General features: G+C 38.3%; 2 protein-coding genes, 1 non-coding gene and 1 pseudogene across 3 annotated transcripts; all 4 read left to right on the forward strand.

The window, feature by feature from the left end:
- Window positions 1-24,147: 24,147 nt before the first annotated feature.
- On the forward strand, window positions 24,148-27,259 carry LOC122060064 (protein SULFUR DEFICIENCY-INDUCED 1-like). The gene is made up of 4 exons (XM_042623222.1): window positions 24,148-24,557; window positions 25,656-25,868; window positions 25,975-26,130; window positions 26,650-27,259. The coding sequence occupies exons 1-4, from the start codon at window positions 24,432-24,434 to the stop codon at window positions 27,055-27,057; spliced, it is 903 nt and encodes a 300-aa protein (XP_042479156.1). The 5' UTR covers window positions 24,148-24,431; the 3' UTR covers window positions 27,058-27,259.
- Window positions 27,260-38,138: 10,879 nt separating this feature from the next.
- LOC122058735 lies at window positions 38,139-40,671 on the forward strand. The gene is made up of 2 exons (XM_042621403.1): window positions 38,139-40,448; window positions 40,546-40,671. The coding sequence occupies exons 1-2, from the start codon at window positions 38,867-38,869 to the stop codon at window positions 40,551-40,553; spliced, it is 1,590 nt and encodes a 529-aa protein (XP_042477337.1). The 5' UTR covers window positions 38,139-38,866; the 3' UTR covers window positions 40,554-40,671.
- A 225-nt stretch (window positions 40,672-40,896) lies between these two features.
- Window positions 40,897-58,114, forward strand: LOC122058736 (annotated as a pseudogene).
- LOC122060348 lies at window positions 54,484-54,590 on the forward strand. The gene has a single exon (XR_006134367.1). It is a non-coding gene; the product is annotated as a small nucleolar RNA R71 (small nucleolar RNA).
- Window positions 58,115-71,720: the final 13,606 nt, after the last annotated feature.

Raw genomic sequence — 71,720 nt, forward strand, 5'->3', positions numbered from 1 at the left:
CACAATTTTGAAGTTAACCCCACAAAACCTTCAGGTTGATTTATCCCGTTCAGTCCAAATTTTGACACCTTTGTGCAGGAGCTACCTGACCATGCATCGATTTCTTACCCCCCCTTTTTTTTTTGTAGGCAGCGTTAATTTATTATGGCATAAAAAAAAAAAGAAAAGAAAAAAAGAAAAAAGAACCGAAGGCAATCTAACTAAGAGCCTGAAGAACAGGATTAAAAGAGCGCTTCAACAACTCTCTGTGATTGAGAGACCACTAAGCAAGAAAAACTCACACAACACCTAGAATAAAGAAACAAAATCTAGGTTTCCGATTATGTTGCTTCTTCCATGCATCTTAGATGTCAAAAGAACATCTTCATTGGTTCCTTAAAATTACACCATTACCATACTTGAAAATGAGCCTCAAATACAAGACTTGGAAATAGCGCAAACTTATAGAAGAGAAGGATTGAACTATCTTTTTTTCTCTGTCCCATTTATAAGAGAGGGTGCTATGTATCAAATAAATATGTTAGAGCCATCTAAAGTCTAACCACATAGCCAATTAAATGAGGGTCATGTCATCTTTGAATTTGGGTGATGATTAATTCTAAGCAAAATCATATTCATTGCTTCCTATAAATTTGAGTAGCTTGCTCGATCTTCTTTCCCATAAGTAACTTTGTTTTTCTACATTTTTTTTTTTCTTACTTATTTTCTTTTTATAACAAGTCTGAAGTCAAGCATTAAGGAACAAAGTTAGGGGAAATTTTCAGATTTATGAGATTAAAAAAAAAAAGAATTACGAAACATGTAAGTTTGACTTTGTTTTACGCCTACTTGTCTTATAAAACATAGCTATTTTTGTAATTAATTTTTTTTAATCACTTATATCAAAGAAATCGTCCCAATTAATTAACATATATTGTTACAAACATTGATGTTCAGTGGGTTCTTTCAGTCTCCAAATTTTGAGCTGATGAGGAGAATAGTAAGTTTATAACTTCATAAATAATGTATGGGCAGCCCCTACGTCATATATATGGGGGCAAGAACCATACTCTCGGTCAGAGTCCTTTTTCTAAATTTCATTTTAAATTTCATCAATCAACAACGTAACATTGAATTCATTATTCATGACAGTTGACAGCAAAATAAAATATAGAAAATGTATCTCTTTCAGTTCACCAAATAAAATAAAATCTATCTCCTGGCCTCCATCATTTTTAGAACAACTCCAAATGATAAATTTGTTGGCTTAGGTATATGCTCTCTTCCTCTTTCATCTAAATTTGTTAGATTAAACACCAAGAAAATATGAAAATAAACAGATGATAGATCCATATGACATAGAGATTTAACGAGGTTCACATACCAGTGTGGTGTGCTACGACCTTGGGCGAAGAAGAAGATGTTTCACTATGCAGGAGAGAGATTATACCCAAGCAGCGGTAAGAAAACTCGCCCTAAAACCCTAGCTCGATAAACCCCTAAAATACAATGACATTTCTCAACAAGACAACAATACATTATATACTCCAAGTCGCGGGTAGACCCATCGGGTCGTGACCGATCCGGGATTAGGCCTATCAGCCCAACCCCTCTACTTCCATCACAGATCTCAGAAAACTTCCCATTCTGGTCTCCACCAAAATATGTCGGAGTGGGTCAATCTTCAAAACAGGTCAAGAATTCGAGACAAACTTAAGAAAGTTAAACTAAAAGAAAAAAACTCCCAAACAAGCTAATGGAAACCTAAGCCGGCATCGACTTCGATTTTTCGTAGTTATTGACTTGATCGTTTGATTCTGGACAGCCAGTCGATCACATTATATCTATAGTCAATATTTGGAGTTTGAAATTCTATCTCTTTTTTATTTTTTATTTTTTTCTTTCTTGGGGGAGAAGGGAGAAGGGGGTCGGGGTGGGGGGAGAGGTTTAATATGGGAGATTAGATTTTGTCTAACATAGTAAGAATTCAAAGATGACATCAAGTGCCAGAAATGGTCAACACTAAAAAAGAGCAGCTTTCATCTTGAGAAGAACCTAATTATATTGTATTTTATCCTTTTATATTATTTTTAGAAGATAGACTACATCAGGAATGTAGAGCAGAGGCAATGTGTGTGTGTGTGAGAGAGAGATATCCCTCTATTGCTTTTTCTCTTTCTTAGAAATCCTAGTATTTTTTGGTTTTACTTCTAGGATTTGTAAAAGATTTGATCTTAGTATCTTGATTTATAGATGTACAGGATAACTATAAATACATATCTACAAAGGTTCATTAAAAACCGAAGCATTAATCTAGTCAAAGAGGAAAAAAGAATGGTTTACCATCCCTGCGAACCAGGTCAAACCAAACCCCTTTCCATAATAAATCCTCAATTTTAGAGATATTCTTGGCACATAATTAGATCCATTTTTTCTTAGTTATAGAAAAATGGAACTTAAGTACAAATATCGTCTTAGTCAGATATATATATATATATATATATATATATTAATATTCTTGTTGATTGTTTTTTATCACAATTTTATGGCAAACTATATTGATGCTTTGAGAGGCGTAGTTCCTAGGTTGGAAAATCCAATTATGATTTGGACAAGTCACCCATGTCAAGTAAAAAAAGGAAAACAGAAAAANAAAAAAAAAAAAATGAAACCAAATACGAACCCAAAGGCAATCTGACTAAGCCTCAAGGACAGGACTTAGAGGCACATAGAGGTCCCAAAATTCACTACAAGCTATAAGAGCACTTCAACAACTCTATGTGAATGAAAGACCTCTGTAATCTTTCTACTACGTGCACCACACGATCTAATGAATAAATTCATTTTTCAACCATATACATGTAGCGTGTCAGTCTTTTTGTGCTATAGGAAACAGAAATGATATAACACATTATAACTAAAAAATTTCAATGACATAATATGCATAATAAATTTTTGTTTTGGTATGATTTCAGTCTGCACTGAGAATACTTCTATGTAAATACCTTTAGATACATTTTTCTACCATTGTGTAATATCTTGACTAACTCTCAACTAATAGTTGTGTTCAGATTGAAAATGTTATATCTTGACAAACTCTCGGTCATTGTTGGAGTGGAAGTCTATGAAGCTCTCCTTGACAAACCAAAATGGACAAAGGATGCCATTTCAAGATTCCAAAACAAGAAACATGTTTCTATTTTAAATGTTTCATAAAGTGAACAGCCAGTTTGGCCGTTTGCATAAGTGGTAAAGAAAAGTCTCTCCCAACATCATCATGAAATACTAGTTTGTTTGGTGACCAATCTTCTTGACATACTTGAGTGAAATCTCTAATTGAAAAAAGAGGCAACCATAAAAAAATCAAGAGCCTTAGCTACAACAAGTTACAATTATCTTTTTCCCATTATTTTTGAGAAGTAAATTTGGTGGCTGATACCCTTTGTTTAGAGGGCAGCAAAATTTTCTAGAAGTGAAAATTGATATTGCGCCCTCTTATATTATCTCAGATCTGAATTGTGAGAGATTTCAAAGGCCTAGATGTAGGTTTTCCTAATTTTTTGGTGGTTGCTTCTTTCCTCTGCTGATAGCCATGCGGAAGAAAGAGGTATGAAGTAACTTTTGATTGTTTTGGTGCCATATGGAATGCCTGGATGTTAATTCTGTTTTCATTTTATTTTAGTATATATATATATATAGAAAGTAGAACCTCAAAGTCTAACTGGATATAGTTTCTGGAAAATAGGCTCGTTTTTCTTGTTTAATTCGTCAGCATATCTTAAGAAAGGTGACTATTAAGTAATAAATGATTTTATAGTACATTTTCAATTATACCATCTTAGGACTGCAATGAGACCTAAGTTCATATTTCATTGGCAACTAAGAAGAAATAGGCATCCCACTTTCAACTTTCATTACACATATCTTCCACGTCCCAACCAGCCTCAGTTGGTTTTCAATTTCCCAATTGTTGGACAAGTGCCTAGCTCCAATAATTGCCTCCCAGTTGCCGGCACTGGTGGATAAGAATCAAGCTGGCAATAGGTCTACCCATCTCCATTAAATCACACGGAGAGTCAAAGTATTGAATACTATTAATTCATTAATTATAAGTCTTTTCTCAGTTCCTCCATGGACCACACGGACTATATATATATATATATATATATATAGAGAGAGAGAGAGAGAGAGAGAGAGAGAGAGAGAGAGAGAGAGCATAAAGAAGTCACCCCATTGACGACTTGGAAACTCTCCTTAGCTTGAACCGACAGTCACCTAATAGTTACCCATCTCAATGATTCCTGAGCAAATAAAAAAAATCAAACTCAAACTCTCCTTTGAGATTGAGTTTGATCTAATGACATCCCCTTTCCTGTGTTATCTCCTTTCGTGTGTTTTGAATAATTACATCTGTCCTCTCTAATAGTTGATAATATTAGTGAGGTATTAGTTTGTAATAGAAAAAAATATTTTATCCTTTTTTTATAAGATGGTTTATTTTTATTTTTTTAACCTGAACATTATCTGGGGATCCGGGCATCCTTAAGATTTTATTAGAATAACTCAAAAAAGGAAGATATAAAAAGAGGGACCAAATGCAGATGTGACTACTGACGATTACTATTGGCTTCAACACTTAGCAGCTGTGACTACTGGCCCTTAGGTACCAAATGCAGTTGCCCATAGCTAATTTCTTCCACTAATGTGCACATTTAATTACGATTGGAACTCTTTTTTGTGATTGATTTTCTCAAACACAACCCAATTTGAGGAATTTCAAAAACCGTAACATATAGAGAAGCATATTTTTATACAACTAAGAATCGAAATTGATGACAAATAAGGAAGAGATTCATGGGGGAAAAGTTACCCTCATGTTGCAAAGATAGTAGATTGAAGATATTAGTCGTTGTAGTTCGATAGAAATGATAGTTTCTTGTATGTTGGTCACCGGAGAAGAAAGAAGAGATATGTAACAGTTAGTTTTGTAACTCACAAATTGCGGATTAGAGAGATTAGGGCAAAACCGTAGAGATGGGAGTTGATTTTGCAATTCTAATATTGCGGATTGGAGAGATAAGTTCAGCATAGTCTCGTGGTTTGCCTGAAATGAAGTAATCATGTATGCAATTTATTGGAAAAGAAAGAGAAGATATTGAATTAGTTAGAACGATGAAAATTGAGACATCTCTTGTTGTGTTGTATTGAAAAGATAAAGTCAAAATAGATTATTGAAGGGTAATATGACCATTAATGACAAATTTGTATAACTTAACCGTTTTAACCTAAAACTTCAATCACTAACACCGCCAGCCTTTAAGGGGGTAGGTGTAATATCAAAACACAGGAGAGAGAGTTGTAATTAGACCAAAGTCCAAAGGAGGGAGGACCATGTAAATTTCTCAAACATATCTATATTTACATTTTTTGGTAGATATTTTGTACAATTAATAAAGCCAACTTTTAATCAATTTGTTAAAAACAAGGGGAGTTTCTCTTACATCTATAAGTCTAATGATATTTTACATTCAAACACTCTCCAACTTATAAACTAATCAATCTTGGGTAGTGGCCAGACCATTCACATGGTAAAATGAACTAAATTATTTAATTAAAATTAATTTATTTGCACAATTGGCTGCAGGACAAAAAACAAATTACGAGCTTGTATTTAAAATTAAATGCATGGTGATATGTAACAGCACGTTGTTTAACGAAACCTGGGTCAAGCACATGAGCCTCAAAATTTTATTATTTTTTGATAAAAGATCATTTGTATTAAAAAGAAAAACAATTACAAGATACAAAATTAGAAAGCATCCTCCACTTATGATGAAAGTCATAATCAAGCTCATAAGGTATAAATGACGGAAAAGAGTTTCGAATCATTGAAGTTCGAGTAGTAACAATATGCTTAGCTAGTTTGTCCACTATAGTTTTTATTTCTCGGTAACAATGAGTTATTGATCACGTTATGTTGTCTAAGTAACATTCGTAGAACCACCATTTTTGCAAGAAACACCATGGAATATTCTAATTTTTAATGCTGTTTACACAGCTTGGGAATCACATTCTATCCGCAAATTCCTGAATTCCTTCAAGGTTGCTGTGTGTAATCCATGGAAGAAAACTATAAATTCTGCCATGAAATCAGACCGAATTCCTTCATAAATCACAAAACATCCCATCTGAGTAGATGCACTACGAAGAATACCTCCAGCACCTGATGAACAGCCCGGATCCCTTATAGAGCATCATCTATATTCAGCTTACAGAATCCTCTTCGAGGCACCGCCCAAGTTAATTCCAAAATTTGATTTGTTGTTGGACTAGTAGCATTTTGAATATTTAGCTTCTTTGAAATAAGGGGATCTGCCATTGACTTAATAAGAATAGGAACAAGAATGGAGAAACCCTTAATATCTTTCATAATATAATGCGCACCACATAGTTTATCGGCAAACAACAATATCAAACTGTCTTCTGTTTCTCTCAGGGCAAATATGGAAGGGGAAAATAGTAACAAGAGACATCCAAACCTTACCACAATTGTGATTTTTGGGTTCATAATCAGGCCAATTTCTCTTTCAACCTGATTTGGACTCGGTTTAACATGCATATTTATACAAAATTATGAAAAATCTGAATTTTAATAAGTATTGGGCTGTTTTTGGTTTCAAACTGACGTATATCAGTTTTTCTTGGTTTCATTTTAGGTTTTTAGTTAGTTTTAGGTTCAGTATAGGGTTATATCAATTTCTAGTGCATTGTGGTTTGGTTTGGGATCATAATACTGCAGTTTGAAGTTAACCCCACAAAAACTTCAGGTCGATTTATCCCGTTCAGTCCAAATTTTGACACCTTTGTGCAGGAGCTACCTGACCATGCATCGATTTCTTACCTTTTTTATTTTTGGTAGGCAGCGTTAATTTATTGCAAAAAAAGAAGAAAGAACCCGAAGGCAATCTAACTAAGAGCCTGAAGAACAGGATTAAAAGAGTGCTTCAACAACTCTCAGTGATTGAGAGACCACTAAGCAAGAAAAACTCACACAACACCTAGAATAAAGAAACAAAATCTAGGTTTCCAATTATGTTGCTTCTTCCATGCATCTTAGATGTCAAAAGAACATCTTCATTGGTTCCTTAAAATTACATCTTTACCAGACTTGAAAATGAGCCTCAAATACAAGACTTGGAAATAACGCAAACTTATAGAAGAGAAGGATAGTACTGTTGCTGCCGAAAATCCGTATGAGCTGATCCTGCACAAATACAGAAGGCAGAGGCCCGGATGTTTATCCGGGGTTAGTCCTCCGACGCCCAAGTTAGAGATTGGCCACACAGCTTTTCACAAGGGTAATGGTGAGGGTTTTTCTGCATACCTTTCTTCCTCTGCCCGGGCCCTCTCTTATAGTCCTTAGGGTTTAGGGTTTCTCTTTTCCTTAGAGGAGTCCTCCTCGGATCCGCCTCCTTTCCTCTTCGAGTCCTACTCGGATACATCTTATCCCCTTCGTGGGGAATATTCTCTCCACGTCGTGGACGCGGTCAGACTCCTTGCAGACTCTAACGGGTGAGCGACACGTGTGTCCTCTCCTTAGATACCACGTGTTCTTACCCTACTGGGCAATCAATTTGGCCATATCAGTAGCCCCCTTACTCTCACCAGGAGGCTCTTCCTGTGGGAGTAACCAAGTTTTTCATCTTTTCTTTTTCGTTCATGCGTCCCTTTGGCCTTATTCCTTCGGCTTCGACCTTAGTTTTTCTTGAGACCGAGACCATCGGTCAGGTCAGGTCAGCCTGAGCTCCCAACCAAGGTAGGGACCTTCGGTCAGGTCCGCTCGGCCTTGGCCTGAGCTCCCAACCGAGGTAGGGACCTTCGATCAGGTCAGCTCGGTCTCGGTCTGAGCTCCCAACCGAGGTTAAGACCTTCGGTCAGGTCAACTCGGCCTTGGCCTGAGCTCCCAACCGAGGTTGTGACCTTCGGTTAGGTCCGTTCGGCCTTGGCCTGAGCTCCCAACCGAGGTTGTGACCTTCGGTCAGGTCCGCTCGGCTTTGGCCTGAGCTCCCAACCGAGGTTAAGACCTTCGGTCAGGATAGCTCGGCCTTGGCCTGAGCTCCCAACAGAGGTTGTGACCTTCGGTCAGGTCCACTCGGCTTTGGCCTGAGCCCCCAACCGAGGTGAGGACCTTCGGTCAGGTTCGCTCGGCCTTGGCCTGAGCTCCCAACCGAGGTTGTGACCTTCGGTCAGGTTCGCTCGGCCTTGGCCTGAGCTCCCAACCGAGGTTGTGACCTTCGATCAGGTCCGCTCGGCTTTGGCCTGAGCCCCCAACCGAGGTGAGGACCTTCGGTCAGGTCCTCTCAGCCTTGGCCAGAGCTCCCAACCGAGGTTGTGACCTTCGGTCAAGTCTGTTCGGATTTGTCCTGAGCCCCCAACCGAGGTGAGGACCTTCGATCAGGTCTGCTCGACCTTGGCCTAAGCTTCCAACTGAGATTGTGACCTTCGGTCAGGTCCGCTCGGCTTTGGCCTAAGCCCCCAACCAAGATGAGGACCTTCGGTCAGGTCCGCTCGTCCTTGACCTGAGCTCCCAACCGAGGTGAGGACCTTCGGTCAGGTCCACTCGGCTTTGGCCTGAGCCCCCAACCGAGGTGAGGACCTTTGGTCAGGTCTGCTCGGCCTTGGCCTGAGCTCCCAATCGAGGTAGGGACCTTCGATCAGGTCCACTCAGCTTTGGCCTGAGCCCCCAACTGAGGTAGGGACCTTCAATCAGGTCCGCTCGGCTTTGGCCTGAGCCCCCAACTGAGGTAGGGACCTTCTGTCAGGTTTGCTTGGCTTTAGTCTGAGCCCCCAACCGAGGTGAGAACCTTCAATCAGGTCTGCTCGGCTTTGGCCTGAGCCCCCAACCGAGGTAGGGACCTTCGGTCAGGTCCGCTCGGCATTGGCCTGAGCTCCCAACCGAGGTGAGGACCTTCGGTCAGGTCCGCTCGGCTTTGGCCTGAGCCCCCAACCGAGGTGAGGACCTTCGGTCAGGTCTGCACAGCCTTGGCCTGAGCTCCCAACTGAGATTGTGACCTTCGGTCAGGTCCGCTCGGCTTTGGCCTAAGCCCCCAACCAAGGTGAGGACCTTCGGTCAGGTCCGCTCGTCCTTGGCCTGAGCTCCCAACCGAGGTAGGGACCTTCAGCCAAGTCCGCTCAGCTTTGGCCTGAGCTCCCAACCGAGGTGAGGTCCTTCGGTCAGGTCCACTCGGCTTTGGCCTGAGCTCCCAACCTAGGTAGGGACCTGCGGTCAGGTCTGCTCGGCCTTGGCCTGAGCTCCCAACTGAGGTTGTGACTTTCAGTCAAGTTTGCCTGGCTTTGGCCTGAGCCTCCAACCGAGGTGAGGACCTTCGGCTGTATCCCTTCGTCAAGCTCCCTTCGGCTCTGCCTTGATCAACAACCGTGGTGATGACGGAGGTAAGGACCTTCGGCAAAGCTAAAGCCATCAAATAGGAGAATTCCTAGCAATTGCCGTAAACCAGCTTACATATTTTTCATAAGTAAAATCATCCGGAGAGCTTAGGATGAGGAGTTACAACTAGAAAGTGCTTAGGAGCAAAAAATTACAAAATGTGATTGCTCGCTACTTCTACTGGTAGAATTTTCTCAAGTTCTTCTAGTTCCACGATCGGGATATCCTCTCTCCCCCCATAGTCTCCAGGTTATAGGAACCTGGTCGTATTACCCTTGAGACTTTGTAAGGACCTTCCCAATTCGGAGCTAGCTTTCTTTGATGCCTCGGGTCTAATATTTCTACCCTTCTGAGGACGAGGTCACCCATTCTGTACTCGTTCTTTCGGACTTTGGAGTTATAGTGCCTTGCAACCCTTTGCTGGTAGGCAGCGATTCTTTCTTGTGAGGTGTCCTTGACTTCGCTTAAGAGGTCTAAATTCGCCCGAAGTCCTTTATCATTTTTTTCTTTATTGTAGTATTGAATCCGATGGGTTACAACCCCTACCTCCATCGGAAGTACAGCTTCGGTGCCGTAAGTAAAAAAGAAGGGTGTTTCTCCGGTGGCCGATCTCTCAGTTATGCGGTAAGCCCAAAGGATATTGTATAACTCATCTGCCCATAACCCTTTGGCATCATCCAGTCTCTTCTTTATTCCTTGAAGCAGGGTATGGTTGATTATACGGTTGATTATCTCTGTCAGCCCGTTGGTCAGTGGATAACCGACAGATGTTTTCCTATGGTCAATGCCGAGGGCATCACAAAATGAGCCGAAAGTCGGGTTGGCTAACTGAGTTCCATTGTCCGTTACCACTACCCGAGAGATTCCAAATCGATAGACTACCGCTCTCTGGAAGAAGTTCTTTACATTCTTTTCGGATATCATTGCCAGCGCTTCGGCCTCTGCCCATTTTGTGAAGTAGTCTACCGCCGCCACTACAAACTTCCTTTGTCTCGTGGCCAGGGGGAATGGGCCCAGGATGTCCATTCCCCACATGGCAAATGGTATCGGATTTATAGGGACAAGAGCTCGATAGAGTGCTGCCTAGGGACGGGGGCGAACATCTGGCACTTTATGCACTTCCTGACTAATGATTTCGCGTCCTTCCTCATTGTCGGCCAGAACAGGCCCTGCCTCAGCACTTTATGTGCCAAGGCCTGGGCTCCCAGGTGCTGGCCACATATCCCTTCATGCACTTCTCGGAGTGCATACTCGCCATCGGCGGGGTTCAGGCACTTGAGGTATGGCACGGTGAACCCTATTTTGTACAGCGTCTCGTCCTTCAGAAGGGAGCGTGCTGACCTCATCCATACTTTCCTTGCCTCGTCCCTATTCTCTGGGAGCTTTCCTTCCTTGAGGTATTCGGTTATGGCATCCATCCAGCTATGGCCATGTTCGCCTACAGGTAATACCTCTTGGGGTCTTTCGGTACTCGACTGTGGTAGCACTTCAAAATACACCGATCATTCAAGGTCTGTGAAGTCGGAGGTGGCCAACTGCAACAGTGCATCTACACTAGCATTCTCTTCTCATGGCACCTGCCTTACCTCAAATTCCTTGAAGGCTGTTATTCTTTCTCGCACTGTCTTCAAGTACTCAGCCATCCTTTGTTCTTTGGCTTCGTAGTCTCCATTCACCTGTCATACCACGAGCTATGAATCACTATGCACCACCAGCTCCTGTACCATCAAAGCCCATGCCAAATTAATTCTGGCTATTAATGCTTCGTACTCTGCTTCATTGTTGGAGGCATCGAAGTCGAACCGTAGGGCGTACTCGATCTTGAAACCTCTGGGGCTAACCAATATGATCTTTGTGCTGTTGGAAGCACCATCCACGTATAATTCCCAAGCCTTTTCTTCTCGGTCCTCGGAAGATTCCTAGGGATCATCAGGGAGCGTTGTCTCGACTATGAAGTCTGCGAGGGCCTGTGCTTTTATTACGGTTCTCGGTTTGTACTGGATGTCGAATTCTCCCAACTCTATGACCCAGTTTACCAAGCGACCGGACATATCTGGCCGTTGCAGTATCTTCTTCAGGGGCTAGTCTGTGAGCATGCATATCATATGTGATTGAAAATAGGGCCTCAGCTTTCTTGCCGCTATTACCAGGGCGTATGCCACTTTCTCCGTCTTTCTATATCTTGTTTCGACATCTAGCAGGGTTCGGCTGACGTAGTATATCGGCCGTTGTTGCCTTCCTTCTTCCTTTGTCAGTACTGCACTTACAGCTACTGCTGATACAGCAAAGTACAATTGTAAGGTATCCCCGACGTTTGGCTTTGTCAGTAGCGGGGGTGTGGCCAAGTACTCCTTTAGTTGTTCAAAGGACTTTTCGCATTCCTCTGTCCACTCGAACTTCTTGGATCCCTTCAAGGCTCTGAAGAAGGGGAGGCATCTGTCAGCCGACCGATATAGGAATCGCCCTAGGGCAGCAACTCTGCCTATTAGCTCCTGGACTTGCTTCATATTCTAGGGTGACCTCATATCTCGAATGGCTTGTATTTTCACCAGGTTGGCTTCAATTCCCCTCTCCGAGACAATAAAGCCGAGGAACTTTCCCGAGGCTACTCCGAATGCACACTTTGTCGGGTTTAGCTTCATGCCATATTGCCTCAGCACCTGGAATGCCTTTTCAAGTCTTGAATGTGTTATTCTGCCTTTAGGCTTTTTACAAGCATATCGTCCACGTATACCTCCATGGTTTTGCCGATCATCCCCTTGAAGATTTTATTCACCAACCTTTGATAGGTGGCCCCTGCGTTTTTTAGCCCGAAGGGCATGACTTTATAGCAGTACAGTCCTCCCTCGGTCACGAAGGATGTCTTCGGGACATCAACCTCTAACATCTTGATTTGATTGTACCCCGAGTACGCATCCATGAAGCTCAGCGCCTCGTATCCTGCCATGGCATCAATGAGGAGGTCTATTTTTGACAGGGGGTATCTGTCCTTCGGGCAGGACTTGTTCAGATCAGTGAAATCGATGCAGATCCTCCACTTTTCATTTTCCTTCAGGACCATCACCATATTGGATATCCACTCCGGGTATTGGATCTCGTGGATGAACTGGGCCTTCAGCAACTTCTCTACTTCTTCATCTATTTTCTGCTACCTTTCGGGGGCGAAAGTCCTCTTCTTCTGTTGCACCAGCTTCTTTGTCGGGTTAACATTCAAATGATGCTCTATTACCTCTCGATCTATTCCAGGCATGTCTGAAGCTGACCAGGCGACGACGACAGAGTTGTTTCAGAGGAATGAGACAAGTTTTTTTGTTGTTGTCTTGGCATTGTAGCCCCGATCTGGAATTGCCAAGTGTTATCCCCCTCTTCGACATCAACTTGTACCAGATCCTTAGTCGGTTCCCCCCATTGATAACTGGCGTCATCACGTAGATCTTCTATTGGGAGTGCCTCGCCCGCCTTTTCTCTTCTCCACAAGGTAGTGGTGTAGCACCTCCGGGATGCCTCTTGATCGCCTCAACATTCCCCGACACCGTTCTTGGTTGAGAATTTCATCTTGAGATGGGGTGTGGAGATGACAACCTTTAGTAGGTTCAAACCAACCCTCCCTAGTATGGCGTTGTATGCCGAGGTAATGCCTACTACCAGGAAGTTGATCATGACTGTTACTTGGCGATCTCCGGTGCTGGATCTTACTAGCAACTCAATCGATCCCTCCACTTTTACGGGGACGTCGGAGAATCCCTATGATGGGTGTTCGACTTTCTTCAACTTTCCCTCATCCAGGCCCATCTTCTGGAAAGCCTCAAGGAACAGGATATCAGTTGAACTGCCGTTATCCACTAAGATCCTCTTCACTCTGCAATCTACTATGGTCATGGTGACTACCAGGGCATTGTCGTGCGGAGTGTGCACCCCTTCTAGATCGTCGTCTGAGAAGGAAATAACCATCCCTGTCCTCTCCTTCTTGTTCGACCATTTAGCCACATGTACGCTTCTCGCATAGGCTTTTGCTTTCCTGGCCGAGACTGAACTTTCTCCAATGGTTAGGCCTCCACAGATTGTCGCTATAACCTTAGTTGGGCTCTTATTCTCATCCCGGAGGTGATGGTCAGCTTCCTCGGTTGTTCGGTCCCTTTACCGTTCCTGATTGCCTCTGCAGGTTGGCCCCCTTCTTCCATAGCGGCCTCTGCCATCTCTCTGACGGTTGTCCCTACGGTCATTACCATCATGGGCATCCTCCTTTTCACGGTCCACAAATCAGCCTAGATATCCTCTTCGGATCATTCCTTCTATTTTTCCCTTGAGGTGCCAACAATCTTCGATGTCGTGGCCGTGGTCTCTGTGGAAGTGGCAATATCTATCCATATTGCGTCTCTCGGGGTGCTGTCCCATCTTCCCTGGCCACTTCATGGCTCTGGCATCCGGGGAGTCCTTTATCTGCATCAGTACATCCGTTCGTCTTCGGTTCAGGGGCGCGTATTTCTCAAACTTCCTTGGTGGACTGGGTGCCCGACCGCGCTCAAACTTTCGTCTTTTGCCTTCTTTGGAGGGTTTGTCGTCGCCCCTTGAGATCCTTTTCCTTCCTGTCTTCCTTTCAGCTTCTTCATCTGCTTGAAGGGTTTCTTCCATCTGGATGTACTTATCGCACCGAGCTCTCAACTTGGCCAGGTTCCTCGGCGTATGCTTCGCCAAAGACCTTTTCAGCTCCTTATCCTTGACGCCTCCTAGTAGGGCTGTGAACTCTTCTTTCGGGTCCAGACCTCTGATCATGATCTTCTGTTATTGGAAGCGCTTCATGTAGTTCCGTAGTGACTATCCTTCATGTTGCTTGACGTTGGTCAAGTTCAACGTAGTCTTCTGAAGGGGTTGGCTACTGGAGAATTCCTTCACGAAGAAGTAACTTAGATCGCTGAAGCTGTGGGTCGACTTTGTCGGTAGACGGTTATACCATAGCCTTGCTGCTCCTCTGAACGTCAATGGCAGGGCGTCACACATGATGTTTTCCAAGACTCGATGGAACTGCATAGCGACCTTGAAGCCTTCCAGATGATCGACGGGGTCCCCAGACCCGTCGTAGGTGTCATACTTTGGCAGGCGAAAGCCGATCGGGAGCGGGTCCCTCATGACCTCATCAGCTAGAGCCGTGTCATTAGTGAGGTCTGGCTTGCGAGCTCCCGTCTGATTTTCTGCCACCTTCTTGATCTCATCTTTTAGGTCCAGGATCATCTGCTTTAACCCGAGTCCTCGTGTCTCTGTTCATCTCTTTGGCGTGGTTCCCCATGTCGATCTCCGACGGCACGCTCCATCCTTCCCCTGGGTGTGGGACTTTTCCTCATTGCTTGGTTTCAAAAATTATGACCGAACCTTATCGATCTTGTATTGCTCCGGTCCTCGTCTCGAGCTCTCTCGTGCTGGATATGGGGGCCTCGCGGTGCTTCGTCGGTCTTCTAAAAAACAGCTTTGGAGACCTCCTTCATTGTCTCTGCCATTCGGTCATATTTCTCCTAGAGGGCTTCAAACTGCTCCCTTGTCACATATTCCTGCGCTCCAGGAGGGGGCGGAGGATTACAATCTCTGCGCATCGAATATCCGACTGAACGATAGTACCTCGCGGAACCTTCCCGATCATTGTTTCTCCTTTCTCGTCCAATTTTCGTCGAGGGAGGGAGCCCTCCTAAAGGTTCCTCCTCCCCCATGTTCATGTTCGATGCTGCTCTCGTCTTTTTACGATTGTAGGTTCTCCCAACCATTACTGTCGATTCCCACGGACGGCGCCAATTTGTTGCTACCAAAAATCTGTATGAGCTGATCCTACAAAAATACAGAAGGTAGAGGCCCGGATGTTTATCCAGGGTTAGTCCTCCGACGCCCAAGTTAGAGATCGACCGCACAACTTTTCACAAGGGTAATGGTGAGGGTTTTTCTGCATACCTTTCTTCCTCTGCCCGGGCCCTCTCTTATAGTCCTTAGGGTTTAGGGTTTCTCTTTTCCTTAGAGGAGTCATCCTCGGGTCCGCCTCCTTTCCTCTTCGAGTCCTACTCGGATACGTCTTATCTCCTTCATGGAGAATATTCTCTCCACGTGGTTGACGCGGTCAGACTCCTTGCAGACTCTAACGGGTGAGCGACACGTGTCATCTCCTTAGATACCACGTGTTCTTACCCTACTGGACAATCAATTTGGCCGTATCAAGTACTATCTTTTTTTCTCTTTCTCATTTATAAGAGAGGCCGCTATGTATCAAATAAATATGTTAGAGCCATCTAAAGTCTAACCACATAGCCAATTAAATGAGGGTCATGTCATCTTTGAATTTGGGTGATGATTAATTCTAAACAAAATCATATTCATTGCTTTCTATAAATTTGAGTAGCTTGCTCGATCTTCTTCCCCATAAGTTACTTCGTTTTTTTACATTTTTTTTTTCTTACTTATTTTCTTTTTATAACAAGTCTGACGTCAAGCATTAAGAAACAAAGTAAAGGAAAATTTTCAGATTTAAGAGATAAAAAAAAAAATGAATTACGAAACATGTAAGTTTGACTTTCTTTTACGCCTACTTGTCTTATAAAACCTAGCTATTTTTGTAATTAATTTTTTTTTAATCACTTATGTCGAAGAAATTGTCCCAATTAATTAACATATATTGTTACAAACATTGATGTTCAGGTGGGTTCTTTCAGTCTCCAAATTGTGAGCTGATGAGGAGAATAGTAAGTTTATAACTTCATAAATAATGTATGGGCAGCCCCTACGTCATATATATGGGGGCGAGAACCATACTCTCGGTCAGTCTTTTTTCTAAATTTCATTTTAAATTTCATCAATCAACAACGTAACATTGAATTCATTATTCATGACAGTTGACAGCAAAATAAAATATAGAAAATGTATCTCTTTCAGTTCGCCAAATAAAATAAAATCTATCTCTTGGCCTCTGTCATTGTTTAGAACAACTCCAAATGATAAATTTGTTGGCTTAGGTATTTGCTCTCTTCCTCTTCCATGTAAATTTGTTGGATTAAACACCAAGAAAATATAAAAATAAACAGATGATAGATCCACACGACACAGAGATTTAACAAGGTTCACACACTAGTGTGGTGTGTTACGACTTCGGACAAAGAAGAAGATGTTTCACTATGCATGAAAGAGATTACACCCAAACAACGATAAGAAAACTCACCCTGAAACCCTAGCTTGATAAACCCCCAAAATACAATGACCTTTCTCAATAAGACAATAATACATTATATACTCCAAATCGTGGATCGACCCATCGGGTCGCGATCGATCTAGGATTAGGCCTATCGGCCCAACCCCTCTACTTCCATCACAGATCTCAAAAAACTTTCTATTCGGGTCTCCACCAAAATATGTCGGAGCGGATCAATTTTCAAAACAGGTTAAGAATTCGAGACAAACTTAACAAAGTTAAACTAAAAGAAAAAAAACTCCCAAACAAGCTAATGGAAACCTAGGCCGGCATCGACTTAGATTTTTAGTAGTTATTGACTTGATCGTTTGATTCTGGACAGCCAGTCGATCACATTATATCTATACTCAATATTTGGAGTTTGAAATTCTCTCTCTTTTATTATTTTTTTTTTCTTTCTTGGGGGAGAAGGGAGAAGGGAGAAGGGAGAAGGGGGCCGGGGTGGGGGGTAGAGGTTTAATATGGGAGATTAGACTTTGTCTATCGTAGTAAGAATTCAAAGATGATATCAAGTGCCAGAAATGGTCAACACTAAAAAAGAGCAGCTTTCATCTTGAGAAGAACCTAATTATATTGTATTTTATCCTTTTATATTATTTTTAGAAGATAGACTACATCAGGAATGTAGAGCAGAGGCAATGTGTGTGTGAGAGAGAGAGAGAGAGAGAGATATCCCTCTATTGCTTTTTCTCTTTTTTAGAAATCCTAGTATTTTTTGGTTTTACTTCTAGGATTTGTAAAAGATTTGATCTTAGTATCTCGATTTATAGATGTACAGGATAACTATAAATATATATCTACAAAGGTTCATTAAAAACCGAAGCATTAATCTAGTCAAAGAGGAAAAAAGAATGGTTTACCATCCCTGCGAACTAGGTCAAACCAAACCCCTATCAATAATAAATCCTCAATTTTAGAGATATTCTTGGCACATAATTAGATCCATTTTTTCTTAGTTATAGAAAAATGGAACTTAAGTGCAAATATCGTCTTAATCAGATATATATATTAATATTCTTGGTGATTGTTTTTTATCACACTTTTATTGCAAACAATATTGATGCTTTGAGAAGCATAGTTCCTAGGTTGGAAAATCCGATTATGATTTGGACAAGTCACCCATGTCAAGTAAAAAAAGAAAAAAAACAAAAAATAAAAACAAAACCTAGCCATGAAGATTCACCTAGGTTTAACAGTTTAAAAATGACTAGACTAGCACTACAAGAAAACACATTTATGGCGACGGTAAAAAAATACTATTGTCGCCAAATATAATATATAGCGACCGTAAAATGGATAGTGTTGCCTAATACATTTATGGCGACTGTAAAATAATACTCGTCACCAAAGCAAAATTTCAGCGACGAAATTTTAAATACCGTAGCATCATCATTTTATAACGACAGGTTAAATTTAAATGTTACAAAAAATTATTTAAGGCGACGGAATTTTTTAATACCGTAGTGAAATAATATCTTAGACAACGGTACATTTTTTACCGTCGCCTCATATCCTATAATCAATCAACAATAATTTGATTTATAACGACGATAGAAATTATACTGTCACAAAATATAATCATTTATATTTGGCGACGGTTAAAACACTACTGTAGCCAGTCATTGATTTTAGGCAACTGCAATTTTATTCCCGTCGCCAATTAACACCAAAATTATTTAGGGATTTCAGACGCAGGAAAGGTTTCTTAATTTACTTATGCTTTTGGTTTTCCCGGTTTCCTTTTCCCGCACAAACATGTTTCTATAGTATTCTCTCTCTCTCAAAACCTCGTGAATCTAATTTTTTTTTTTATATTAATCCTATTTTAGTGAAATTCAAAGTCTCTCTTGAAAAAAAAAAAAAATAATAAAATAAAGTCTCTCCCTCTCACGTCTCTCCTCTACCTTTAGCCCTTCTCTCTCACGTCTCTCCTCTAACTAAAACCGCCCATCTCTCTCTCCTCTTCCGTATCATGGTCTCTCTCTCTCTCTCTCTCTCTTTTTCTTTCTCTTCACGGCTCAGTTCTGCTCTAACCTCTCAATCCCTCTCTCTCTGCTCTAACCTCTGCCAGCAGTGACATTACAGCGGCGGTGGGCGAGAAAGCAATCTAGCTAGGTATAGTTTCTATCTTACCTCTTGTTTTACACTTCGGTTTTGTTAATTTTGATTGCTCTATTTGCTGTTGTTGTGCTCCCTTTAAATGGCAATAGTCCAACTATGTAATAACTCAATAAGTTAATTATTCTATATTGCAGGATATTGTTAAATCTAATGGGGCAAGCTAGGCAAGGCTATGAAAGATGGTGAAACTATCATTTGGAGGAGTATGCAAGACAAACCCAATCGATGAAAAATGCAAAGTCTGAAGTTTGATGTATTGATTGTAGGAATTTTTTTGAAGTGGAACGAAAACAATGACTTCTTATTTATAATTATAAGACTTTTTGAAAAAGGAATGAAAACAATGAATTTTTAATTATGATTGTAAGACTTTTTGGAAGTTCAATGAAAGTAATGTATTATGATATGGATACCTAGGATGATCTCATTTTTTGAATTGGACAATGTATATTGATGTAATTACAGGAACAATTTACAGATAATATGCAAAATTTACTAATATTAAAATTTTATTTTATTTATTTTATATTTGGCGACGGGTTTTATTATACCGTTGCTATAAATAAATTATTATTAGGCTTAGGCGACGGATAATAACCATTGGCATATATATTTTTTGCGACGGATTTTTTTTATACTGTTGCTATAAATAAATTCCGTCTATTATCTATATAAATGCCGTCGCTAAAAATATATTTGGCGATGGAAAATATAATTCTGTCGCTAGTAATATTTTTCCCAACCACCCATCTTTTTCCGTCGCCTATTTTTAGCTGCGGCAGTATAGGCGACGGAATTGGCGACTGAAAATTAACCGTCGCTACTATTTTTAGCGACGGTTTTATATTTTTTGCGACACTTTTTTTCCGTCGCAAAAAATGTGTTTTCTTGTAGTGTAGTTTGAGTTTCTTTTAGACTCAGTGTTTTAACATGAGTCATATGAAACTCATCGACTTTGTTAATTTTTTTTACATATATATTATGCATAAACCATAAGTTTGACCTACAAATAAATAAAATCCCAGAATTTTTGTTGGTTGACTTTAGTATTAACCCATATTTTCTTCTTACCTGTGAAGCAACTAAATATAGCTTTGCATAAGGAAAAACCGTGATCAGATTGACTCACTAGGTTTTTAAAAGAGGAATCAAAAAAATAATAAAAAAGTAGATTTTCCAACTATGGCCCAAGTCCTTTTGTTTGACGAAGTTAGCCCATTTGTTTTAAGGCCATGAAGAAAACTTCTCTCCCTTTTTCGATGTAAAAAGGGTTGTTTGTATTTTGAGTTTCCAACAATAGAGATATAATCCAATACCCTGAAGAAATCTATTGTTCTTTTGTTAATTTACGAGGGAATATGGGAAAAAATAAAAATCAAGATAGGTCCAATTTTAGATTTCTATAAGGTCAATAATTATCTATGATTGATAATATATTTCTGTTGGTGTAGGTGGGGTTTGCTGATAGCCATGCTGAAGGTAGTGCTATTACCATATTTTTAGTTATAGGTCTCTCTAGTCCCTTGCTGATGGCCATGCTGAAGGTGGAGGGTTAAGGATTCGTTGTAATTTTCCTTTTGTTTGGAAATTCCTAGACTCTAATCTTGTACATCTCTATATTTTTATTAATGTGTACATATATTACTAAACTTATTTATTTATTTATTTTGTGTTAAAGAACAACAAAGTGTATATTAAAAAAAATGGAAAATATATATATATAAGATTAACATCTGGGAATGCCCAGACAACAAACAAAGATTTATATGTAATATTAAGAGCCCATTTGATAACATTTTTGCCGTTCCTGTTTCAAGAAAAGACAGAAGTATAAATTTCTGTTTCTAGAAGCATAAATTTCTATTTCTAGAAACAGAAACGGAATTGAAGGTGTTTGATAAGTCATGTCTGAAAGTCGATAGAAACCAATGAAAAAATGGTCACGGGTCGTTTTCAGAAACGGCGAAACAAGTTTTACTTGTTTTTCCTCAGTCGTTTCTTGAACCATAAATAGGTAGAAATTTCAATTTTTATTTCTGAAAACAAGTGAAACAAAACAATTTTATCAAATGTTTTTTATTCCGTTTTTACCTATTTTAGACACAGAAATGGCAGAAACGCGTTTCTTGAAACGTTATCAAACGGGCCCTAAGTTTCACATATGACATTACCATCCGCAAAATAACAGATTATCACATAATGATCTTAGGAGTCACCTTTGACCTTAGCATCAGCATATTTAACTGAATTTTTAACAAAAATAAATAAATAAATAAATAAACTCAAAGTATATTCAAACATTACACGAATAGAAGTTGCAAAACTTCAATTTTCTACAAAACGTGTCCTCATTATTCACAACTTGAAAGTCATATTAATCTTGGAAGGGCGTAGACGCAAAGGACGAGTCACAACTCCCTAGTCCACAAGTCAAGACCCAAAAAGGCCAAAACAAGCACCTTGTGTGGAATGGCAAATTAAATACTATAGGGACGTTTTCTTATTTTTCTCATACAAGAGATGTATGTTCACATTGTAATAATTTGCAAGTCCACTGTTCGACTTAGTTTCCAGAAGATGTGGTGAAGAAGCTCCCATGCGTTTGATAAAGTTGGCTTGTTCTCAATATCATTAAATACCAGTGTGCCTCATCTACTTTGTTTTGGTCATCTATGACTCTATGAGGCAAATCCAAAGGCAGCTTGACTAAGCCTCAAGTACAAGACCAAAACGCCAACCATACTGGGATCCCAAAACTCAATACAAATTAAATGGGCACTTCAACAACTCTATTGAATTGAAGTTCTGAGAAAAAAATAAAATAAACTAAAATTTCCGATCTTATATCAGTCATATTTATATAGAGTTGATTTCATAACGGTTATAAAAGCGATTTGATGTGAGTTGATATGATCTTGAGTTTCTTTACCTTGTAAATCAATTTATGGAGTTGAGTTCTTCCAAAGTTGATATCAGAGGATCAAAACTACCGATATTCGAAAATGAAGTCACTAGGAAAAGGCTATTCGCCAAATAGAGATTACGGAGCAAAGGGTAACCCCTAAGAAATGGTTACCGGATCTAGAGTGGGCTGTCGTATAGCTTGATTCGAAAACATAGTGGTATACTACAATCCTACATCAATCATATGGGGATTGATCCCAAAAAGAGATTTGATATAGGTTGATACGATCTTGAGTTTCCTCACCTTGTAAGATGATTTATGAGATTCGTATAATTAAACGGAGACACCTAGAATCAATTACCTTGTCACCCATATGGATGCGCCCTCCATCTCTTGACCAAGAAGAGATTCCTTAGAGATTTCATCACATTGAGAAAATCAATTCTACATCCATCCTCTACATTCACTTGGATATCATTAATAGTAGAAGGCAAAACAATCATCTTGAAACGAAATATTCTCTCTCTCTCTCTCTCTCTGCTTTGCTGCAAATTCACATATGGGTGTGTACTGTTTATTATTTACCCCTGCCTCAGTCAAAAAAAAAAAAAAATATATATATATATATATATTTTTTTTTTGAAAAGGTGTTCAGATAGAATTATTCTCATTCATAAATGTATGGTACATCTGAATATTTCTCATTCCTAAATGTAAGGTGTCCATCTTTTTGTACCATACTTCTTTTGGTTACATATATACTATAATTAAAAGGTCGATGTCAAGATATACATAATAATTTTGGATTAATTTTTTCTATGCCCCCGGTGAATAGGAGTCCATTCACCGCAAAACTTGAGATGAGCCAAAAAAGATATTTTGGAAAGGTATAAAAACCCTGATAGGGGTCTTTGGACCCTAGGATGATGGATGAACCATGTTTTGAATCATATATTTACAATCTATAATGAAAATATTTTAAATAAGTCTAGATACATCCTTCTTCCATTTGATCAATTTGACTTGGTAAGAAATCATCACTTTCCAAATAACCTTGTAATAACTCTGAATGCATCATTCATCTAAAAAAAAAAGAAAAAAATCTCTGAATACACTGAACTTATCAGGATTTACTGTTGATTGTTGAATGATTAAGAAGGATTCGGTAAACCTTCCAATTACTATTTCACATTAAAGCCCTATTAGATCACGTAAACCCTTCGAAGGCTTCAAATGAGTATCCAATGGGCAATGCCTGACCCAATGACCTATGCTATGTGAATTGGCTCTTGATCACCTCTGGATCCCAATAGCTGGTTACAAAATCTTGCTTCTTTTTCCAATAAATGGTCGACACATTCATCTTATGAATGATCTCATATTTGCCGAGTTTTCTAACATTAGGGTTTTGGTGTGTATAGGTTGTAGAAGAATGTCTAGATTCACTTATAGAACTCATCCTTTCCGCCAAATATCAATTTGGATTTTTGGTCCCGATGGGTCTACTGAATCTGCTTGTTTGCGCGTCTAAGTTACCCAAAGCCTTGAACAACAAACTTAGATCTTTTCTCCGTTTATATGAATTTTTTATTACATAAATGTTAAGGATTGATGTTTTGTATTCTATGGACTGAGCTATGAACTGCCTCTAAAGGACTGGTAAGCCCGTATGAGCAGGTCCATCCAATTGCTTGTCTTCATTTTCTACGCCACGAAACTTGAGTGATCCATGTAGGGTTCGATGTTGGTAGACCTAAGAAAATTCTCGGGGTTTACACGGGGTAGGGTGATGAAGAAAATTTTATCTCTTTTTATTTCCTTTTAAATATAGATGAGATGGATAGATGAGATTTCTCACGAAGTTCAATTTATCTCGGGGAGGAGGTCGTGGGATCAAATCCTGTCGTATGCATTGTGTGAGTGTGTGTGTTTTCGTATTTATTCTATATCCACCAGTGGGTTGCCCAGATGGTTAGGATGAATTGAGAATTGTGTAGATTAGGCACACAGACTCAGATTCGATTCTCCATCTGTGCATTTATGATTTAAGTGAAAATCATGGCGGTAGATTGATTATTTATTATTTTTTCTATTTGTTATATTTTTCACCGAGTTTACAAAAAAAGTATGCATCCATGGACAATGGAGAATTGTAGATGGTTACTTTTCCACTTTCTATTCATATTGACAAAACCTTTATATTTATCAAAAAAAAAAAAAAAATCATATGTTGACAAGGTAGATGGATCCTCTAGTAACTATTGGATTGGAATATAATAAGCTATTAATAGGTCCAGAGTTTCACAAGTCAAACGAGAAAGAGAAATTAAAAACTACATATACAGGAAAAGAAGAATATTAAAAAGACACGTGTCAAGGCAAAAAACCTGGTGGGCGACTTTTATTGGAAGTTCAGGAGGGGAAGATACCTGACAGGAAGAATTGGCTGGAGTCATTATCCCCAGAAATAAAGAAAGAACGGGGTCGGGAAAATGTCCAGGTTCACTTTCCAGGATGCCTCTCTCTATATCTATCCCTCCTCTCCTCCTTCTCCTCCTCCTCCATCTCTCACTTCTCTCTTATTGTCTGTAAATCTCTCAACTCCCTTGATCAGGGAATCCCTCTTGTCTCACTATAAACACTTCCATTCGATCCTACCTTCAACCACCACGGTGTAAGAGATAGACAGAGAGAGAAAGAAGAAGATAAACAGAAAGTTAGAGAGAGAAACAAAGAAAAGAGAGATTGAGAATCAAGAAATGCAAGGAGGTATAGAGAATATTAGGAAGATGAGCTCAAGAAAAGGAGACAAGAAGGAGCCCTTCCATGTTACCTACAAGGTTCCTTCTGGAGATAGTCCTTATGTTCGAGCCAAATATGCTCAGGTACTAATACTAATGGTATCATCTTTTTATATCTCTTTCTTCTGTCTAGAAAGAAGAAAAAAGCTTTCATTTTTACCATCTTCTGTGTTTGATCTGCAACTTTATGATGGGAATTCAAAATTCTTGAAATGATTTTTTGGGTTTTGTAATCTGAATTATTTTATCGAACTAGATTTTATTTTGTTTGAGGGAAAAAAAAATTTCTGTTGGTTCCGCATTTGCTGCTTGGTTTGTTTTAACAGAATTTCATCAGAAATGTCATTTTAAGATTTCCTTTTCTTGTTCTTTCCTTTCTCAACTCAAATACCCTTCTGCAAATCTCAATTATACGGGTCGTCCTTCCGGTATAATTCAGGTCCGTTTCGCATAGGCTAATACTAGTACTATCTCTAATTTTCCGGCGAACCCGGTAGGGGCTGACTTGTTGCTGGCGTAAAAGGGAAGATTATTGAATTTGCGAAAACAATTATCTCACATCGAATGTGAATACTCGATGCGAAGACTTATAAATATCTATAATTTGTTACTCAAACAACCATGGCCATTTTTTGGATCAATTGAATGTACTCCTGACCTTTTCTCTGACACATTCTGGATTCTCACTTTTTTTTTTATTTTTTATTTTTATTCATAATCGTTTCTCTAAGGCAGTGTTGGGCAACCAAGAAAAGAAAAGAAAAATAATATAAAAATTATAATTTTTTCTTGGTTTAAGAAATTCTTTTTGTGCTTGGCATGTACTAAACCAGAATATTTTGTTATGAATTTCAAAATACAACTTGGAAATGGTGAAGTTTTCTTTTTTTACCAACAAAAAAATCCTTATAAAAACACAAAACCTATTTTCTTTTGATGGTAACCAAACATACTATTTTTTTTTGTTTTTTCTTTTTTTTTCTTTTCTTTTCTTTTTTTTTTTTTTCTTCTCTTGGTTACCAAACACAGCTTAAATTGCTGAAACACCCTCTTAACTACAACCTTTTTGCCACTCCAACTGCATCTGGGTCTCTTAGGATTGAACAGAAAAGGATTTCAAAGTCTGAACTGTCTTTGGGTTTTTTTTTTCCTGATTATGCTTTGCCGTTTTGGAATTTTCAGCTGGTACTGAAGGATCCAGAAGCAGCGATAGTATTGTTCTGGAAGGCAATAAATGAAGGAGATAGAGTAGATAGTGCACTCAAGGACATGGCTGTGGTGATGAAGCAGCAGGACAGAGCTGAAGAAGCCATTGAAGCCATTAAATCCTTTAGGTATCGTTGCTCCAAACAGGCTCAGGAGTCGCTGGATAATGTCCTCATCGACTTATACAAGGTATATACATCTAAACTAATTAATAAAGAAGATAATCGACCTCGACAAAAAAAATGAATTATCTTTTGCATACTTGGCTGACTATGAAGATAGTCGACCTCGACAGAAATGTGGAAGAGTAGATGAACAGATTGAGCTGCTAAAGCAGAAGCTCAGAATGATATACCAAGGGGAAGCCTTCAATGGCAAACCCACCAAGACGGCTCGCTCTCATGGGAGGAAGTTCCAGGTTTCCATCAAGCAAGAGACTTCCAGGATACTTGTAAGCTGTTATCACATGAATTGCCTTGTTAATTTCTCAACTAGTTCCGGTAGTTGTGGCTGGATTTTAAGAGAGAGAGAACTACCCATCTTATCTAGTCTTTTATTGGTTGGAGTTCCATGCGGAAAAACGGAAATAATAATCCCACATCGGATGTGAGTAGCCCGATGCAAAGACTTCTTAATTTCTCTACTGTTCTAATAATTATAACTGGATTTTAATTGAGAGAGAGAGAGCTATCCATCTTGTCGAGTCCCTCAGGAAATTCGACAAGAAAAACAAAAATAATAATCCCACATCGGATGTGAGTAACCCGATGTAGATACTCATAGGCATCTTTGTTGCTTTTATTTTTTAAGCTTTGAATTTAACCATAGCCGAAAATTGCACTAATTAATTCATCTTTAGGCTTTTCAAGCTCCCTGAAGACTATATTTGATTATAATCTTCCAATCGTTAGAAATCATTCATTATATTTTGTTCATCCAACTGATGATCACATTGATAATTGAAACGCAGGGTAATCTGGGTTGGGCTTATATGCAACAAAAGAACTATGTGGCAGCTGAGGTGGTATATCGAAAAGCTCAGTTGATCGAGCCTGATGCAAACAAGGCCTGCAACTTGGGTTTATGCCTAATCAAACAGGCAAGATATGATGAAGCCCGGTCTGTTCTTGAAGATGTCCTGCAATGTAGGATTACTGGTTCAGACGATTCAAAGTCGAGAAATCGTGCAGACGAACTGTTGAATGAGCTGGAATCGCTTCAATCGGCAGAGTTTTTATCGACTCGATTGGCTCAGAACCTAGAAGAAATTTTTACAGAAGGGCTCGACCAGATTTTTGGTGACTGGACTCCTTTTAGATCCAAGAGACTCCCCATCTTTGAAGAACTCTCTCAATTTAGGGATCAGATAGCTTGTTGAGTCTTGTGGTAGATAGATAGCTGAGGTGGGTTTACTCAACAAAGAAGGAAAAAATTATTGAGGTTAAGGGTACTTTGTAAAAAATGGGAAAATAATGGGAGCATATGGATGTAATTCACTGGTTAGTGATCAATGTACCCTTAGTTCTTGTCGCAAGAACTTTATAACAATGAAGGTGTTTGTTATAGATTGATCTCGGTAATTCTTCTCTCGCCTTTCCACTCTTTCAGAGAGATCATGTTAGCTAAGCTCATGTAAGGATATAATCAGTTTATAGTCCTAGCCTACAAAATCCACCCCAAGAGAAAATTAATTAACACATCTGTGTTTTCCCACATAAGCCTCCATTTGTAACATGAGAATCCTCAAGTTGGAAGACAACTGCTTGCTTAGTTAGTTGATGCTTTTTTTTTTCCGCTAAAAAACAATTGTATTAAAAAATATAAGAGAAAAGGATGTACAAAAGGACCTCTCTCATAAGCTTAGCAACCTAGGAAACCTTGCCCACCTTCGGCATTCCCATCAACAGCAAAGCTAACCAAAGAACTCTAAACTCGAAACAAGGTTAATTGATGCCTTGTCGGTAGAGTTCATGCTCTCAGGAGATCATGGCTTTGACTCTCATATCTTTAGGTACTCTGTCCTATCCCCCCTTCCCACCCCACAAATTCCCCTCTTTTGTAACTATAGCTAAAGTCTCATTGGACAGTTAGATAGACCAAAAATAAATAAATAAATAAAGTTGGGTAGTTCAAGCACTAATAAAATTTTAAAGTGCAAACAAAGAATACATGTTTTGCGTAATGAATTTTAGCTTTTGCTTTTCCATGGAGGTGGCTTCGACTCTCATGACCTGTGCCATAAGGCAACCAAGTCCTACGCATTTTTAACTTTGACTCTCATATGTGTTTTTAAAAAATATGCACGGCAGATCGACAATGACACCTTTAATGATGACATAGTAATGTAACTTTTAACTTATTTTTAAAAAACTTTCTATACGTTTACCTTAAAATAAAATTAAGAATAAGGCAAAGGACCATTAGAAGGTGTCAAGTTCTGCCATTTATATAGGCTTCTGAATACTACACACTCATGCTATGAACCTTTTCGACATGTGCACTTTTAATGTCTCACAAGCATGTGTGGCAAAGCAGATGGGACACAAATCTTCTGTATAAGTAGACCTTTAAGTCTCTTGCTCATATTTTATGAGGATGCATGCCAATACATGGCAGGGTATTTCATTATTTCATTTTTTTTTTAATATATTCATTGCTGATCTTAACCAAAAAAAAAAGGCAAAGTATTTGATTGAATTAGGCTTTAGAATTTAATATGTATCTAATCTAGGCCATGACTTCTCTTTGAATGATCAAAATATTCATATCATCTACCCATGTAACAATATTTAAAGTTCATTTAGCAAAATTAAGGTTGTTATCATGGGCTTGTAGAAATCACTTGTCCATTTTATAGTTATTATTAAAAAAAAAAAAAGGGATATCGTATGTAATAAAAAATTATTTCTAAAATTAGGTATTTATTATTGAAAGGGAGCTTTTGATGGTAATAAGGATGGTAAACCATTCATTTTGCCCTCTTACTAGAGATGCATGGGTTCTTAATGAACCTTTGTAAGCCTGTAACATCTATCAACTGAGATACTAAGGTTTGAATATTTTACAGGCAATAAAACCAAGAAATTTCCTCACTGCTTAAGAGAAAGAAATGTTAATGCAGATTATATTGCAAAGAAGTGTGCTATGACAACCATCCATTTATTGGATTTCATATCCAACTTATATATATCATGATGTTCTCATCTAGGATAGTTTATACAGACCATACAACTGGTTTACTTAGTGGAGTCGAGACATATCTTTTGCATTATTAGTCTATTATTTGTTCAACAAGGGTGTTGTTGATGGCCAAGCCGAAGGTGTCCCTTTTGAATGAATGTTGAGATTGTAGATCTTTGCTGATAGCATGCTAAAGGGGTATATTTAAGGTCTTTAGTGTATGCTTGATCACATATGTATTTGTTTTTTCTCCATCGGGGAATGCCTGGATATAAATCTTGTAAATCTTTATATTTGTTCATATACCCAAAAAAAAAAAAAAATTAAGATTTTTAGGATAGAAAAATAAAGAGTGATCTCTCTCTCTCTCTCTCTCTCTCTCACACACACACACACACACACACACACATAAACTGGTCATACATCATAATTCATAATTATTAGAAGGGCAATAGAATGCTACCTTTGTGGCACTATACATGCTAGCATGCAGATCAATAGGTGGGACACACTGGAGCATCTTCAATGTAGGTGCAACACAATATTTTCACATTTGATGTATCTAAGTGTAGACACACCAACGGGTAGTGTTCTTTCTTTCTTATTAAAATATAACCATTCAACATCCAACCAATGGATGGCTTTGTCTCCTCTCTTCATTCCTGACGTAGTTTACCACGTCATGCACATTTGACTCTACCTCCATTAGATAGTATAAAATACAATATATCTACATCCAAATTTTATTTTTGTCAAGATCAAGGTTTTCTTTCCCAAGAAGAATAAGGGGATGGCTTGGGGAGATTCACTGGGTCAAGAGAACATTTAAGGGCAGTCCATTGCTGCCCATGTGGGTAGGATTGCCTTCACTACAACTATTTATTATATTTGGGTTGAAAGGAACAATAGATGATTCAAGCAACTTGCTAAATCTTTTACCCTAATCTGGAGTCAGATTTCATTAGAATCTGTAAGAAGAAGTTCAAAGCTAATATTAGGGTTATTCCTTTGTCTAACTTAAATAATCATATAATTTTTCATTGGAACATTGATATAAGATTCAGTCATTAATGGTCTCTCTTTTATGTTTGTATTCTAAGACTTTAGCTAATACCTATTCTTCCTTCTCTCCCAATATAATAACGTTTTGTTTGCTATCACACCGACCCCCCTCCTTTAATAAAAATAAGGGCTGTCCTCTTTGAATTTTGACCTTTCAACAATATTATTGCATATACAGGCTATGAAATCTGGCCCTTGATATCATCCCAAGTTTGAGGGATCATCTAGAAGACAAAATGGTGGGCCCGGAAAATAAATGTCTATGATTTCCAAGATGAAAAAAGATAAAGCAAGTTGAGTTTGTCAGAGCTAATAATGAGTCTAATGATCATAGAAGAGAAAGCCCGAACGCCCATCCTTAGCTTACCTATTGCATTGCATCATCTTACCTTTATAAGTATGGGTCTCCTTTGTATCCTTACAACTTTGAGAGTCCAAAGTCTAAAGTCCAAAGATGTGGAAAGACTAGAAGATCCTACCAAAAAAATAATAAAAAAATAGAAAGACTAGAAGATGTGATCATTTGCTGTCCAGAATCAAAAGGATGGTCAAGTCAACAACGGGAAGCCAATTAAGTTAGATGCCGGTACAGCCTTCCAAGTTTCTCATGAAAGCTCAGTTAAGCTCGTGCTAATGATGATATAGGGAGGGAGAGCATTACCAAAAAAAAAAAATGATATAAGGAGGGAGGAGAGAGAATATCTTTTTTTTTTTTTATAAAGTAAGATTTTCTAGATTGTCAACATTGCAGTCATGAATAATAAATACTTCTAAAGGTAGCGTATCTTAAAAAAATAAAATGGAGAGAGACTTACTTTCACATGTCATACTATATTGATTTGTTCTGGATGATTTATTTATTTATTTATTTATTTAATTTTTTTTTTAAGGTTAGAGACTGAAGGGCGGGGGGCTTCTTTTGAGGCCTAAGATATGACAATTCACAGGTTTCATCAGTGCACTGTGATAGCAAGTGTCAGCATGTATCAAACATTTTTTAATACTTTGTATTTTTGGCTACCCAACCATTTAAAAATAATGAATTTTAATTATAGATTTGAAATTTCATATTACTGCGTGGCCTCCAAATATTAGTAGAGGTTGGCCTCCCTCATTTGGAGCAACAAAAGTTGAGCTTTCTCCTAGCATTCCAAGTACTGTTCTCTACACGTCCTAGTATGACTTGAGAGTCAACACAAGAGGGTGGAGTGGGTTAGGCATGACTATTTTAATCCTCGCAAGAAGAAAAAAGTATCCGGCCCAAAACAAGAGAAACAACATAGAATATATCAAAGTACACAACATCTCCACCTCTCACTTTTCAGCCAGAAATCTATTGAGAGTGGATTTTCTCCCTAATTAATGGGTAGACATTAGCCAATCATGTCGGCTTTAATATCTTTAATATACCTTTTTCTTGAAATATTCTAAAGTTTCTTTTATATATATATATAGAGAGAGAGAGAGAGAGAGAAAGAGAGAGAGAGAGAGAGAGAGAGGAGAACCCAAGGGGATAGCGCAGTTGATGAGTAACGAATTTGGTACGAGCCATAAACTAGGACGTCTTAAGTTCGACTCCTACTAGGCACACCTTGGGCCACTCACACGGGGGTATTTAGTGTTCTTCACTGTTTGCAGTGAAAGTTGAATGATTCTCATTCAATCCCGGTATGACTCGGTCCATGTTGTTGTGGGGTTAGTATGGACCCACGGAACTAGCTAGGCCGAAGGGGTGAATATCGTCGTTAACAAAAAAATAGAGAGGGGGAAAGGTATGCCACCGGTGTATGGTAAACTAATGGATAACAAGAATAGGGGCACATAATGGGTATCATCGAGGAGAAGAATATGAGGATCATTTAAAAAAGGAGATGTAAGAGATAGACACATTAGGTGCTAGCATACAATATATCGGTGGCATACCCAACATTTTCCCAAAGGCTAATGTAACAATGACCCTAATGGATGTAGCCACCCCCAAAAGTTCTTCCTAAACCAAATAGCCGCAAACATGGCATCTTGATGAGCCTAGTACGATAAGTCACATTGGAAGAAGAAGAATGCACCTAAACCTTTCTCTTCTGCAATTGATTCGCAATTGAAAGTGCATCCATGAGAGATTGTGGAAAAGAATTAGCTACTACCCAGGTTGCCAGCAATGGTTGCAGCTACATAGATGCAATCCATGCGTAGCCAAATTTTGCTCCCACATATCAATATAAAAAATTAAAGAATGTCTAGGGATGCAATTATGGAACCAAACTGCTCTGCCCACTCCACAGAAGGGGTATGCTATCTAATGATATTTCACACTGACTTGGAGCTAAATAGACCCATACTCGTGCTATCGTGTCTTTCCAAAGTTTTAATTCATTTACTTGTGTTGAAGAGTGAATTTATTAGTGTAATATGTTGTGATGCTGGAAATGCCACCAGATGTACCTTAAACTTTTGGCATATTAAGTTGTCAGGGCCCCTTCTTGATCAGTTTGGCTTTCTAAGAGGCAAGAATCTCCTTAAGGTTTTTAATAGAGCAATGTTTTACTAAAATAATCATGGATTAGAAGCGTTTTTCTTTTTTAGTCTACTATCATTATGATGATTATTACAATTTCAAATCATGTTTGTGTAATATTGAATACTAAGTGCAGAGTTTTAATTAGGAACATTGTTTTTCATAAAATGCCTATTTAGCATATTTTCTGAGAATGATGAAATTTTAGTTAAGATTTAGATAAATATGTTTATTGGGATGTAGCAACTATGGGGTCTATTGATTAGCCCAGGGCTTATACTTCTTCTATGATATTATTATGAATTATAGATAATGGTTATGCTACTGTAATATTTTTGTTTCATAGCTATCTTGAGACGAGCATACATGAGAAGACATTGAGATTTCTTCTAGATTTCATTTTTATAGGTACATGTAGAGACCCGATCAAACGAAAATAAACAATATTGAGAGAGGGATTTTACAACTCATTGTTCAGTATGAGTTTATAAAACTTGTCATGGAAACAACTACAGACAAGAATTATTCAAAGTTGAGAGATGAATTTCGTTTCTTGTTCAGGAATTCTTGTACAAGAATGTTCTAGATAAATTTACAAGGATGATCTTCTTTTTCTTTTTTTTCAAATATTGTAACATTTGGTTGTATAATTTATTTTGGATTAAAGAAAAAAAAGAGAAATTATTATCCTAACAAGGGTTTGTTACTTATGCAAACATAACAAGACACTAGCTAACCCTTAAAAACGGCAATTAGGACACATTTGAAAATATATTTACGAGGATAATTAAGTTAAACCACATTCACTGCTGGAAAATAGAAGAAAACCCAAAACTTAAATTAAATTTTTTAACAAAGGGTTGAAGCGTAATTGAGCACAACCCATCTTTCAAAAAATCATCCAGCCAAGGTCTCTCCCATCTCGACTCCATCCTTCCCTCTCCCAATCTCTTGTTCCCTCATCTCTCATCCCTCATCCCTCATCCCTCATCCCTCATTCCATCGCTCCCTCTACATTGTGCGATGGTATGAGTTGTGGGCTCTCCAACTGAGGCTGTGGCATAGTGTGACGATTAGGTCATCAGACTTTGCAATTGAGGTAAAAAATCACTCTCCCTCACCCCCCCCCCCCGGGTTGGGAAGCCTGTAATCGGACTGTATCCCATGTATGACCTGCCTACACCACCTGATCGGACCAAATCAGGCCTTGCCGCATCATCCTCACAGGTGGTCTCCGACATCTTGCCGACCAGCAACTCTCTTTCCAGTGTCATGATACCCCCACCTCGCCACGCCTCTAATAACCTCTCATCTTCTTTGGTTCTTCACAATCAGTCTTGTGTAGTTCCACTTCAAAGTTTCCATGTCGCCTCTTCATAGGCCTGCGATGGGTGATGACATGCCCCTTGGAAGCTACAACCCTTCTGAGTCGCTTCTGGGTACCTCTCCTACTCCTTCCAGTAAGCTTGATGATGGGGATTACTTTGAAGAGGATGCTTCAACTGGTTGGATTGTTGGGGGTAACCTTGGAAAGCTTGCATCTTCTTTTCCTAGTGGTGGGTTCGATTCCACGGCCACCAAATCGGTTAATTTTCCGCTGGCAAGTAATCTGACCACTGATACAGTGGTGAAAATGCCTCTTGTTATGTAAATTCTCCTTTGTGTTATAGCTTTTTCTCTTTCTTTCTTTTTTGTATTTAATTTAATTAGAGGAAGAATGAACCCAAATAGACCATGCCCGGAATGTTATTTGCTTGGTTTTCCATCAATGTGTGTGATTGTGAATATAACATCTTCCCAAAAATCATCTACCCAACCATAGCTCTTAGAAAGCAGAACAGATTGAAAACTTGGCAGAAGCAAGTGAGAAAGCATCACAGATTGAAAAAAGCAGAACTAGCATTATATTGTCGAAGTTAGTTCTGCTTCATAGGAAGTAAAGGCTAGAGCTAGGTGAGCCAGGAGTTGCTAGACTGCCACTTTGCATGGGGGCCGGGAGGGGGTTTGTGTCGAAGTTTTTATTCTTCATTCTTCTTTGTTCCCAACCTCTCTTTCTCATCTTTCTTTTCTTCGTCCCCAACCTCAGGGAAGAAAAACCCAGAGCTTCTTTTTTTTTTTTTTTTTTTTTTTTTTTTTTTTTTTTTTATTACAATAGATTGGAGAAAGGTAGATTTAACTCCAACGTTGTTAAAAATTAAATGACCAAAATGCTTTTACGATTCTAATTCTGGATATATTTTTTTATTTTAATTTATAACAAGTGAAATATCCAATTTAACCCTATTTAATTCATTATTTAATAAATATTTTCATAATAATTTGGTCGTTTTACCCTTTTATTATTTCACCAAACATAACTAACCCTTGTTACATTAATAACTTTTCTTTTAAAAATGAAAACCTAGTACATGTTTAAAATTCCCCTAAGAGATAAAAGAAAAGGCATTAGAGCCGGTTTACTAAAAGACATGAGAAAATAAAGCTTTAGAGACAATAGTAAATAACCTATAATATTAACAAGTGAAATCATTGGTGGTTTACAACTCCCTCTAAATGATTTTTAATTTTTTAATAAGTCGCTTGGTAACGGACGCCTCACCATGTCATCTCTTAACTAGGTCTCATCCAAGTGTTTCTTGGCACCTATACACCTCACTGTGCAATCTCTTGACCTCGGTCTCACTAATTATATCTCTTGATTGGGTCTCTTTTTTTTTTTTTTTTTGCTAAAAGGTCATTTTATTAAAAGAGAACAAAGCAAAACAAAGAGAAATACAAAAGGGCAGGCCGATCCCACAAAACCCACTTGCAACCTCCACCTTCGGCATGGCCATCAGCAAAGGGAACAAGCAAAGGGCTTAGCCAAATCGAAAGCGGTGCCTGTCCAACGCATCAGAAGCTAACTCATCAACAACATGTCTCGGGAACTCCACTGAGAATTCTGAAGTACAAGATTTAGATGCTTTCCTAGCCAGAAAATCAGCGACAACATTAGCTTCACGAAAACAGTGAGTGATCTTCCATTGCACCAACTCCAAAAAGGGAATAACAGATCTCCATTTCTGCAGGGCAAACCATGGAATCTCCCTTCTCTGAACTGCTGAGACCACGGACGCTGAGTCTGACTCAATCCAAACACCCCTAGCATGATAGTGTCTAGCTAGCTGAATACCCTCCAAGACTGCCTCAAATTCAGCTTCATATATTTGTTTGACTCCCAGAAAAATACTAAAAGAGTCGATTACCTTGCCTTTATCATCCCGTAAGACACCACCAGCACCTGCATTACCTGGGTTACCAAGCGAACTTCCATCCACATTGATCTTCATCCACGCCCTGGAAGGCTTACACCAGTGAACCTCAAGAGGTGAAGGGGAAGTTGGATTTCTAATACTTAAACCTATCTTCCTGCAGGTCATCAAGTCTGAAATCGAACGAACTTCTTCACTTGATCCGTCACAGCAAAGCTGAACCTCTTGCCTTATACTTTGAAAGACATACCGCCCTGCCCTTTCTTTATTTTCCTGCCTTCTTTTATTTCTTTCCCACCAAATATGGTTGATAGTAATGAGCAAACCCAACTTCCATGGCTTCTTTAGCTGAATCACTTGAGATTTCCTCTTCCACCACTGGAACAATGATTGAATGCTTGGATGATTTACCCACGCCACTCCAAAAAAATCTAAAAAACTCTTCCATATTGATATGGAGAATGAACAATGTAAAAAGATATGAACCATACTTTCTTCAGCCTTTCCACACAGGTTGCATCTGGATGGGAGATAAACACCTTTTTGGCAAACCAGGTCGTCCGTTGGGATTCTACCATGCACCACTCTCCATCCAAAAATGGAGTGTCTTGGAGGAAGATTCTTCTGCCAAATCAAAGAAGACCAGTTCACCTTCAAGGATTTCACTCTAACAGCCTCCCAAGCCGACCTTGAGGTCTTGATTGGGTCTCACTCAAACACATCTCTTGGTAATTCTCATAATAATATTATGACCCAAAGCATTCTCAATAAAAACACATACTCATCATTACAATATGCAACTCAATCTCATCATTGAATTACACTATAATTGCATCAACAAGCTCAGCATCATCATATGCATGAAATAAGGACTTCGACCTTAGAGCCCAAACCAAGTTAATTATCAAGGTGGAACCCCAAAATAAACACAGATTTTAGAAAGGAAAAGAGAGTAAAGATAGACCTGCAACAATGCTTGAGATAAAGAAAATAATTGAATATAAATATCTATATTCTACACAATCAACCACATTAATCGTCATACTTTGGGCATAAATAGAAGATGTATTTACTCAGAAAATAATTCTTAGATTCAAAATGATAAAAGATACTCATTCTGAATACTCCAGATTTTTAATGCATATATTCCAACAGGCATTAGCAATGCATTCCAATCATCTCTCCTCAGTGTATCAAAGATACCCTTTGACATTGTATATAATGCAGAAGCAATTTTCTATGTAGCTGCTCACTTTTCCTTCGGACAACTTACATTGTCAACCTCCCATTGTCATTGCTCATTGGAACAATAATTCAATTATTGGATTCTTAGATCAATGTGCTATTGGTCTGGGGAGGTAATGGTAGCTGCAGAAGGTACACTCTTAGGAAACTAACAATAACCTTATCCCAACTAGATGGTCAGGACACTAACCATTGATGGTAAAACGTTGTTATTGTTTTTTCTTGAACTGTTATGAGATAACAAAGCCTGCAATAACATAGATTTACTTGTAGAACATATAAATCATGAAAAAGAGAGTCAAATTCTATAGCTGTGAAGACAGATGCTAGACTAATACATCTGAAAAAATACATCAGACATTTGGTGAATTGGGGATTGTGTGGATAGGTGCACGGTCTCATGTTTGATTCCCCATCTGTGTATCTATGATTTAAGTGAAGATCGTGGCAGTGGATTGTTGCGCTAGTCTCCCTGAAAATTAATCGAGATATGGATAAACTGGCCCAAAAATCTTTGATTAACAAAAAAATATATATATTTAACCCAGTATAAATTATAATTTCTGCCTCCTTACCCCAATGTCTCCCTGTTAGCATGAATATATGAATTGAATCATATTTGGTAGAAGAAACCAAAAGGGAAATTGACCACATGCCAATTGCACACGTTCTAAAATTGGCATATCCTGAGACCTATTTAAATCGAAACCCCATATTCCATATATGTAAGTTCAAATCGGCCAAATATGTGGTCAAAACACATAATGGACAAAAGCCATTTTTTTTGTCACTTTTGGTTATTTGGAGATTCGCTCTCACTTTTCATTCTATGGATATCTTAGAATATATGGGTAAAATACATTTTTTGTAACCTACTGTGTTTTTTTCCACAATTTTCATTATTTGGATATATTATCCAGTGGGTTCTTTGTATATCTTTTCACTTTTCATTAATCTTCCATAATGGTTTGAGTGATTTCATGGTGTTATGGGTGAAAATACATAATAAAATATGTAAGTTATTTTTCTTTTCTTTTCATAATATTGTACTATGAATCCTTCGGTGCATATCATGGACTAGTAAATGGAATCTAGTCGAGACTTGAAACCCAGCCTTACGGAGAACGTGACGTTCCATCTCTAAGTCTAAGAACCTAGAAGGAAAACTCTGTCATTTGAGGTAATGAGTGGAAGCTCTTGCAAGAAAGTATCAATTTTGGTTATTAGGAGAGTCTGAGAGCAGAGAGCACCGACAACAGCCGATCTCGGGCACCGACAACAGCCGATCGGGAAACTCAGGCGTCGATAGCTGCAATAGCAGGTCGTCGCCTCGTCGGAACTGGGGCATCGAGTGAAGTCGCAGATCCGAGCAGATCCGGTTTCGGATCTCAGGACGATTTTGGAAGAAGAGAGAGAGAACCCTGCCGTCGAGTCGTCGGCACAACCTGATCCATTAACAGAGAGAGAGGAGAGAGAGAGAGAGAACTCTGCCGTCGAGTCGTCGGAACTCTGCCGTCGAGTCGTCGACAGTAGCAGTAGCAGTTGTCTTCTACTGAGGCTTTAGAACCGAAGCGAAGCGAGAGAGAGAGAGAGAGAGAGGCAGTCTTCTTCTTCCTCTTCTTCTTCTTCCCTCGGCGAAAGATGCAGTAGCATCGATAGCTGCAATAGCAGGTCGTCGCCTCGTCGGAGAAGCAGCAGATCCGAGCAGATCCGAGAGTTTCGGATCTCAGGACGACTTCAGATCTTGAGTTTCAGATCTTGAGTTTCGGATCTAGAGCAGACTTTGGTACTCTTGATTCTCACACACGCCCAGCACGCTTCCTCCCTTGGTTCGGTTTTTGCGCATCATCCATTTGCAGGAAGAAGAGGAAAGCAGATCCGAGTAGATCTGAATTTCTGAAAGCGTCCGAAGGATACAAGTGATCTATAGGACAATGGCGTTTTTGAAAGTGGTAGATGATGGTAGAGATATGGATCATGACCCAGGGGGAGGAAGACCGCCGGATAGGGGCAGGCAACTTCGCCTTACTGATTTCTGGACACCTAAATTAAAGGATGCATCAGAAGCGGTTAGAGAAGAATCTGAGTTTCAAGCCAAAGAAGATCTGAATTCTAAGGTGGATGACAGCAGAAATCAGAAAGACAGAGGAGATGGTGTGAAGAAAACTTTTTCTACTGTTGTGGGTAAGGCTTTACCGGACGTGGAGCAGTTGCCGGATCCAATACATGCTGGGGCGCACACTAAGATTATCATCCCGCAGGAGGCATATGAGGAGAGGCTGGAAAAATTCAAGTTTGCTTTGATAGGTAGGGCAAACTTCAAATTTATGTCTATGAATGATATTCGTAAAGCTGCAGGAGAGGGGTGGAATTTGAAGGGGAGAATTTCTTTGTCTCCTATGGGGAAAGGCTTCATTTTATTCCAGTTTGAGCTGGAAGGAGATATGTCTGCCATTTGGAGAAGGAACCTAATCAAGGTTAGAGGACAATTGATTCGATTCCAACGCTGGAAACCAGATTTTGATGTGCATGCAGTGAACAACCCAACCAAACTGGTGTGGATCAGATTTCCAGGCCTTCCCCTGGAATATTGGCATGAGAAGATATTGTTGACAATGGCTAAAGGGGCAGGTAGACCTGTGGCCCTGGACAGACGCACCAGATCGGCGGCAATGGGGAATTTTGCGCGTGTTCAGGTAGAAGTGATAATTGGGGAGAAAAGGGTGGAAGAGATTCAGGTGGAAAGAAAGCAACCAGGAACGGGGGAGATTTTTTGGTTTAAACAGTTAATCGTATATGAAGATGGGTTAGCTAAATGTGGTTTTTGCAAAAAAATCGGGCATACTTTGTTCCAATGCAAAGAGAAGAAGGAGGTGGATGCTCGAGACACTGGGGCGGCAACCATGGTGAATGAAGGTGGTGCAGGGCGGAGATCCAGCTCAGAGGGCGGTGGTTTGGGTGAAGGATTTGTTTCCAATTTGGGTAGAAATCTTACCCATATGAGACAGCCTCCTACCATATTAAGAACTCAGATTAGGGACAATAGTCCAACATCTAAGGAAGGTGTGCAGGGGCAGGGAGATATTGAAATAATTATTCCCTTAGAGAAGTCTACCAATACGGGAACAAATCACAATCGTATGGGTGCAGCTAACAGTATGGAGGGTAATGGATTGGTGTCTACATTCAATGAGGAATCTGGGTCGGTGGATGGAGCGGATATGGATCATATATCTGAACCAGGAGATGAGGCAGAGATTGATCACCGTAGGTGCAACTCTCCCATTTTAGAGGAGGATGAGGCTATCTATGGCAGGGAGGATCATATTGGTCCAGGTCAGCATGGTGAGATCGAAGAGGGTAGGGATGTGAGGTTCGAGCCTCAAATTGATAATCCAAAAACTCAGTTGCAGTACAAGGACGGGGCTATGATTGTGTATCATGAAGACGTGGTTGAAGTTGATAGAATGGCGAGCATCCTCGAGAGCAATATGGAGGGAAGAAGACAGCAAAAAGGTAAATCTTTCTCCCTTAATGAGCAGACTGCTCGAAAATCTGACAGATTGGCTCTCTTAAAAAAAATGACTATGAAGATTTTATTTTGGAATATCAGAGGAATGAAGAAGAAGGCTGCTAGGTTGGCCTTAGGGAATATTGTTTCGACGAGTTCCCCAGAAATTATTTGCATAGCTGAACCTATGTTGGAGGTGCAGAAATTTCCAAAGAGGTTTTTCAATAATCTTGATTTTGAAGCGGATTTTATTCATAATGATAGGCAGGATAAGGTTCCAAATCTGTGGGTGGTTTGGAAAAGGAGTTTATCTAAGCCGCAAGGTGTCTCTTGCTCTGATCAACATATTACTTTACGTGTGCAGTGGCAGTCGAATATCTTCACTGTGTCTTTTATTCATGCTAATTGCTTCAGAGCAGCAAGGAGAGACTTGTGGAGTAATTTTGCGGCATCGAACCCGGGTCAAGGCATTCCCTGGCTGGTGACTGGAGACTTTAATGCTACTCTGTATGCTCATGAAAAAAGAGGTCCAGGATCTTTTAATATAGGCTCTGCTGCAGATTTTGGGGCATTGGTGGATAGCTGCTCCCTTATTCAGATTCCTTCACAGGGTCGAAAGTATACTTGGACTAATAATAGAAGAAGAGGTAATGTTGTGGCAGTTCTGGATAGAAGTTTCTGCACAGATGCTTGGATTTCAGAGTTTCAGGATTGCCACCAAAATGTGCTATCTAATTGTGCATCAGACCATTCTCCCCTATTGGTGGTGTCAGAAGCATTGGCGAAGCCCTCTAATTGCCCTTTCAGGTTTCAGAGGTCTTGGATTGATCACGAAAATTTCCTAAAAATTGTGAAAGAATCCTGGGATGAATGGATGTCTGGATCGGCTCTCTATATTTTTAGTCAGAAAATTAAAAGATTGAAAATTGTGATTAAGGAGTGGGCTAGGGAAACATTTCCCAATGTGAATTTGGAAAAGGAAGAGGCGCTAAAGGGGTTGGAAGAGATTCAAAAGGAGATAGAGGAGATTGGTATGAACGATCAAAATTTTGCTCGTGAAGCTGATGCAAAAACTAGGTACTTGAAGGCAATGGAGGGATATGAAAAATTTTGGGCTGAAAAAGCTCGGATTAGATGGAGAACTCAGGGAGATAGAAGCTCGAAATTCTTTCATATGGCTGTGAAGGTGAGAAGAATGAAAAATACCATTAGATACCTGAAAACTGATTCAGGTCAGATCATCAATGAGAAGATGCAGTTGGAGGATTTTATTAAGAGCTATTATGAAAATTTTTTAAAAAAATCGGCTACTGTTGACCACATGGAAATGATGGACTGCATTCCGAAGATTTTGACGGACATTGATAGATGGAGGATGGACGCGATGCCATCTAATGATGAGATTAAAAAAGCGGTTTGGGACCTTGATCCGGAAAGCTCTCCAGGCCCAGACGGTTTTCCTGGTATGTTCTATAAATCTTGCTGGATTATAATTTCTAATGATGTTTGTAATGCTATTAGGGGCTTCTTCAGTAAAGGTCGAATGCCTTATGGTCTTAATAGCAATTTTTTGGTGTTAATCCCGAAGATCGAAGGGGCAAATGCTTTAGATAAGTTTAGGCCTTTATGCATGGGCAATTTTTTTTGTAAAATTGTTTCTAAAATAATGGCTTTAAGACTTTCTGAGGTGATGCCTCGGCTCATTTCGGAGGAACAAGGAGCATTCCAGAAGGGAAAAATCATTCACTCCAATATTACACTTGCCTCTGAGTTATCTAATATGATGTTCTCTGCGACTAGAGGGGGTGGCATGGGGGTGAAGATAGATATTCAGAAGGCTTACGATACAATTGACTGGGATTTTATTTTTCATGTATTGAGAAAGTTTGGGTTTTCAGAGACCTGGATTCGATGGGTCTACCAGATGCTGGTCTCTGCGAAGATCTCTGTAATTTTCAATGGTGGTCCGATTGGATATTTTGGAGCGGAGAGGGGTTTGAAACAAGGGGACCCTATTTCCCCAATGCTGTTCATTTTGGCTGAAGAGGTTCTCTGCAGAGGTTTGAATAAACTAGTGGAAGAAAATAAATTAAAGCCTATTAAGGGTCCTCGTGATGTGATGACGCCAGTTTACAGTTTGTTTGCTGACGATATATTCATCTTTGCTAATGCATCTATCAGATATGTTAGACATCTGAAGAAGTTTCTTAACATGTATCAAGAATTTTCTGGCCAATGTATCAATTTGGAGAAAAGTAAATTGTTTGTGGGCTCGATATCTTCTCAGAGAAAGAGGGCTATTGTAGAAGAATTGGGGATTTCCCCTTGTACATTTCCTACAAGATACCTGGGGGTGGAGATTTTTAAAGGTAGAGTTAAGAAAGATTTCGTGATGCCTATTATGGACAAAGTAAAAGGCCGGTTGGCTGGGTGGAAGGGCAAGATGTTATCCCTGGCAGGAAGAGTTGAATTAGTGAAATCGGTGATTATGAGTATGCCAGCTCATAGTTTTGCTGTGTATTGGTGGCCGTCGTCGCTAATTACAACTTTGGAGAGATGGATGCGCAATTTTGTCTGGTCAGGAGAGATTGATGCCACAAAAAAAAATTGTTGTTAATTGGGATCAATGTTGTAAGCCGAAGGAGGAAGGGGGGTTAGGATTGAGAAGATTGAGAGATATGAATAAAGCTATGCTCTGTAAAACAGCATGGCGTATCAAGCATGAAAATTCCTTGGCCAGTAGATTCTTGAGAGCTAGATTCCTAAATAAACAGGGGTTACCGAAGGAAGGATATAGTGCTTCTTCAATATGGCCTGGCATTAGAAAAATTTGGAATTTTATTTCTTCAAAGGAGAGATGGGTAGTTGGTGATGGGCGCAATATAAAATTTTGGAAGGATAAGTGGGTGGGAGGCTTTGCACTGGAAGAGTGTGTGGAAGATGTGGATAGATCGATGCTTGATGGAAAGGTGGACAGATTTATAGTCAATCATAGGTGGAACATACCTGTGGTAAATTCATGCTTCATGACAGATGTTTTTAATGCTGTTGTGCAAATTAAAATCCCAAGTTATGAATGTGTTGACAAATGTGTTTGGAGTCTTTCTTATGATGGGAATTTTAATTTGAAATCTGCGTGGGAGGATATTAGAGAAAAAAAGCCAACGGTTCCCTGGGCTTCGCTCATTTGGTGTAAGAAGCAACAACCGCGGGTATCATCTCTTGCTTGGAGGGTGATCCATGGAAAGGTTCATACTGATGAAATGGTAAAAAAAAAAGCTGTGCCTCTTGCTTCCAGATGTGTCCTTTGTAAGGCAGCAGAAGAGACAATGCAACATCTATTTATAGAGTGCCCTTTTTCTAATGAAATCTGGAATGATTTATGTCACTGTTTTAACCTTAGATGGCGTGCTCAGGTCTCTATTTTGGAGCTCGCCCAATGGTGGAAAAGAAATAATAAAATTGTGAGCTGCAAGGAGGCGTGGACCATGGGTTTTGGTATTGTTATAGATCACTTGTGGAGGGAAAGAAATAATAGAGTCTATGAGGGTGTGGAGCGGATAACAAAATATACCTCACTTATGGTGATTGAAGAAATAAGAAGAAATGTTCCTATAGCAAAGGGAGTTAATTCCTTGGTAGACCTTGAGTGTTGCAAACGTCTGGGATTATCTATCCAAAAAGATAATCGTCGTCACATTTTGGAGGTTTATTGGTGCAAACCCCCCATTAATTGGATCAAATTAAATTTTGATGGGAGCTCTTTGGGAAATCCTGGGCACGCTGGAGCGGGAGGAATTTTTCGTGATCATCTTGGTAAAGTGATATGTTCATATAAAAAATATATGGGAGTGACAGGGGTACTTGAGGCTGAAGTAGAGGGGCTGATGGAGGGTTTGATGCGAGCCAAGGACATGGACATTCAACATTTGTGGATTGAGTCAGACTCGAGTGCTGTTGTGGTTTTAATTCAGCAAAGGAAGATTCCTTGGTTTGCTTTGCAAAGGTGGATATATCTCCAGCCTTACATGAGAAGAATTTCTTGGAAAATTTCTCACAATTACAGAGAGGGGAATTCAGTGGCAGATTTCTTGGCAAGAGATGCGGCTAAGAGTGGTATTTCAGGAGTTGATGTGATATTGCCTCCTCACATAGGGGATTTTCTTGCTAGAGATGCCGAGGGAAGACCAAATTATAGATTCCCTTAGAGTTTTCCCTTTCTCCTGCTGATGGCAATGCCGAAGGTGGGAGGATAGGGAGGCTATTGGTTCTTTCTTATTGTTGGATTGGTTGTTGGGTTGTAATTTACTTCTTTTATGTCTTCTTATGAAATAAAATTTTAGCGAAAAAAAAAAAAAATGGAATCTAGTCATGGGCTCATATGGAAGTGAAACTTGATTCGGCACAGGTACGCAAATCGATATCAAGAAATAGAGTCTTGAGAGGCTATCTCACTAATCCAAAGAGCTAGGTCGTTGTGGTGAGGGGAATATCTCATTCTCTTGCATCAGGCTCCCATCAATGCTTATCATTTCCCAAAATATATAATAATACTTATTTAATTTCTTAAAAAAAAAATTCTATTAATAGTACTTCATTTTCAAAACCATTCATATACGCACAATGGCAATACCTGATAGGAACATAAACGAATACGATAATAATCCTTAATTCCACATCGCAAAATCCAATAGAAATAAGATGCAACTTGATATTAATCCTTCATCTTCAAAATATGAATGTATAGGCGACAATGCAATTCCAAATTTATAACAAAAACACTGAAATATAAAAATTGTCCTTCATTCAACATTATACATTAATAAAATCCTTATTTCACACATCACATAATTTTCATGCAAAATTTTCTAAATTCACATATCAATATGATATCCGAACACATGAAATATAATAATCGAACACAAATAACTATACTGACTTCTTAAACATTTAGAAAAAGGAGAAGGGGAAACTAAGAGAAAGCCTGAATCAGTGAAATCCATGCAATTTTATGTTGCCTAATTGAAAATTGGAAAGGAATAATTGTTGATGGAGGGAAGAGGCTTAAAGGACACTCCTAATTGGGACTTGATAATCAACTCTTGAATATAAAACTGAGACAACTTCCCTATTTCCTAAATGATACTTAATAACAATTCTGGCTCAGAGGCGATGTGTTTTTTTTTTTTAACAGATCCATTGCCTTGTATTCGAGGTCTTTGAGTAAAATTTAGTTATTTTTTCTTTTCCATACCGAATATGCCTTGTCGTTTTGAAATTTTCAGTTGATGCTGAAGAACCAAGAAACGGCGATAGTATTGTTTTGGAAGGCAATAAACGAAGGAGATAGAGTAGATAGTGCACTCAAGGACATGGCTGCGGTGATGAAGCAGCAGGACAGAGCTGAAGAAGCCATTGAAGCCATTAAATCCTTTAGGTATCGTTGATCCAAACAGGCTCAAGAGTCGCTGGATAATGTCCTCATCGACTTATACAAGGTATATACATCTAAACTATTAATCCCTCATTCTTAACCCCCCCAAAAAAAAAAAAAAAAATATATATATATATATATATATATTAATCCCTTGTTACCAAAAAAATGGATTATCTTTTAAGGTTTGGAGTTTTTCTTTAGTTTAATCCTTTTGCATTAGAGTGTAAGTTAGGCCTTGACCGTCCGAACTTGAACTTGTCCTAGCCCTAGCCCGGTTAGGATTTTTCACCCTGAGGTCGGACTAGGGTTGAAAAACGTTGACATTGGATCAGGGTTGGCCCAAGTCTGGGTTGAGGCCTATGCTAAGCCTAGCGAGGCATAATGATTTTAACCCTGATTTATATGATATAATTTATAACTATCATCCTATCCTTTTATTCATATGAATGAAATTTGGGCCATTGATTCTTATGGTAGGTTTCCTGAACATCTATTATTGTGTTGCACTTCATAATGTTAGTTATTTATTTATTTATTTATTGATTTAAATGACAGAACATAAATCGAAAAAAATGTCAATCAGGATTAACCTTATTAAAAATCATGGCCAATCTGGCTCAATAAGGGTCAATTAGGGCCGGGTTGGGCTGGACTTGGGAATTGTTTTAGGGACCTACGGTTGGATTGGGATTTTAAGAGACCCTGCCCAACCTAGCCCTGCTTCATCCCTATTTCGCATGCTTGACTAAAAATTAAGATAATCTACCTTGACAGAAATGTGGAAGAATAGATAAAGAGATTGAGCTGCTAAAGCAAAAGCTCAAGTTGATATATGTTTGAGATTTTAAATGTAACTACAAGCGTACGGATTAGTGTAGCTACGGCTCGAACACAAGGAGAGCAGCCACTATTTTTTTACTTCTTTTAATAATGCGAAAGTGAACCGATTAATGATTGTGATCTAATTCTAATTACCGTCCTAAACATATGTATCTAAAATAACGTCCTAACCATTCGTCATCTAAGAATTTAAAGACGCAAGCCATGCAATTAAAATTAAATAAATAAATAACTGAAAATAAACAATCCACACAATTAAAAAAAAAACAATAAAGGAAAAAAATGTTGAAATAAAAATAAAGTTAAAGAAAGGGGAGAAAGCTAGAGAGAGACTCACAAGTAGGTTTCTCTACTTAGCCCGAGGGATGCATCATAATATAAGCTTCCCTACTCAACCAGAGAGTCACTCTTACAAGGGTTACTTTACTTGGCTTTAGGGAAATGGAGACAATTAAAATAAAAGCAATAAATTGATGGATCTATGGCTAGGAGGGTAAAGCCAACACATACACTAGCCATGAAGCTTGGGGGAAAGGGATAGCAATAATGTAACGACTGAAATTAAAATCCTAAATTAAGAAAGAAAGGGTAGTTAGAAGAGGGAATGAGAGGGGGGAGAGACGACTACTGAAGGAGCCTACTTACTTGAATCAATGCTTGAACTTAAAAGCTTAGGTGATTTGAGATATTACCAGTACTAAAAACCAGATCTGGAATAAACCAAATCTGAAATTTCTAGTACTAGAGAAAACAAATCTTGAAAAAAAAAAAAAAAAACTGAACTTGAAAAAAAAAAAGATGCTCCACGACTTGTGATCTTGTCACCTAGATCTAAGCTTAGAACAATAACTTTAAAATTATAACTTCAATTGCTTAAACAATAAAAATAAAAAACTAAATCAAAAACAAAAGTGCTTGCATTAATTGAATAAAAATAACTTACAAAAGTATTTAAAGCATAAAACTAGAACTAGAGCTAGAGAAAGAGATAGAGCAACTAAAAAAAAAAAAAAAAAATCTAGAAGAAAAATGAAGTGTCTCCCCTCCTCTTACATGAGTTGTATTTATAGGGAATGGAGATGTAGGATAACAAATTTCTTTTTTCTAAAAGGGAGAAACCCACAATTGGTAGTGAGATCTTTTGAGACCAAAAGTGCAAAGGTGGAGGAGAGAGAAGAGAGAAATAAACTTGGAGAAATTTCCTATAATTTTTTTTTTTTTTTTGCTTATTTTATTTTATTTTTTTTAATTTATTTTCTTTTTTTTTTAATTTATTTTCTCTTCTTTTCTCCTTCAAGGGAGGATTTTCTTCTTCTTTGTGTGATTGGACAATCTTGGTGATGATGTGGAGGAGAAAGAAGATTTGGACAAGATTTATTTCTCCTTTTTTTTTTTTTTCTTTCCCTTTTTTTTTTCTTCTCTTCTTGTGCGAACCCATTCCACGAGACAACCATGAGATTCGAACTTGAGACCTACAGGTGAGCAAGGGAATTTTTCACACCATAGCTCACCAACTACACTAGGTAGTTGTTGTTGGAGAGATATGACTTCCGATAATACTTAAAGCCTTTAAAATACAAAACCTGCAAAAAGAGAGTAAAACCCAAGGTAGCTCCATTCTAAATATATAAAATGCATGTTTTATTACCCTAGATTTCACGCATAAATGTGCTCATAAGAATTCCCCCACACTTAGACTTTGCTAGTTCTCGAGCAAAACAAAAAGAATAAAAATAAAAATCCTAACTCACTTTAATAGGAATCACGGTTGCACTTAGCATGTACAATAAGCCTTTAAACCCCTAGGTCACCCCTAGTGGGCGAGTTGTGTCTCGTAAGTGTTTGTAGTGAATATACACCAAAAATTCAGAATAAACAAATCCCAACCTTGGCTAAAGGTAATGGCCATACCGATCCGGAGCAAAGATAATTTTTCTTACACGGGATCCCCACACTTGAACTTTTATTACCCCTTATCAATTCCAGGCACTAGCATATTTCTTAATTTGGAACTCACCTCATCTCTTCCAAAACATCTTTATCTTAAGGTAAAACCACTTGTGAAGAAATAGGGAACCAATGACTAAGGTGTTGGAGTGTTTTTTACCAAAACATATTACCAAGCATTAATGACATTTGCACATCTTTTTCTCCTTTTTTTCGCTTAATAAACTCTATTCTACTCCACTACTTTTGGCCTGAATGACATGGTGGAGCAAACACCAGACACCTAAGTTACTATGTAGTTTTGCTTTTTGCATATGCCCACAAAGACAGTGATGCTAGAGTTCCTTTAGAAGTTTCTTCCTAAGGAATTTCGATCAAGACACCACGCTTCCTAAGGCGCGATGCCCTGTCTAGTTCCAAGGGAATCAATTCTTATTCTTCTTTATACCACATTTCACATTTCATTTAAAATTGTGCATTTGTCAACCCATGCCAAATTAAAAAGAAGGTCTCAACTCCAAATCAAAAATACAAGGAACCCACAGATTTACATATGGTCTAGCACCATAAAACAGGGGTCTCTTATTTTTCAAAAGAAAGTTCCATTTCAAGACACATGCTTGTTTCTTTCTTCTCAACAGGGTTTTTATACGTTAAAAAAGGGTACCTTAGTCAAAACTTTTATTTTCATACATCAAGCAACCGAATGGTATGATCATTAGCCAAAAGCCAAAGTAGGATTTCATCCTTTAGCAAGCTCAAAAAAAAAAAAAAAAAGAAAAACAAATAAAACAAAGTGGAAAAAGCAGAAACTAATTTCCCTCCCTACACTTAAGTCATGCAATCTCCTCAATGCATGGAAAGAATTAAAAACGAAGACAATGCAAGGGGGTCATACCTGATTAAAAGTTAGTCATCAGTGTAAAGAGGTTCATAGAGATCCATGACCTCTTCACTACCAATATTAGGAAACTCGAGGAATGGTTTCAAACGCTGACCATTAACCTTCGAAATTACCCCTGTTCCTGGATTCAAAATCTCCACAGCCCCATGGGGATATACATTATGGACAATAAACGGGCCATCCCATCGGGATCTAAGCTTACCAGGGAAAAGATGCAATCGAGAGTTGTACAATAAGACCTTATCACCAATTACAAAAGATTTACGCAGAATGTGCTTATCATGGAAAGCTTTAGTCTTTTCCTTGTAAATCCTAGAACTTTCATAAGCTTCATTTCTATGTTCCTCCAACTCAGATAGTTGGAGCCTACGATGAATTTCCGCACCAGACAAATCAAAGTTGAGCTTCTTGATGGCCCAAAAGGCCTTATGCTTCAACTCAACTGGTAAGTGACAAGCTTTCCCATACACCAAACGGTAGGGAGACTGACCAAAGTCGGTCTTGAATGCAGTCCGATGGGCCCACAAGGCATTAATGAGCCTAAGGGACCAATCCTTACGGTTGGGATTAACAGTTTTCTCCAAGATTTGTTTGATCTGCATATTATACACCTCCACTTAGCAACTAGTTTGGGGGTGATAAGGGGTAGATAACTTATGGGTGATCCTATACTTTTTCATTAGGGCCTCAAAAGGCGGATTATAAAAATGAGTACCCCTATCACTAATTTTTGCACGTGGTGCACCAAAGCGGGAAAAAATGTTCTCTTTTAAAAACTGGACCACTATTTTGTAATCATTAGTTTTACAAGGTATGGCCTCTATCCATTTAGAAACATAATCAACGGCCAAAAGTATGTACAAATTCCCAAAATAATTAGGGAATGGTCCCATAAAATCGATGTCCTATATATCAAAGATCTCAACTACCAAAATAGGGTTGAGGGACATCATGTTCCTCTTATTGATACGGCCAAAAGATTGGCAGGCGGGACAAGCCTTGTAAAAATTAAAAGCATCTCAAAGTGGGCCAATAAAATCCACATTGGAGAACCTTTGCGGCAGTCTTCTTAGGTCTAAAGTGTCCACCACATGCATGATTATGATAAAAATAGAGAATAGAATGTTGCTTATGATCAGGAACACATCGTCTGATAATCTGATCCAGATATATCTTAAACAAATAATGATCATCTCAGAAAAAGTGCTTAACTTGGGAATGAAACCTATACTTATCTTGGGTGGACCAGTGATCCGGAGTCACACTTGAAACTAAGAAGTTGACAATGTCAACAAACCATGGTTCACTGAACACTGCAAATAACTGTTCATCTGAAAAGTTCTCATTGACTGGAGAATCGACAGTCAAGGAATTAGGAAGCCGGGATAAATGGTCTGCAACTAGGTTTTCAACTCCTTTTTTATCTCTAATTTCTAAATCAAACTCTTACAAAAGTAAAACCCACCTAATGAGACGGGCTTTGGCATCCTTCTTCTGAACTAAGTATCTGAGAGCAGAATGATCAGTATACACCACCACATGTGAGCCAACTAAGTAAGACCGAAACTTTTCTAATGCAAACACAACCGCTAAAAATTCTTTTTCAATGGTTGTATAATTGAGTTGTGCATCATTTAAGATCCTACTAGCATAATAAATGATAGTGGGTAACTTATTAATCCTTTGACCCAAAACCACACTTATAGCAAAATCTGAAGCATCACATATCAGTTCAAAAGGTTCAGTCCAAACAGGTAGTTGAATAATGGGTGCATTAGTCAACTCCTTCTTAAGTTGTTTGAAGGATTCTAGGCACTCTTTAGAAAACTCAAAAGTTTGATCTTTGGTAAGCAATGAAGTGAGAGATCGGGCTAACTGACTAAAGTTCTTAATAAACCTTCTGTAGAAGCCCGCATGCCCTAGAAAAGATCAGACGCCCTTAACAAATTGAGGAGGTGGTAAATTATCAATTAAATCCACTTTGGCTCTATCTACCTTAATTCCCTCCTTGGATATTAAATGGCCTAAAACAATACTAGATTTAACCATGAAATGATATTTCTCCCAATTCAAAATCTAATTCTTAGATATGCACCTTTTCAAAACTAGAGAAAGATGATCAAAACATTCAGAATAGGAATTCCCATGAATTGAAAAGTCATCTATAAATACTTCTAAGAATTTTTCAACCATGTCAGAAAATATGCTCATCATGCATCATTGGAACGTAGTAGGGGCATTGCAAAGCCCAAAGGGCATACGCTTGTAAGCAAATGTTCCATATGGGCATGTAAAAGTGGTCTTATGTTGGTCCTCTAAAGCAATTGAGATATGGTTATAGCCGAAATATCCATGAAGAAAATAATATTATTCATGTCCAGCTAACCTCTCTCAAATCTGGTCAATGAATGGCAACGGGAAGTGGTCCTTCCAGGTGGTCACATTAAGTTTTCTGTAGTCTAAACACACTCTCCACCCAGATTGGACACGGGTTGGAATTAGTTCATTATTGGCATTGGGAACTATAGTCACACCAGACTTCTTAGGCACTACGTGAACTGGGTTTACCCATTGGTTGTCAGAAATAGGATAAATTATTCCATAATCCAAGCACTTTAGGATCTCTTTCTTAAAAGCTTCCATCATCAATGGGTTAGCTCTTCTTTGGGGTTCCGTGGATGGTTTGGAATCCTCCATTAGATATATATAATGTTGCACAATAAAAGGGCTTTTACCCTTGATATCAGTCATGGTTCAACCTAGGGCTTCCTTATTATCTTTTAACACTTTAAGTAACTCCTCTTCCTAGCTAGAAGTCAAATTTAAAGAAATTATTATAGGAAGAGTCTGGTCAAGCCCTAGGAAAGCATACCTCAAATTAGTTGGAAACTCCTTAAGATCTAGCTTAGGGGGCTCAACTATGGAAGGTTTGGGAAAGGAATTGGAAAGGGGTCCTAAGGGCTCCACAGGTGTGTGAAGACTCAAGACTTTAGAAAAGTAATATTCACTATCATCATCCAACTCATCCATACACTCTTGGAATTCTGAATCAAAATTAATATCAAAGTTGGTAATTAAATCATCAGAAAAATCCAGAAAATTTTCCATTATATTAATCTCTTCTTCCATATGTGGTTGCTTGCCTATCCTAAACATGTTAAACTCAATAGTTTGGTTACCAAAAGATAATCTTAGGAAATCATTCTGGCAGTTGATTAATGCATTACTGGTAGCCAAGAATGGTCTTCCTAGAATTATTGGGATTTCATCCTTGGTTGAGAAGGGCTTGGTATCTTACACAATGAAATCAACAGGAAAAATAAATTCCCCCACCATTAGTAAGACATCCTCAACCATCCTTTTAGGAATTTTAACAGACCTATCTGCCAACTGAAGAGTAGTTCCAGTGACTTTCAATTCTCCCAGTCCAAGTTGTTTGTACACATGGTAAGGTAAAAGATTCACACTTGCGCCAAGGTCAAGTAAGGCATACTCAATGTAGGTGTTGCCTATGACACAAGATATGGTAGGGCTCCCTGGATCCTTATACTTGGCTGCTATAGGCTGAGTAATTATGGAACTAATGTTACCTGCCAAGAACGCTTTTTTGGGCACACTAGTGATACGTTTGTGAGTACACAAATCTTTCAGTACCTTTGCATAGGTGGGGATCTAGCATATAGCATCCAAAAGAGGGATGTTCACTTCTACCTTTTTGAAGACTTCTAAAATTTTGTCCATGGAAGCAGTCTTCTTTTTGTTTACCAAGCGATTAGAAAATGGGACAAGATGAACAGAGGGATTGTTAGGGATTTGTCCCTATTCAGAAGAATCATTTTTGGTTTCCTCAACAAAATCATCTTTAATTTCAGAAAAATCTTTAGGTTCATCAGACAAACCTGAAACAAGAGGCACACTTGTGTCCTCAACTGAAGGAGAGTTAACAGGAGTAATAGATGAGGAAGATTTAGGAATGCTCTGTTGGTACTCTCTATCACTCCTAAGGGCATAAATAACATTACATTGGTTAGAGAGCCCTTGCTGGGTCTGACCTTGTACTATATTCAGTGATGCATTAGTTGATGTTTGTGAACTAACAGGCTGATGATGCCTAGGGTTAGGCTCTGATTGACTGGGTAAAGTTCATTTCTCTCTCTCACGCATAATTGAGACAACTTGAGTGAGTTCTCTTATAAGATTTTGATGGCTTGTCATAAGGAGGACCATATTTTTTTTCAAATCACTTATTCTACTTGCCTCTCTAGTGTTGGTAAACCCAGGGGGTTGCTGATAAGATGATAGGAGAGGGGCCCTAGGAAAACTAGCCTGAGGTCCTACATTTGACATAGGAAAAGTATTTTGGGAAAAATATTTTTATGCAAAGGGAGGCCTTTAGAGTCCAGGTTGACCTTGATTATGAAAATTGGAAGGCTCTGCTTGGTTGCCCTGATTCCAAGAGAAATTTGGGTGATTTCTCCATCCTGGATTGTAGGTATTACTATATGGATTATTCTGGTATAAGGCATTAACACTATCATTAGAAGTGCCCCTAGAGGTGTTGGGGCATTCTTCTATGAGATGTCCAGGGAACTGGCACCAAGCACAAATCTTAACCAAATTGACTAATAATGGCTCTCTAGGAATAATAGCCTCAATTCTCTTGATTAGGCTATCCAAATGGGCTTCCTTGGCTACTATCCCAGCCACAAAATGTCCTTTTCCTCCTATGGTTCTTTCACTTTCTTGGGTTGATTTTCACTCACGGATTTTGTCAGCTAAGTCAAGTAAGAATTCCCATACCTTTCCTTCATCTGTAAAGGATGTGAATCTATCAGGGCACATAGATTCTTTCATTTGTTTAGTTGGGTAATCAATACCCTCATAAATTATTTGACATAAATGCCATAGGTCTAGGCCATGGTGAGGACATTCTTGGAGTAGATCCTTGAATCTCTCCATAAGTTTGGAAAATGACTCACTAGGCTTTTGCCTAAACTGAATGATATCACTTCTAAGCTTATTGGTTTTGTGAGTTGGGAAAAAATTCTTAAGGAAGACAACTGTGAACTATTCCCATGAGGTTATGGAATTTGTGGGTAACCCATACAACCATTTCTTAGCTTGATCTTTCAATGCAAAAGTGACAAACCTAAGCTTAACAGTATCATCAGAAAGCTGTTGGATCCTAATTAGAACACATACCTCTTCAAATTTCCTTAGAAATAGGTATGCATCCTTAGAGGTCAACCCATAGAAGTGGGGCAACGTAGTGATGTATTGATATTTGAGTTCAAAATTATTGCCCTGGGCTTGTGGTAGAACTATGCAGGAAGGTTGGGCTCTTCTAGCAGGGTAGAACCTATATTTCAGAGATTTATGTGAAGGGTTTTACTGTTGGTCTCACATATTGAAGGGTTTTAAAGAAAGCAAACGTATAGGGTCACTATTTGTTGGATCTCTTCTTTCTAACCGATTCTTAGTATTACGTACCCACCTAACACTCATGTAACAGAAAACTACCCACAACTAAAGTAAGACAAGCACAAAAGAATGGATAGCAAAACTTTCATTTTTTTAATGATTTTTTGATTTTTTTGATTTTTTTTTTTTTTTGGTTTTTTGGGAGCTTACCGGTAGGGATCCAGGGTTGCTCAGGTCAATTCCTGAGGTACTGCTATAGGGCGAAACCTGTCTTCATCATACTGTGAGGCATGGCGACCTCCACTAATACAACTATTATTGCAAGTTGTTCTTCTCAGGAATTCAATAAAAGAAAAGGAAAAACAAAACAAAGCACTCTGATTTACCAAAAGAAAGCAAAATAACATGGAACTGTCTCCCCAGCAACGGCGCTAAAAACTTGTTTGAGATTTTAAATGTAACCACAAACGTACGGATCAGTGTAGCTACGGGTCGAGCACAGGGAGAACAACCACTTTATTTTTTTACTTCTTTTAATAATGCAAAAGTGAACCGATTAATGGTTGTGATATAATTCTAATTACCGTCCTAAACATATGTATCTAAAATAATGTCCTTATCATTCGTCATCTAAGAATTTAAAGACGCAAATCACGCAATTAAAATTAAATAAATAAATAATTGAAAATAAACAACTCATGCAATTAAAAAAAAAAAATAAAGGAAAAAATGCTGAAATAAAAAAAAAGTAAAAAAAAAGGGAGAAAGCTAGAGAAAGACTCACAAGTAGGTTTCTCTACTTAGCCTGAGGGATGCATCATAATATGAGTCACTCTTATAAGGGTTACTCTACTTGGTTTTAGGGAAAGTGAGACAATTAAAATAAAAGCAATAAATTGATGGTTCTATGACTAGGAGGGGCAAAGTCAACACATACACTAGCCATGAACCTTGGGAGAAAGGGATAGCAATAATGTAACGACTGAAATTAAAATCCTAAATTAAGAAAGAAAGGGTAGTTAGAAGAGTGAATAAGAGGGGGGAGAGAAGACTACTGAAGGAGCCTACTTACTTGAATCAATGCTTGAACTTGAAAGCTTGGGTGATTTGAGATATTACCAGTACTAAAAACCAGATCTGGAATAAGCCAAATCTGAAATTTCTAGTACTAGAAAAAACAAATCTTGAAAAAAAAAAACTGAACTTGAAAAAAAAAGATGCTTCACGGCTGATGATCTTGTCACCTAGATCTAAGCCTAGAACTATAACTTTAAAATTACAACTTCAATTGCTTAAACAATAAAAATAAAAAACAAAAGTGCTTGCATTAATTGAATAAAAATAACTTACAATAGTGTTTAAAGCATAAAACTAGAACTAAAGCTAGAGAAAGAGAAAACTAGAGAAAGAGATAGAGCAACTAAAAAAAAAAAAAAAACCTAGAAGAAGAATGAAGTGTCTCCCCTCCTCTTACATGAGTTGTATTTATAGGGAATGGAGAGGTAGAGTAACAAATTTCTCTTTTCTAAAAAGGAGAAACCCACAATTGGTAGCGAGATCTTTTGAGACCAAAAGTGCAAAGGTGGAGGAGAGAGAATAGAGAAATAAACTTGGAGAAATTTCCTATAATTTTTTTTTTTTAAATTTATTTCTCTTCTTTTTCTCCCTCCAAGGGACGGTTTTTCTTCTTGCTTTGTGTGATTTGGACAATCTTTTGGTGATGTTGTGAAGGAGAGAGAAGATTTAGACAAGATTTATTTCTCCCTTTTTTTTTTCTTTCATTTTTTTTTTCTTCTCTTCTTGCGCGAACCCCTTTCACGATTTTCCTTGCTTCTAATTTGATGTGGAAATCCCCTCTATGCCCTTAGTGCTTTAAGTGAGTAAAAAGTAGGAAATCTTTAATAAAATTCTCCAAAAAAAAAGACAACCATGAGATTCGAACTTGAGACCTCTTGGTGAGCAAGGGAATTTTGCACACTATAGCTCACCAACTACACTAGGTAGTTGTTATTAGAGAGATATGACGTCCGATAATACTTAAAGCCTTTAAAATACAAAACCTACAAAAAGAGAGTAAAACCCAAGGTAGCTTCATTCTAAATATATTAAATGCATGTTTTATTACCCTGGATTTCACACATAAATGTGCTCATCAATATACCAAGGGGAGGCCTTCAATGCAAGCACACCAAGACGGCCTGCTCTCATGGGAGGAGGTTTCAGGTTTCCATCAAGCAAGAGACTTCTAGGATACTTGTATGTAGTTATCACACAAATTGCCTTCTTAATTTCTCAACTTGTTTTCTATATGTTAGGTTCCAAAATAAAAACGGAACTAATAATCCTACACTCGTTAAAAGTAGCTAGATGTGGAGACTTATAGGTATTTGGGAACCCTGATAGTTTTTAAAATAAGTTCTATCCAAGTCCCTAACCCTATCTTGTGTTGATTCTCAAAGTTTAATCATTCTTTTTTCCTTCTTTTTCCTAGAGTAATTAGTGAGATTAATCGAAAAGTCAAGTTAATCCCATTGTGAATGGTCCCAAAGGTGCTATTGAGATGATTCGAATCCAATTCAAACGCTTTTCAAGACACCGTAACCTAGACCAAGTCACCATTGGACCAACCCCTTGGGGTTTAAAAATATTACTAGCTCGCCAAGACTATAGAAATTATTTATTTTAATTTGTTCATCCTATTGATGTTCACATTGGTAATTGAAACGCAGGGAAATTTGGGTTGGGCTTATATGCGACAAACAAACTATGTGGCTGCTATGGTGGTTTATCGAAAGGCCCAATTGATCGAGTCAGATGCAAACGAGGCCTGCAACTTGGGGTTATGCCTAATCAAACAGGGAAGATACAATGAAGCCCGGTCTGTTCTTGAAGATGTCTTGAAATGTGGAATTACTGGTTCAAATGACTCAGAGTTGAGCAATCGTGTAGACCAACTGGTTCGTGAGCTGGAATCTTTGCAATCAGCCTAGTTTTTATCGACTCAATTGTGCCAGAACCTAGAAGAAATTTTTGCACAAGGGCTCGACCAACTTTTGAGTGAATGGAGGAAACCTCCCATATTTGAAGAAATCTCCCAATTTAGGGATCAGGTAGCTTGTTGATTCAAGTTCCCCTCCTTTCAGTTGCATTCAATATATTTTTTCCTTCTTGGGATAAAGAACACAGAATAGTGGTGTGGGTTCTGCGCTTCGATACAGGAGTGGTTCCATCTAGGGGTGAAACAGTGTCGGGTATTCAACCCAAGACCAACCCAACCCTGTTGGGCTCATGTCTAGGTCCAACTCTACTGGGATCATGTCAACCCAACCCCACTCTAATTGACACTAATTGGGATCGGTTAGGCTGGGTTAATCCTGATTTTCGCTAGGGTCAGGCTAACCTTGATTGACCATGTTTTTGTCATTTGTGTCCTATGCATCAAAAAAATAATAGAAGGAACCACCAATGGATCAAATGATCAATATAAAGTTAAATATTGAAGTTCAACACAATAATAGATGTTCAGGACACTTGACCATAAGAATCAATGACCCAAAATTCATTATTCTGAATAAAAGGTTAGGATAACCCTAAATTATATTACATAAGTTAGGGTTAAAGTGAGAGCTGGGTTGGGCTGGGCTAGGCCTAGGCCTCAACCTAGGCCCAGCCCAACCCTGAGTTAGGGTCAATGTTTTTCTACCTTAATCTGCCCTCAAGGTCAAAAGTCTTCGCCTAGGCCTTGTTTGGATTCAAGGCGGGTTCGGCCGTTAGGGCCAAACTTACACCCTAGTTCCATCACATGTTAAAATTAGACTAGGCCTTGTTTGGGTTCAGGGCGGGTTCGGCCGTATGTGCCAAACTTACACCCTGGTTCCACCCCTTGTTAAATTAAAAATTCCATCCATGTTGATGCACTACATATGCTCTCATTGACATATGCATGTGGGTATCGATTTGGGTTGAGTCACTTTCGGTGTGAAAATGATGAATCCAAAACCAAACCAATACCCAAGTTTGAATTCAGACCCATAAAACTTTTGTTCAATTTATCCCGTTCCCCGACCCTTGTTTTTCATAGGTAGCATCAATTTATTGCAAAAAAAAAAAAAAAAACCAAATATGAACCCAAAGGCAATCTGACTAAGCCTCAAGGACAGGACTTAGAGGCACATAGAGGTCCCAAAATTCACTACAAGCTAAAAGAGCACTTCAAAAACTCTATGTGAATGAGAGATCTCTGTAATCTTTCTACAACGTGCACCACACGATCTAATGAATAAATTCATTTTTCAACCATGTACATGTAGTGTGTCGGTCTTTTTGTGCTATAGGAAACAGAAATGATATAACACATTATAACTAAAAAATTTCAATGACATAATATGCATAATAATTTATTTTTTTTGTATGATTCCAGTCTGCACTGAGAATATTTCTATGTAAATACCTTTAGAAACATTTTTCTGCCATTGTTGTAATGTCTTGACTAACTCTCAACTAATAGTTGTGTTCAGATTGAAAATGTTATATCTTGACAAACTCTCAGTCATTGTTGGAGTGGAAGTCTATGAAGCTCTCCTTGACAAACCAAAATGGACTAAGGATGCAATTTCAAGATTCCAAAACAAGAAATATGTTTCTATTTATAATGTTTCATAAGGTAAACGGCCAGTTTGGCCATTTGCATAAGTGGTAAAGAAAAGTCTCTCCCAACATCATCTTGATTTGGTGACCAATCTTCTTGACATACTTGAGTGAGATCTCTCTTTGAAAAAAGAGGCAACCACAAAAAACTCAGGAGCCTTGGCTACCACAAGTTACAATTATCTTTTTCCCACTGTTTTCGATAAGTAAATTCGGTGGCTGATACCCTTTGTTAAGAGGGCAGCAAAATTTTCTAGAAGTGAAAATTGGGATACTACGCCCTCTTATATTATCTCAGATCTGAATGGGAGAGATTTCAAAGGCCTAGATATAGGTTTTCCTAATTTTTTGGGGGTTGCTTCTTTCCTCTGCCGATAGCCATGCCGAAGGAAGAGGTATGAAATAATCTTTTGATTGTTTTGGTGCTGTATGGAATGCCTGGACATTAATTCTGTTTTCATTTTATTTTAATAAATACTTTGTTGATCATATATATATATATATATATATATAGTTTCTGGCAAATTGGGTAGTTTTTCTTGTTTAATTCGTCAGCATATCTTAAGAAAGGTGACTATTAAGTAATAAATAATTTTATTGTACATTTTCAATAACTAGGCCATCTTAGGACTGCATTGAGACCTAAGTTCATATTTCGTTGGCAGCTAAGAAGATGTAGGCATCCCACTTTGAACTTTCGTTACACATACCTCCCAAGTCCCAACCAGCCTTAATTGGGTTTTCAATTTCCCAATTATTGGACAAGTGCCTAGCTCCAATAATTGCCTCCCAGTTGCCGGCACTGGTGGATAAGAATCAACCTGGCAAAAGGTCTACCCATCTCCATTTAATCACACGGAGAGTCAAAGCTTAATATTAAATACTATTAATTCATTAATTATAAGTTCTTAGATCCTCCATGGACCACACGGACTATAAATATATATATATATATATATATATAATTTACATTGTCCTCCCTTTGACTTGGATCTAATTACATCTTCTTTCCTGTGTTTTGAATAATTACATTCGTCGTCTGTGATAGTTGATAATATTAGTGAGATGTTAGTTTTAAAATAGATTTTATAAGATGGTCTTTTTTTTTTTTTTTTTTCAACTGGAATATTATTTGGGGATCCGGGGCAGCCCCTAAGATTTTAGGGAGAATTACATGATTATCCACTTTTGGGTTTCCCTTTACAAAATTACCCACAAAAAGTTTTGGTCAACAAAAATACTCAAAATTAGGTTTGGGTTTACAAAACTATCAAAAACAGTGATTCTCCTTCGTCTGCCTATTTGTTTTGTCATTTTTACCCCTGGCCAAGGTTGTAGCACGGCCTGATGGAGGCCGCGGTGGCAGTCCGGCCTGATGAAAGCCGAGGTGATAGCGCGGCCTGACGGAGGCCGAGGTGGAGCACGGCTTGATGGAGGCCTAGGTTCAACATGGCTTTACGAAAACAGAAGTGGAGCGCGGCCTGATGGAGGCCGAGGTGGCAGCACGGCCTGATGGAGGCCGAGGTGGCAGCACGGCCTGATGGAGGCCGAGGTGGAGCATGGCCTGATGGAGGCCTAGGTTAAGCACGGCTTTACGGAGGCAGAGGTGGAGCGCGGGCTACCACCTCGGCCTCCATCAGGCCGTGCTACAACTTTGGCCAGGGGTAAAAATGACAAAACTAGGCAGAGGAAGGAGAATCATTGTTTTGGGTAGTTTTGTAAACCCAAACCTAATTTTGGATATTTTTGTTGACCAAAACTTTTTGTGGGTAATTTTGTAAAGGGAAACCCAAAAGTGGGTAATCATGTAATTTTCCCAAGATTTTATTAGAATGACTCAAAAAATGAAGATATAAAAAAGAGGGACCAAATGCAGCTGTGATTACGCGATTATTATTGGCTTCAACACTTAGCAGTGGTGACTACTGGCCCTCACTGAGATACCAAATGCAGCTGCCCACAGCCAATTTCTTCCACTTATGTGCACATTTAATTACCATTGGAACTCTTTTGTGATTTGCTCAAACACAACCCAATTTGAGGAATTTTATAAAATGTAACATATAGACAAGCATATTTTTATACAACTAAGAATCAAAATTGATGACAAATAAAGAAGGGATTTATGGGGAAAAGTTACCCTCATGTTGCAAAGATCGTAGATTGGAAATATTAATCGTTGTAGTTCGATAGAAATGATAGCTTCATGTATGCTGGTCACCGGAGAAGAAAGAAGAGATATGTAATAGTTAGTTTGTCAACTCACAAATGTGGATTAGAGAGATTAGGGTAACATAGCAGAGATGGCCTAGGCGTCGATTTTGTAGTTCTAATATCGCTGATTGGAGAGATTAGTTCACCATAGTCTCATAGTTTGCCTGAAATGAAGTAATCATGTATGCAATCTGTTGGAAAAGATATTGAATTAGTTAGAACAATGAAAATTGAGACATCTCTTGTTGTGTTGTATTGAAAAGATAAAGTTAAAATAGATTATAGAAGGGTAATATGTCCATTAATGACAAATTTGTATAACTTAACAGTTTCAACCTAACACCTCAATCACTAACACCGCCAGCCTTTAAAGGGGTAGGTGTAATATCAAAACACAGGAGAGAGAGTTGTAATTAGACCAAAATCCAAAGGAGGGAGGGCCACGTAAATTTCACAAACATATCTAAATTTACATTTTTTGGTAGATATTTTGTACAATTAATAAAGCCAACTTTTAATCAATATGTCAAAAACTAGGGGAGTTTCCCTTACATCTATAATTCTAATGATATTTTACATTCAAACACTATCCAACTTATAAACTAATCAATCTTGGGTAGTGGTCAGAGCATTCACATGGTAAAATGAACTAAATTATTTAATTAAAATTAATTTATTTGCACAATTGGGTACTGGAAAAAAAAAATTACGAGGTTGTATTTAAAATTAAATGCATGATGACATGTAGCAGCACGTTGTTTAACGAAACCTGGGTCAAGCACATGAGCCTCAAAATTTTATTATTTTTTGATAAAAGATCATTTGTATTAAAAAGAAAAACATTTACACGATATGTCAACAAAATTAGAAAGCATCCTCCACCTATGATGAAAGTCATAATCAAGCTCATGAGGTATAAATGACGGAAAAGAGTTCTAAATCATTTAAGTTTGAGTGGTAACAACATGCGTAGCTAGTTTGTCCGCTATAGTATTTATTTTTTGGTAACAATGAGTTATCGGTCACGTTATGTTGTCCAAGTAACATTCGTAGAACCATCATATTTGCAAGAAACATCATGGGATATTCTGATTTTTAATGCAATTTACTACAACCTGTGAATCACATTCTATCCGCAAATTCCTGACTTCCTTCAAGGTTGCTCTGTGTAATCCATGGAAAAAAACTGCAAATTCTGCCATGAAATCAGACCCAATTCTTTCATAAATCGCATAACATCCCATCTGAGTAGATGCACTACAAAGAATATCTCCAGCGCATGAACAGCCCGGATCCCCTATAGAGCATCATCTATATTCAGCTTACAGAATCCCCTTCGAGGCGTCGCCCAAGTTAACTCCAAAATTTGATTTGTTGTTGGATTAGTATCATTTTGAATATTTAGCTTCTTTGAAATAAGGGGATCTGCCATTGACTTAATAAGAATAGGAACAATAATGGAAAAATCCTTAATATATTTCATAATATAATACGCACCACATAGTTTATCAGCAAACAACGATATCAACCTATCTTCTGTTTCTCTCAGAGCAAATATGAAAGGGAATAATAGTGACAAGAGGGATCCAAATCTTACCACAATGGTGATTTTTGGGTTCATACAATTTGTTATCGGGCCAATTTCTCTTTCAACCTGATTTGGACTCGGGTATAACATGCATATTTAAACAAAATTATGAAAAATCTGAATTTTAATGAGTATCGGGCTGTTTTTGGTTTCAAACTAAGGTATATCAGTTTTTTTGGTTTCATTTTAGGTTTTTAGTTAGTTTTAGTTCAGTATAGGGTTATATCAATTTCTAGTGCATTGTGGTTTGGTTTGGGATCATAAAACCGCAGTTTGAAGTTAACACCACAAAAACTTCAATTCAATTTATCCCGTTCAGTCTAAATTTTGACACATTTGTGCAGGATCAATCCGACCATGCATCGATTTCTTACCCCCCCCCCCTTTTTTATTATAGGTAGAGTCAATTTATTGCAAAAAAAAAAAAAAAAAAAACCCAAAGGCAATCTAACTAAGAGCCTTAAGGACATGATTAAAAGAGCGCTTCAACAACTCTCTGTGATTGAGAGACCACTAAGTAAGAAAAACTCACACAACACCTAGAATAAAGAAACAAAATCTAGGTCTCCGATTATGTTGCTTCTTCCAAACATCTTAGATGTGAAAAGAACATCTTCATTGGTTCCTTAAAATTGCACCTTTACCAGACTTGAAAATGAGCCTCAAATCCAAGCCTTGGAAATAACGCAAACTTATAGAAGAGAAGGACAATATTATCTTTTTTTCTCTCCCCCATTTATAAGAGAGGCTGCTATGTATCAAATAAATATGTTAGAGCCATCTAAAGTCTAACCACTTAGCCAATTAAATGAGGGTCATGTCATCTTTGAATTTGGGTGATGACTAAATCTAATCAAAGTCATAGTCATTGCTTCCTATAAATTCGAGTAGCTTGTCCGATCTTCTTTCCCCATAAGTAACTTCATTTCTCTACATTTTTTTTTCTCTTACTTATTTTCTTTTTATAACAAGTCTAAAGTCGAGCATTAAGTAACAAAGTTAGGGAGAATTTTTCAGATTTATGAGACGAAAAAAAAAATGAATTACGAAACATGTAAGTTTGACTTTGTTTTACACCTACTTGTCTTGTAAAACCAAGCTATTTTTGTACTTTTTTTTAATCACTTATATCAAAGAAATTGTCCCAATTAATTAACATATATCGTAAAAAACATTGATGTTCAAGTGGGTTCTTTCAGTCTCCAAATTGTGAGCTGATGAGGAGAATAGTAAGTTTATAACTTCATAAATAATGTATGGGCAGCCCCTACGTCATTTATATGGGGGCAAGAACCATACTCTCGGTCAAAGTCCATTTTCTAAATTTCATCAATCAACAACGTAACATTGAATACATTATTCATGACAGTTGACAGAAAAATAAAATATAGAAAATGTATCTCTTTCAATTCACCAAATAAAATAAAATCTATCTTTTGGCCTCTATCATTGTTTAGAACAACTCCAAATGATAAATTTGTTGGCTTTAGATATCTGCTCTCTTCCTCTTCCATGTAAATTAAACTAAAAGAAAAAAACTCCCAAACAAGCTAATGGAAACCTAGACCGGCATTGACTTCGATTTTTCGCAGTTATTGACTTGATCGTTTGATTCTGGATAGCCAGTTGATCACATTATATCTATACTCAATATTTGGAGTTTGGAATTTTCTCTCTCTTTTATTTTTTTTCTTTCTTGAAGGAGAAGGGAGAAGGGGGGTGGTTTAATATGGGAGATTAGACTTTGGTCTATCATAGTAAGAATTCAAAGATGCTATCAAGTGCTAGAAATGGTCAACACTAAAATAGAACAGCTTTCATCTGGAGAAGAACCTAATTATATTGTATTTTATCATTTTATATTATTTTTAGAAGATAGACTACATCAGGAATGAAGAGCAAAGGCAATGTTCTCTCTTCATGTTTGGTGGCTTCAGCCACCTCTGATCCTTGTTCATATTTTATCCAGCTGGAGTTTTCAAGAGCTAGTTTCCTTGTTTAATAAAATTGTAGTTTTCTGACCAAAAAAAAAAAAAATTCCTCTCCTTTTGGATATTGAATTCTTAGAAATTATGATGTTTGATCATTTCAAAGAAAAATAAAGAGAGAATAAAAGGTTCTCATGATTTATATTTTAATTATGCTGATCTGTATAATCATCTATGGATCTTTTATGATTGAAATCATCACCTACCCCCCCCCCCACCCAAAAAAAAATGTTAGATGTTGGCTATGTTCCTCTCAATAAATAGAGAGAGAGAGAGAGAGAGAGAGAGAGAGTATTTTTTGGTTTTACTTCTAGGATTTGTAAAAGATTTGATCTTATTGTCTTGATTTATAGATGTACAGGATAACTATAAATACATATCTACAAAGGTTCATTAAAAACCGAAGCATTTATCTAGTCAAAGAGGAAAAAAGAATGGTTTACCATCCCTGCGAACCAGCTCAAACCAACCCCTTTCAATAATAAATCCTCAATTTTAGAGATATTATTGGCACATAATTAGATCCATTTTTATTTAGTTATAGAAAAATGGATCTTAATTATCTATATATATATATATATATAAATGTTCTTGTTGATGGTTTTTAATCACACTTTTATGGAAAACAATATTGATGCTTTGAGAGGCATAGTTCCTAAGTTGGAAAATCCGGTTATGATTTGGACAAGTCACCCGGGTCAAGTAAAAAAAACAAAACAAAAACAAAACCTTGGTTAGGAGCCATGAAGCTTCACCTAGATTTAATTGTTTAAAAATGACCAGACTAGTTTGAGTTTCTTTTAGACTCAGTGTTTTTGCATGAGTCATGTGAAACTCATCGACTCTGTTAAATTTTATTTTTATATATATTATTCATAAACCATAAGTTTGACCTACAAATAAATAAAATCCCAGAATTTTTGTTTGTTGACTTCAGTATTAACCAATTTTTTCTTCTTACCTGTGAAGAAACTAAATATAGCTTTGAAAAAGGAAAAACCGTGACCAGCTTGACTCACTAGGTTTTGAAAAGAAGAATCGAGAAAATAATAAAAAAGTAGGTTTTCCAACTATGGCCCCAAGTCCTTTGGTTTGACGAAGTTAGCCCATTCGTTTTAAAGCTGTGAAGAAAACCTCTCTCCCTTTTTCGATGTAATAAGGTTATTTATATTTTGAGTTTCCAACAACATAGATATAATCCAATCCCCTGAAGAAATTTATTATTCTTTTGTTAATTTATGGGGGAATATGGAAAAACAAATCAAGATAGGTCCAATTTTAGATTTCTACAAGGTCAATAGTTATCTATGATTGATGATATATTTTTGATGGTGTAGGCAGGGTCTGCTGATAGCCATGCTGAAGGTAGCGCTATTACCATATTTTTGGTTATAGGTCTCTCTAGCCCCTTGGTAATGGCCATGCTGAAGGTGGAGGGTTAAAGATTCGTTGTAATTTTCCTTTTATTTGGAAATGCCTAGACCCTAATCTTGTACATCTCTATATTTTTTTTAATGCGTATAAATGTTACTGAACTTATTTATTTATTTTATGCTAAAGAGCAACAAATTTTTTTTGCTAAAAAGTCGATTGTATTAGAAGATAAAAAAGGATGTACAAAAAAGGAAAAGAAACAATAAAATTACAAGACCCAAAAAAAGAAAACTAGCTTGAACCCCCACCTTCGGCATGGCCATCAGCAGGGGATAGACTAGATCTAATATCTTGCTCTTTCCTGAGCATCTAAAAGTAAATCCTCGTGAAGCATAGACATCCAATTATGAGGAACCACAGAGGATTCCGACCTTGCAGCATTCTTGGCTAAGTAATCTGCAATTGGATTGGCTTCCCTAAAGCAATGTGTTATCTTCCATGAAATAGACAAGAGAAAAGGCTGAAGGTAAAACCATCGCTGCATAACAAACCATGGAACAAGGCTCTTGTGACCATTGACACCACAGAAGTTGAATCACATTCGATCCGAAGATGAGAGAGGCCAAGGTCCCTAGCTTTCTCCAAATCTGTGATTAGCGCAAGAAATTCTGCCTCAAAGTTAGTGCAGATACCAAGGAAGAAACTAAATGATGAGACCACTCTAGCCGATTCATCTCTGAAAACTCCCCCAGCACCTACTTTCCCTAGATTTCCGAGAGAACAGCCATCAATATTTAGTTTAATCCACATCTGATCAGGTCGACACCAAAAAACTTCCAACAACTTCTCAGCTCTTGGGAGAGGAACAGAGATGGCCAGCTTTCTCGAGCTAATTAAATCTGCTACAAAAGAGATTCTTCCTTTGAAGTTGGGAGAGAGTAACCTGAGGTCGTTCAACATAAAGGAGAAGATGACTTGGGGACTTCTGGCCACACCTTTAAATCTGCGAGAGTTCCTTTCTAACCAAACAAAGTAAAGAATAAGAGTAAAACCAGCAGACCATGCTCCTTTTAGGCCAATAGAATTAGCTTTCTGAGACCACCATTTACCATTGGCAACCCAGTCCTCACAGGAAGATCCATTCCACGAAACACCAAATAGTTTAACAAACGAGCTCCATAAATATCTTGTGAAATTGCATACATGAAACATGTGGAGAAAAGATTCTTCGGAGCCCAAACATAAGTTGCATCTAGAGGGAAGGTACACTCCTTTAGCCTTGACCTTATCATCAGATGGGATTTTCTTATGAAATAACCTCTAGCCAAAAATTGATTGACGAGGAAGGAGATGAGAGTCCCAAATCAACCTAGACCAGCCCACATTAGGAGAAGAATTCCGTAGCCCCTCCCAAGCTGATTTTGTGGAGAAATTTCTTAAAGGAGAGAGGTCCCAACTGCACACATCTTTCATATTTCCCATTGGGATTGGGAGAGCTATTATATCATCAAATAATTTTTTTAAGAAAATAGAACGAACCTGAGGGAAGACCCAATGATGATCAATGATAAAATCTACCAGCTTTGTCAAGGATCCTTGAAAGTAAGATGAGTGAAGAGGTGATTGACTTGCCACTGAACTTGGGCCTAGCCAACGATCTTGCCAAAAAGAAATTTTTCTACCATCATCCACTGTCCAGCGCTAATGAGATGAAACAAAATCCCATAATTTTTTGAAACCTTTCGAGACGGAAGATTGCTTGTAACCTTCTTTAAGATAACCGTTTGGATGAACAAATCTAGCCCGAAAGAAATTGCTCATCAGAGAATCTTCATGTTTCACCTACCAAACCAGCTTGCAGAGGCAAGCTTTATTAACATCTCTAAGACAACGAATTCCAAGGCCACCCTCAGACTTTGGTTTGCAGACAGAGTCCCACTTAACTGATATTTTCTTCACCGATCAATATCCCCAGTCCAAATAAAGTTGCGCATCCAACTCTCCACTAATTTGATAACCGAATCTGGGCACTAATATATTGCAAAGTTGTGAATAGGCATACCTGCTATCACAGAGCGAACAAGCTCCACTTTACCAGCCATAGAAAGGAGTTTTCCACTCCATCCATGAAGACGAGATTTTACCTTATCTATCAAATGAGGCAATCTATCCCTAGAAACTCTTCATTTGAAGATCTCCACTCCAAGGTATCTTGTAGGTAAGGAGCAATTGGGATTCCCATCTCATCTGAAATAAATCTCTTTCAATGAGAAGCCACCTTGCCGAAGAATAGTTTACTCTTTGCCAAGTTCATTTTTTGACCAGAGAATTCCTGATACTTGTGTAAAAATGTTTTGAGATTCCTGACATATTTTGATGATGCATTCATGAAGATAAAATGTCGTCAGCAAATAAAAGGTGGCTCAGAACTTGAACACCTCTAGGACCAGGGAGGCATTTCAGCTTCCCTTTCTCCATCAATTTTCTCAGACCCCTACAGAGAACTTCTTTTGCCAAGATGAACAGAATAGGGGAAATAGGATCACCTTGACGAAGACCCCTTTCAACCCCAAAAAAACCAACGGGGCCTCCATTGAGCAATACCGATATCCTAGAGGATACCAAGATTTGATGCAACCATTTAATCCAAAGTTCTGAAAAACCAAATTTCCGCAGAGTGGCGAATAAAAAATTCCAAGATAGAGTATCAAATGCTTTTTGGATGTCGAGTTTGATCCCCATACCTCCACCACGAACAGTTGAGTGCATAAGGTTCACTAACTTAGAGGCCAAACCAATATTACAGAGATAATCTTCCCTCTTTGAAAAGCTCCTTGTTCTGGAGACACCAATCTTGGAAGAAGATTAGAAACTCTAGAAGCCATGATTTTAGAAAGAGGTTTACAAAAAAAATTGGCCATACAAATCGGACGATACTTGTTCAATGAGTTTGCACCTTGAACTTTAGGAATGAGAGTCAAGAAACTATTATTTACCCCTCTAGGAAAATTCTTACTGCGAAAGAAGCTCTTAACAGCACCACAAAAACTATAACCCACAATGTCCCAACATTTCCTGAAGAAAGCCCCTGGGAACCCATCTGGACCTAGAGAGCTGTCGGATCGAGGTCCCAAAATGCCCTTTTGATTTCCTCAGAAGTTGGAATGGAATCTAGCATAGATTGATCCACATTAGAAATCTCCTCTGGCACACAGTCAAGAAGCTCAAAATGGTCTATAGTTGGCTGACATTTATGAAAGTTTTCATAAAAATCTGATACATGCGAGGATAATTGAAAGTTGTCGGTGGTCATTGAGCCATCTTCCCTTTTCAAATTTCTAATCATATTTTTTGCACAAACTTTTACAGAAAGATGGAAGAATTTAGAGTTGCGGTCCCCGCTTTTCATCCATCTTATCCTTGCCTTCTCAGACCACAACTTTTCATGGTTCTCCATGGCTTTAAGGAGTCTAGTCTTGGCATCCGCATCTTTAGAAAAAAGCTCCTCATTCATTCCTTGATGCTCAATTAAAGATTGGACAGCATCAAGCTCTGACTTAGCTATGTCCATTTCCAAATTAAAATTTGGAAACTCAGTTTTGGCCCAACTCCTGAGAATCGGCTTCAACTTCTTGAGGTTTTGGGCAAGACCTAGGATCGGGCACCCAACCCTGACATCTTTCCACACCTCTTGAACCACCTGAAGGAAATCACTATGGTCCATCCAAAATTTATGGAAACGAAAAGGGATATTATTTGGTTTAGATAGTACCTCAGAGCTGATGAGCAAAGGGGCATGGTCAGATACCAATCGCTGGAGCACTGATTGGGCACAATCATGAAATATGTGAAGCCATTCAGAGTTGAAAAAGCTTTGATCAAGAGTGGCTGAAACATTCCCATGACGCCTATTATTAGACCAGTTGTATTTTCTTCCTTGGGAAGGAGAGGATATAAGATCACAAGAGTCCACCATAGCCTGAAACTCAGCCACTGATCCCATGTTGAATCTTCCAGGGCCATGCTTTTCATGAGATAAAAGCGTAGCATTGAAGTCACCCACCACTAACCAAAAGAGATTCAAAGATGCAGCTAAAACTAAGTTGACCCAAAGATCCCTTCGCTGAGCTTTAAAGCAACTAGCATGAACCATAGATAGAAGAATAGGCTTCCCTTCCCACAGTAGGGACACCGAGATATGCTGATCAGACATTTGGAGGATGGTGGGTCTCTGCAACTCAGATTTTCAGATCATCCAAATATTTGGGTTTTTATTGCTCCGTACATTGTGAATCAGCTCAGCAGAATACCCCAACTTATTAAAGAATAAAGCAGGGAAGCTCTCTACATCAACCATTGGCTCTGCCAGACACACCACATCGGGCAAGGACTCCCGCAAAATTAAACTCAAGGCTCTCTTTGCCGTAACCTTCCGAACACCACGGATGTTCCAGAAGAACACTAACATAATTAACAAATAGGGGGGCCATTTTTGTCAGACTAGCAAGTCTGACCATTGTTCTTTTTCTTCTGATGTCTACCTTCCCTTGAAGGGTCTGCAGCCCGTTCCACTCTACAAGCAGCAGCATCAATTTCTTCTATCTCAAGGAGATTGATTGAAATTCTACCATTTCTATACACTGGGTCTAGGATGGATGAGATCACGGTATCCGGGAGACCTCTTTTGGGCTTGCTCTTCGCACCTCCTAGAGAAGAGGCAGAAACTGTTTGAGATTTAAAATGTAACCGCAAGCGTACGGATCAGTGTAGCTACGGGTCGAACACAGGGAGAGCAGCCACTTTATTTTTTTATTTCTTTTAATAATGCGAAAGTGAACTGATTAATGGTTGTGATCTAATTCTAATTACCGTCCTAAAAATAACGTCCTAACCATTCGTCATCTAAGAATTTAAAGA

Source organism: Macadamia integrifolia, chromosome 13, assembly GCF_013358625.1.
Source record: "Macadamia integrifolia cultivar HAES 741 chromosome 13, SCU_Mint_v3, whole genome shotgun sequence".
NCBI lineage: Eukaryota > Viridiplantae > Streptophyta > Magnoliopsida > Proteales > Proteaceae > Macadamia > Macadamia integrifolia.

Bases quoted from the DNA above. Each gene is read 5' to 3' on its own strand.
- LOC122060064 (XM_042623222.1), top strand. From the start codon at position 24,432: ATGCAAGGAGGTATAGAGAATATTAGGAAGATGAGCTCAAGAAAAGGA. The intron at 25,869-25,974 runs GTATATACATCT...CGACCTCGACAG, and splicing joins TCCTCATCGACTTATACAAG to AAATGTGGAAGAGTAGATGA. The intron at 26,131-26,649 runs GTAAGCTGTTAT...ATTGAAACGCAG, and splicing joins AAGAGACTTCCAGGATACTT to GGTAATCTGGGTTGGGCTTA.
- LOC122058735 (XM_042621403.1), top strand. From the start codon at position 38,867: ATGGCGTTTTTGAAAGTGGTAGATGATGGTAGAGATATGGATCATGAC.